The sequence below is a fragment of the Gouania willdenowi genome, chromosome 1, assembly GCF_900634775.1.
Source record: "Gouania willdenowi chromosome 1, fGouWil2.1, whole genome shotgun sequence".
NCBI classification, from domain to species: Eukaryota; Metazoa; Chordata; class Actinopteri; order Blenniiformes; family Gobiesocidae; genus Gouania; species Gouania willdenowi.
This window is the reverse complement of record NC_041044.1, coordinates 6,357,822-6,429,910: the sequence shown is the minus strand read 5'-3', so window position 1 is coordinate 6,429,910 and position 72,089 is coordinate 6,357,822. Positions and strand designations below refer to the sequence as shown.

The window sequence follows — 72,089 nt, the reverse complement described above, 5'->3', positions numbered from 1 at the left end:
TATGAAGTTATATCATACAAGTCTACTAGTCCTGCAGCCTGAGGTCCAGCGACGGTGAGAGGAAGGTCAATATTTCACGTGCCTGGCTTGCCTTGCTGTCCAGACAAAATGCCTGCAGCTATAACAAAAAGCGCTGCTTGAACGATCTCCACTCACAGTCCACATTACCAGTCGGGGTTCTTTATGTTTGGAATTTAATACACAGCCCTCAATGGCACATGTACACACACTGCATTGTCAATTTTATTTTATTTGTTAACCTTTTTCTGCAGTCACATATCACTCGATTTCAATTCCACCTGCTGGCTGCAAAATCACACAACACATCACGACAAAGCTATTTCTTTTTAAAATAACAAATTCAAAAATTATGTTGTTTGGACTAGAATTTAATTCAATTATTGATAAAAATGTCTTTTGTGTCTGCCTAATTATTCCAATATTTCCATCATATATTTCTATCAAACATCTATTTAATTTAACTTAAACATGTATTAGGAAAGTGATCAGAACATCCTGTAAAAACAGTGGCTTTGAAAAAAAAACAATAAGTCATTTGAACGTTTTTTTTGTAGTTCAACTTGTAATAGTAATTTTTTGCATATTTTTATACTTTCCTTGTTTTTTTCTGACTGTTAAATGGATGAGGTCATTTTGTAAAATAAAAAATAAAAACACAAAATGTCACTTGTCCCTCTTCCTATATATTTCTGTCCCTGACTCTGTGTGTCAGTCTCCATTAGTCCTCCGTCAAACCTTCCAATTTAATCTTTTGACCTTGCCTGTTCGTTTTACTACCTTTAGCTTCAACATGACAGCTTAGCTCTCCAGAGCCTCAACCTTTCTTCTTCTCTCTCTACAATAGCCTCACTTTTATTTTCTGTCTTCTTTTTAATGTATTTTCATTTTCTGTACTAGATTTTTCAGCAACATGATTGATGGATAAATGCATTTGTTTGACGCGTTTCAATGTAAAAAAGTAAGAATTTGAATAATAACATGGATGAAGGTAATAAAGTAAAAATGGCTTGTTGCTGTCAAAGGTCTATTTTTTCTAAAGGATTTAGGATATAAGGCACTGGATATAAAGGAAATTAATATAAAATGAAAAAATCATTTTTCTACCCTGTCCTTGTTCTTAGTGCGTTAAAGTTCTGCAGTTAGTGAATATCAATAGAATGTGATGGGACTCTTATTGCTGATAAACACAATAGGAGAGACTTAAGGATGGGTGGGGCTTCCTGTGGAGCTCACCAGGAGAGTCACACACCTGCACAATGAAAATGGACAGCTGGATTTAAAGCTGTAGTATGTATAACTCTAAGACTGCGTTTGAAATGTCACACAACGTACTATACACTACAAATTCAATGAGTGTATACTGTCTACTATATAATATTTATTTGCATTTCATTTATTTGTTTTTTTTTTTTTTTTTTTTTTTTTTTTTTTCCGAGCAGGAACAAGAAAACCAAAAAACAAAAGGAACAAAAAAAAAAAAATTGAGTACAAGGAAACACCAAGAAAGAAAAACAATCAGAGATGTTCAAAATAATAGATATTATCCATGTATACCTATAATTGTAATAATATGTCTGCTCAAAAGGGAGTGGGAAGAAGAAAAACATATTTAATCCCACCCCCATTTCTTTATAATATAAGTTTCGTCATATTGTTTCCGTCTGTTTGGACTTTAAGAAATACACAATATGTATGAAATATTATATTGAAAAAATACATTTTATTTAGTTCAATTCACATTTAAAGGTGCAGTCACAACTTATAAAAAAAAAAAATTGGGTCATAAATACTAAAGCTGTCACTATGTAAGGACAGCTTTACATCAAACTAGTAGTTTGTGTGAAATAAAGACAGACTCATTGAGCCCCGCCCCCTGCTGCTCCTACAGCCTTTGGCAGATTGCCAGAATGCACCGAGCAAAAAGAACCAATCAGAGCCAGGATTGTGTTTGATGGACTGTCTGACAGCTGTTGCTCACAGGCCCCGCCCCTTTCCCGGGGCTGTAGCGCCTTCTTTTTTTACAGTGTATGGTCTGGAGGAGTAGAAGATGGGATTGATGACTTTTCTGCTTGAAAGGTAATTACTGCTGCTTGATTTACATTGTGTTTGATTTGTAATTGTTACACTAGAACTCTGTGGTGCATGTGGTTCATGTGCACGCAGCAACCTCTGTGTGGCTGCTGTAAGTCACACTGTGTTGTTGCTGTTGCTGCTGCTGCTGCTGCACATAGAGAGAGAAGCGCTGCAGTAATATGCTTTCAACAGAGCATGTTATATTACTGTGATGTTGCTGTCGGACTAACGTTAGCTTGTTAGTTCCTCTGAGGGAGGGACTTTGGAAAGTAGCGGGGAGGGAGGGGGAGGGATCTGAGTGTCACGGACTGCACCTTTAAAGACAACACTAGCCATGGATGTAATCAGTCTATTAGTTGTGTTAAGCCCTTCCCCCATCATCACTGTACTGAAGTGATTTAAAACTCTGAATATTTTGGCTTTGCTTTTGTTGTGAATCCAGACTATTTCATAATTCCACTCCACAAACAGACAGACAAAAACTCTTCCTGGTGCTTCCAATCTTGGGTATTATAACATTTCCAAAGCCCCTGGTACCATGAGTGTCTTCTTTACAAATATAAAATCTGTAAGTCTGATTAGGACAACTCCACTACGAAGTTTCCCAAAATGCATTTGGAACCTACAACAAAAACCTGAATCACACTGAGGATAAATATTAGGGATGTAACGATTCACTCAACTCCCGATACGATTCGATTCACGATACTGGGTTCACGATACGATTCTCTCACGATTTATTTTACAAAATGGGACTGTAGACAAATTTTTTTTTTGGGAAAAAAAACTAGAAAATACTGTGTTATTTTCCTTTTATTTTTCATTGTCAAAAGAATTCCTTGATAAACTATTCAAAACAATGCAATTTAACTAAAAATAAATCTTGAATGAAATAAATAAAGGAATAATACAAATGAAAATGAAGCCTATTAATTTAAATTCTGGTTCTATAATAAACAATGCAAAACTGCATAATAGTTCTTTTTATTTTAAAAGTGCAACTGAAAATGTATTTTGTGCCTTAACCCAAACTAAAGGTGAAATAATTTACTTGGATTAATTTATATTTTACAATTAAAACCTCCCTTTAGTAAAATATAAGTTATTGTATCCATGTATTTTATTACAGGCTACCTCTTTTTTGATTTCAAAATGGGCTTATTGGTCAGAGAAAAATGTAAATTACTGTATTAGAAAATGTCCCAGCTGTGAGCCCTCAGCCTCTAGAGCTGCATCAGTTTACATTACTGTTATTATTGTCCAATGTTTCAATATAATAGATTTCAGTGTTTTTCCACTCTCGTGTTATTCCACCTTCTCAGGCAAAGTGCAGGTCTCCTTATCTCTGCAATATCACTTTGAATTAAAAAAGCAAACTCATGATGATACTACTTTGTGTCGTTCTTAAAATGTTGTATTTCTTTAAATTTGTATTTTGGATTAAACTTCCCTTTGTTCCTGAAGTGAGTTCTCAAACACGCTGGAGAGGGTGGGCATTGAGGATTGGTTTCTAGCCTCCCTGAGCTGAGAACACAGGAACAGACAGCAAAATGCACTTTTTTTTTTGGTTTGAATATTTTCCTCATATATATTTATAGTTGCTTAGTGTTTTCTTTTTATTTCCCTGAAATTATCTATAATGCCTGCTGAATCATTAAATGACTGACAGAAAATTCCTGGAACTGGAGCTTTTATTGGTCCCTCTGAATCGATAATAGAAAAAAAATAAAATAAAATAAAAAAATAATATATATATATATATATATATATATATATATATATATATATATATATACACACTGTATATATTGTAACTCAACTCAACAAAGCATTGGCTGAGTTTCTCCAATCATGGCCAGAGTTTCCACAGTTCATCTTTTTTTTTTAGATCTTCCTCAGACACATTGTCCTGAAAATAAATCAGCGTGAGCAAATTTAGGAATGAATCCTATGACATCACAAACAGCAGAGTATTTCTTTTCTATCTCCCAATAAAGCATTTGTTTGATTTCTTTTGAATTTGTGTTCACTGACTTTCCATTTCTCTGCACACTTTACAAGGTGGTTTATTCCACAATTTCCTGTAGCGTTTCCTCAGTCACAAAATCTTTGAAATACTGATGTGCTTTCCAGTCAAGCCTTTCTTCAACACATTTCCAAAAATTCAGTATCGGGAGCTTCAAACTGTTTTCTTTTCCATTGATACTCCTTCCTTTTCATTTTGCCTCGTTGTCGACTGCTTTGGTGTTGCATTCTTTGTTATTGTTCTGACCTCTTCTGCAACTTCAGGGTCTTCCTCATCATCACCATGATTCTGGTCTCTTCTTCCTCATTATCGTTACTGTTTGTGTGTTCCTCGTTCTTCCTCCTCCTTATCTTCTTCTAGCAGCTCTACGCTACTTGTGTTCCAATCTTTTATCACATTCAACATACCTAAAAACACATGCACATACATAAACAGCTTATTGTGTCTATTAAATTGGTCAATCACTGAAAATCTGTTTGCAAAAAAAGGTTACTTGTACCATGGCAACATCCAAATAGTCATCAAGCATGATAAAGCAAGTTGCATATGCATACCAATATTTTTTTTTCATTGTAAATTTAGAAAATTATGCAATTTAATAATTTAATTACTTTACTTTAAAAATAAAAGAAATACTGTTACTTTCTGTTTATGACAATTGACTGATTTAGAGTTACATGAACTCATATACTGTAATTTACGGTCTATAAGACACTACTTTTTCCCATGCTTTGAACCCTGTGGCATAAACGGCTAATTTGTGGATTTTTTTCCGGTTTTCGAGCTTCATGACGCCAAAAAATTGAACTCCGTCACAGTAGACCAGGTGGACCAATGAAACTGTTAACATTAAATCATTCACGCTCCCACTGAATCATTCTGATCAGTCACTTTGTCATGATGCACACACACTCATCATGGCAACGACACAGACAAATGTTGTCAGAGAGAGAGAGAGAACGCTGCAGAGCAGCCTGTATAAGTAATAAAGTAAAAGTCAGTCATTTTGTAAAAGAAGGAAACAAACTGCTTAAAGTTGTTAAATCACCTCGTTAGTCTTGTTCAGGAGCGATTGGTGCTCTGAGAGTGGATTTTTCTTAGAAAATTGCTAAATTATTGGAATGCGACCAATATAACGGTGCACTTTATAGTCTGGAAATTACGGTACCTGCTATAGCAAATCTGGTGCACCATTTTCAACACAGTTTTACTGAAACATAGATTATAAAATATTAACAATTATACAACAGTTAGTTCCGACCAAGTGATTTGATTGGACGACAGACATTTCAAGAGTGCTGATATAGAGCGACAACAGCACCGGGACTTCTTACGGATCATATCACTCTGCTGCACAGCTGATCTAAATACCGTTTATTATTGTTACATCTTATGCTACACACCACAGCACACTGTCACTACGTTGACATTGCAGGTCTGAATCCATAATTCTGATTTTTTTTGTCTGTGATCGTTCATATTTCATATTAAATGCGTCTTCAATCAGTTTGGAGTATGAACGGAATGCGACCGCTGCCACCAGCCTTCTGTCTGGTAAAAACACAGAAGTTTAAAAACCTGTTAATGCAGGTGAAACTATCAGTGTGTCTTTGTGACTAAATGTCACATCTAAGTCACATTATGTGCATTGCTCTCTTTCAGGGTTGGGGTCAATTATAATTGTAATTGTGTAATTGATAATTAAATGCAAATGTGGCATAATTTTAATTATTAAAATGTTATAGCAAGCTTTGCCACATTTTACAAATTGAAACATTTTTAGAACCTATACTTTCATTGGGGCGACTGTGGATCAGGTGGTAGAAGGTCATCTTCTGATCGAGAGGTTGAGGGTTCGATCCCAGTACCTGACTATGTGTCGAAGTGTCCTTGGGCAAGACACTGAACCCTAAGTTGCTCCCAGTGGTCGACTAGCGCCTTGCATGGCAGTCCTGTCCCACTGGTGTGTGAATGTGAGAGTGATTGGGTGAATGAGCTGATATGTACAGCGCTTTGAGACTGCTTCAGTGTGGTGATAAAGCGCTATATAAATCTAGTCCATTTACCATTGATTAGATAACCTAACAAGGTAACCATAGGAAATAAACTAGATGATAGATATTTGACTTTCTAAGAACAAAAAATATTTGTAATTTAATTGTAATTGGAAAAAAATGCTGGTTACTGTAATCGTAATTGTAACTAAAAAAATGTAATTTAGCCCAAACCTGCTCTCTTTACATGGTTGATAAAGATTTTTGCAGCAGAAATACTTTTTCCAGAATTTGAACATTTTGGTTGCTAATTCCATGGTAGTTGGGAGGTGTGACATCTTCAGCCACTCGTGTTCCTTCCTTCCTCCGATGATGATGATGATGAATCAGTGCAGTCGCAGCCCTGCGTACGGGCAGGTTATATATCTACCAATCATTGGAGATCTGGTGGGTTAATATTGGTCAGCAAAAGCAAGCATCTACAGAGCTTAACAATGATGGATGAACAAGTAATAAAATCTTACATCAATTATTAACATCACTTGTTGTAAATCCCAGTTGTGTGAATGTGTGTGTATGTGTGACTGTGAGCCTCTGTCAGTCATGTTGAAGGTTCTTTGAATAATTCAGCCAGGGGGATAAACGCAGGTGGAACTTTTACCTTTATTGCTGTTTACAGCGATGTTAGGATTTGCATCACAGTAATAGATTCTGCTAAGGTGAAACCTCTTCTCATTTTAACTCATTTGCATCGCCTGCAGAAAGTAATGCACACCTCTGCCCAACACGCTAAGAGCTACAAGTTATTATAAAATGAACCACTGGGGTGCAAAGCCTGTGGGAAACCTGGCAACACAATCCTTATGTAAGCAAGTTACAAGTAAGTGCAGCTGTATGCTTAAAAAAAAACATGCTGGAAGAGTCAAGAATATATATATATGATTTCAAACAAAATCCATCAGTTGGTCTGTTTATTTAATGCCAATTGTTTTGCTCTGTTCAGTTTCCACTTTTCTGGAATGTTCTGTACTAAGTTCATAATGGTTTTGCTACAGTGATATAAATCCATTTAGCCTCATTCAGAGGGCCAAAGTTGAAAAAGTTCTGTTTCTTCCCTTCCTTGTTATTCCACAGTTTTTTAAAATGTCACTTCCAAACGGGCCAGTTTGATTTTTCTCGACACATGACATCACATGGCAGAAACTCCTTCTGACAATCCTGGCTCCTCCTACCCGATAAGAATGTGAGCTCCTCTCTTTCAAACTACCTCACAGGTAAAACAAACACTGCGGTTTAATATAGAATATACATTATACTTTGTCATATATATAAAACTACATACACTAAATGTGTTTTCTGCATTTAACCCTTCCTTGTGGAGCAGTGGGCAGCTATGGAGTAGCGCTCAGGAAGCAGTTACAATCAGTTTCATTTTTAGTATCCGTTATATCGCCTCTTATCTCCTTTGACATGATCTGACGTGTTTGTGACCCAATGCAACACAGCGGTTGGACAAAACAGTGGATTATCATCTTGAATGGATTATTCCTGTAATCTGTAGAGGAGAGGATGACAATAAAGCGACGTAGCAGCTCTGGTGAGTGTTTGAAACAGCTGAAATAGCTGACTAACTCTGCTGCTGTGGAGCACCTTTTGTCAGACTCACAATCACAATAATTGCTTAAATAACCTTGTGTTTTACTGTAATGTTCATTTCTTTGAATGAAAACAAGAATAATAATAATAACAAGACTGTGTGGATAAGCAAAAATAAAACAAAAACAAAATCAGCTGTTGTGTGAAGTCAGCGTCTATCGACACGCCCACTCAATGCAATGCATGAAGGCCCCAAAAGAGCCCATTGCTGAGTCTCCTAGCTTCCAGGCTTGGCCAACGTCCTGATCAGTGCCGGCTCCCCGCACCAGGCCGCCAAAGTTGCCTCCAGTGCCCTCTTCCTCTGGCCCACCAGAGCCCTCTTCGTCTGTCTCGCCAGAGGTGTCCCCTCCTTACCAGCCCGAGCTCTCTTCATCTGCCCAGCGCTCCCCTGTCCTGTCCTGCCTGCCGCCCAGCAGACCGCCACCACTTACCAGTCCTGATCATGGAATGCTTGGTGTGTGGGACCTGCTCCTTAAAGGGGGTTATGCCAGGTTCTGTTGAGTTTTGTTGTCTGTAGCCCTTGTGGTTCTCTTTTTGTTCTGTTTAGTTTCCATTATAGTTCTCGTTTCATGTTTTAACTCTTGTCTTTGTGTTCCCAGGTATTCCTGCTCATGTCTCCACCTCCAAGGGATGTCAGTGTGTTTGGGTTGTGAGTGATTAGCTGTCTCATGTTTACCATCCAGGTGTAGCCCGTTCCTAATCAAGCCTCCCTCACTATTTAGCAGACTGCTTGGACACGGAATGATTGCTGGTTCATTGTGAATGTCAACCTCCTCGTGTCCTGCTATGTTTTGTACCCTGCGCCCTGGTTTTCCTTGTACCTCCTTTGGATTATGGACTACATTGTGAACACTATGCCTGCCTGATGCCTGTTTCTGTCTCTGCGCTTGGGTCCTCCTCATCCTCAACCCCGACTTTTGACAATATTCATTTAATATTAATGTTTATAATTTTCTTTATTTTTCTATTTTCTTATAATATATTATTATAATAGATATTACTTTCATTATCTTTATTTATTACCTACTTTAGTTGTAATCTTGCTATTGGTAACTTTTACTTTCACCAAACTTCATCCTTGTGCCTTCGACCAAATCACATCAGTGCTGATATTGAATCACACTCCCTCTCGTGTAATATTGCTTAATTGCAGCACACCTGAGCAGACTGATCAGAAGGTGTTAGAGCAGGGTGTCAAGACGTGGTGCTGTGAGGCCTTGTCTGTGCGTGGCCTTCCTATGCAGTCGTGCTGGGGGTGGTTGAGCTGGCTACGTGGGCGTTAGTGTGAGGTGCTGGCTACCAATAGAGTGAGCTTGTTGATAAGTCTGTGGCTGGCGGGGTGGACCTGCTTGGTGGTGCTCTCTCTCGTTGGGGAGGGCTGGTACTACCTCCCTGCAGACGGTGTTGTGTTATGGGGCCGTGCGGGCCTGTGTTCATCCTAGTGCGGGCATTGGTGTCTCCATGGTGGTGGGGCAGGCTGGTCTACGGCGATGATTGCCCCCTGGACTGCTGGGAGGTGTGGTTGGTGCCACAGCCATGGGGCCTTTGCTGCTGCAATCCCATCCGCACTATCTATCGTTGACCGTGGCTGGGCTAACATCGGAAGGACCTCTTACTTGGACACTAAATCTGTCTCCCAGGTGGTCTGGCCTACACTTCCATTTGCACTCCACTGTGCAGTGTTACAGGTCGGAGGTGGCACTCCCCCCTCAAAACACCCTGCCAATCCCTCCAATTTTTGCCATCTCTGCCCTCTACCCTCTGGAGCTAATGCATCACATTTACCTATCTACGAGGGTTGAGTGGGGAGCATTAGATGATACTTTAACGCTCAGATATACTGAAATACATTCACACGGCAGACACATTGGCTCGTATCCAGACAAGCGGCTGCTGACAGTGGTGATTGCTTGCATATCACATCCTTTTTTAGCCGGGATGTTTTGGTTATAAAAGTGTTGTGGCCGAAAATTCCCTATTGGGACATTGGGATTACTATTACAATATCACATTATCAGTGGGGTAAAACTAATTTGTTTTCAGTGGCCAAATTTTCAGTTCATCCATCACTTGCCTTTGAGTTCTGCCTCTCATCAGTTGTCGGAAATCTGGCTCTATATGAGAGCATGCTCTCTGTATGAGGAGTTCCATCGATCCCTGTGCATATGAAAATAGTTGTGTGGTAGAAAGCCATTAAAGTGTCGCTCCATCCATTCTATAAATCAATAAGAAACACAGCAAATGGAGAGATGTGACCATTTTATCGAAAGTCATCAGTATGTGGGTAGAGTGTGTGTGTATGTGTGTTTATCACCGTCTTAGTGCTAGAGCTTGGAGCTGCTTGGTCATCGGGAGAAAATTGATAGATTTTACAGCAAAAAAGTCAAAAAAGCAAACTTGTAAGTAACTTCCCCGTGTCTCTGGTTATCTCCACATGCATCCATCAGGTTAAACATATAACACTGTGTGTGCATAAACTCAAATGTGGGTAGGTGGATACAGGCTATAAGCGGGTAATTGCTTTTACTGTAGATTGATTCCTCCTATCCTTTCAACCGTATGAGAGCAAAGGATGAAGAGAGGCTCGTGTAAAGACTTGTTTTTTTGCCATCTTGAAATGTGCCTAATTGGATTTCCTGAGCAAGAGTGGAAGAATATGGGTTGTGGTGCTTAAGAAAGCAGGAAAACGAAGCCAGGTATTGTTGAAACACTTTAAATACAGTCCTTCTCATTATCAAGCAACACTTATCTCATACAGGAACATGTAGCCAGAGGCATTCTTGTATTTTAACACAACCCTTTTCCTACAATCTGTGCCTACACCATGTTTTTCCTTCAAATAAAACACGTAAATGAGCTGGAGATGTATAAACCCTAAGGCTGAGAAATAACATCAAATATATGCTTTGTCTCAAGCTGGGCTTCATGGGGCAAACCTGGCCCTAGTGACGGGCTCTTTTCTCCCAAAGATTTCAGAACCCCTGCTTTACATTGTAAAATTTAAAATACATAGAGCAATCTGTATGTAGTTTAGATCAGTGGTTCTCAAACTTTTTAGGCTCAAATTCCCCTTTTCTCTTATTTCTGAATCCATGTACCCCCTTTGTCCGTCTACAACGTTTTCCTTAGAAAACCATTTAAAAACAACTATAGAGCATAATGATGGAATGAATGAGTGATGCCACACAATCTCATTTTGTAAATAAGTGGAAACAGTATTTAGTGCCGTGGTTCCAAAACGCAAAACAATACGCGGGCCGGTCTGACCTCAACACTGTCGCACCACGCCATTGGCTCAACTGCCTGTAACCTATGGGACTTGTAGTTTACTCTGAAACGGTCCGCTACAACCAACACAAAACTTCAATGTTAAGCGCAACGGCTCATTATTTTATACCGTGACATAACCACGACAAAATTGAGGGACTTGTGACTACCGTCAATACCATGACATTCCCACTCATTAGGTATTGATTTTAGCTCCTTGACAATTAACTTGAAGATTGCACAATTCTTCCAATGATTAGATATAATATTACTGGGTTTCATCCAAACCCTCTTGAATGCTACTGATAATAATGGACAAAACAAACCTTTTGCTCAGGCCATTCTATCTCTGCTTTTTTTGTTGTTATTTTCCTTTTTGGTTTTTGTGTTTTTTACAACATGGATCAATGCTAAGACCACAGTCAGAAGGCAAACAGCGCAAGTCTAAAAAACAAAACCATCCAAAACAGACAGGCAGATTAACAGCACCTACCAAATGAGCTTTGCAAGCTATCTGTGCTGTTTCATAATGACTGCAAGAGGCCCGGCATACACACTGCGAAGTGCAGGACGAAAGGCATTCCTGCGCACAAGCTGTTTCATCAATCTACATTTGGCGAATGCCCTATGTTGTTAATGAAATCCTTCAACACATATGTCCAGCAAGTAATTTTTGTGCAATGCAATTGTAGCCGGCGTGTCTGCACTGGACGACTAGAAACTTTCTGCGTTGTGTTGTATGCATTAATGAGCTGAGCCACACACAGGGGTTTGCCATTCAGGAAGGTGATTTACTGTGTGAAACAAAAAATAATATCAGTACAGCCACTCCGTTTTACAATCCCACAGAAATCTCCTGTCTGCTTCCTCATAGAACTAATGTTTTTATCAATTTATCCATTTTTTAAAAACATGGTCAAATAATTTACAGATAAATTCCTCCCTTCATAGCAATTCCACATTTTTCACAAGAACAATGAATCATTCACAAAAAAATATACATGACATGAAACAAAACAAAATAACCAACAAATGTGTACAATATATTGTCTTCACACCTGTGTGAAACACAAAATAATATCAGTACAGCCACTCCGTTTTACAATCCCACAAAAATCTGCAAAAAAAAAACCAAAGGAAAAGGTGCCACAGCCATGTGAGACTACACTAGTTAGCTTACATACACATGCTAACAGGAAACTTTTCTAAGTGCTGTACTAACATAAAAAATGCTATTTCACACATCAACTACTAACAGAAATAATGATAAAAACCTTATAAAGTATAAACATTGTCTAAATATAACCTAAATAAAGTCTAACTAAATAAAGCTATAACATTTTAACCAGGAGAGCTGATGCAACTGCTTACTTCCTGTCTGCTTCCTCATAGAACTGAGGTAAAGCCCGCAAACTCACAGGAAGTAGAGGCACCTTCAAAATAAAAGTCTCCAAATAAAACATTACAAAATAAAACAATAAAACCAAATACTCCTTTTTTCCAAGGAAACATGATTTTGGTGAAATCGATTAATAATAAAACCACATAGGCTACACAATAATAAACTTTTTTTTTCTCCAATTTAATCATTTTCTGTAATTAACCTGTTTTTTTCCCCCTAAAAAAGTGGATTGCTTCTATAAAATGATGTTAAACCCATTATAGCACCAGCCAATTGTAAAGGAATCCAAACCGTGGTCCAGGGATGTGGTCATTGTGACAATTACATTCTGTGTATTTATCTGGGTATTTGTCGGTACATATTATTGTGTCATATTTAATTTTTTTATTGTTTTTGCTGTGTTTTATATTTTTTTTTCCTCTCACTGGCACCTTGGAGGTGCACTCAAATTTTGTTGAACCCTGTACAAGGACAATAAAAGGATATTCTATTCTATTTTCAATTATCCATGTTCGATTACAATTAGTGACCAGCGTTTTTTCCAATTGCAATTTAATGACAATTATTTCTTCATAAAGTCAATTACAATTACATTTTCAATTAATGTAACCTTTATTTGCCACCGTAGTGAAATTATTCACTGCATTTATACTCATTTCCCTGAGGGGTAGCAATGGGCTGCCAAATGCAGGTGCCCGGGGAGCAGTTGGATTAGGGTTAGAGGACTTGCTCAGCATCCCACAGCGTTGGCCCGGGTGAGATTCGAACCGGCAACCCTCCGATCGATTACAAGCCCGCTTCCTTAACCACAAGGCCACCACTCCTTGGTTGCAATTACTGAGCCTGAAATAAATAACCAAATAAAAGTTAACATTCATCTTGTGTTAGCTTTCTGTTAGCATCTCTTATGAAAACAGGTCCTAAATCAGCTGTAAAATACAGTAAAAACAAAAATATCATCTAATTTCTTTCCATTGGTTACCTTGTTAGGCTTCCTAATCAATTAGCATATAGGTTATTTTTGATGTGGACATTTGAGCCTTTTTTGTGTCAATTTCATATTTAAAAAAAATTTAAAAATGTGGGAAAGCTTGATATGAAACATATTTCAATAATTGTTAACTACATATGTGTAGAACTGTACATAGAACTGTAACATGGTTTCCCAGTTTAGCGTTAAATCACAATTGACAATTTTTATAGAATGTTCATGGCTATAAAGTCAATTATCTCAACTCAATTACAATTCAATTACGACAGCAACATATTTTTACAATTACAACTATAATTAAAGCCGCAAGCGGCGTCGTAGGGTCCGAAGGAGTGGCAGGGGTCGGTAACCCATGTGTATCAAATATGAGACTGTTTGAACTTTGTATATGGGAGTTATCACGGTTTTCTATTAAGGCGTGCGCCTTCTCAGAATGCAAAGCATGATGAGTAATTTTCACATTGATTCTATATTATCAATAATCACCATTAATCTTTGTTAATCTCTTATTGGTTATTGTTTATGTGTTTTCATGAAAATGTCACTTCATCTGTTTTGTTTTTCAGATTTTATTATTTTTTTAAATGAATGGTACATTTTTACAAAGGTGCAGGTGAAGAGCCTCTTCTGCATCCACCTGATGAATCGGTTCATCCGTCTCTTTTTCTTCTTTGGAGATTCCTCCACCTTCACTGCTGACTCTTGAACAGGACGATTGTCCTCTAGATCACAGCTGACCTGGGCCTCAGGCTCCTCAGGGGGAAACATGGGCCCCTCTGAGAGAGACGTGGGCTTCTCAGGGGTGGACTCATCTTTTCATCATCTTTGCTGGTCTGTGAAATGGAATCATAAAATTAGCTTCAAAATAGCAGGTGTTAAAGTCTAAATGTTTGTCAAACTCCTCCATGAACCGCCACCTTAACGTGGTGGAGGGGTTTGAGTACCCGAATGATCCTGGGAGCTATGTTGTCGGGGGCTTAATGTCCCTGGTAGGGTCTCCCAAGGCAAACAGGTCCCAGGTGACGGGTCCGACTAAGAGCGGTTCAATAGCCATATATGTATAATAAAAAACAAAGGCAGTTCACGTCGCCCAGATTGGCGCTACCGGGGCCCCACCTTGGAGCCAGGCCCGGGGTTGGGGCTCGAGTGCGAGCGCCTGGTGGCCGGGGCTTTGCCCACGGGCCCCGGCCGGGCAGAGCCCGAAAGGACGACGTGGGTCCGCCCTCCCGTAGGCCCACCACCCGCAGGAGGGATCATATGAGGCCAGTGCAGTGTGTATCGGGCAGTCGTCCAGGGCGGGGGCCATGGCGATCTGATCCCCGGCTAAAGAAGCTAGCGTTAGGGACGTGGAATGTCACCTCTCTGGCGGGGAAGGAGCCTGAGCTTGTGTGCGAGGTGGAGAAGTTCGGACTAGATATAGTCGGTCTCACCTCGACACATAACAAGGGCTCTGGAACCAGCCTTCTCGACAGGGGTTGGACTCTCTTCTACTCTGGAGTCGCCAATGGTGAGAGGCGCCGGGCCGGGGTGGCTATACTTCTTGCCCCCCGACTTAGTGCCTGTACGTTGGAGTTTACCCCGGTAGACGAGAGGGTAGCCTCCCTCCGCCTTCGGGTGGGGGGACGGATCTTGACTGTTGTTTGTGCCTATGGGCCAAACAGCAGCTCGGAGTATCCACCCTTCTTGGATTCCTTAGAGGGAGTACTGGAGAGTGCTCCTTCTGGGGATTCCCTCGTTCTGCTGGGGGACTTCAACGCTCACGTTGGCAGCGACAGTGAGACCTGGAGGGGCGTGATTGGGAGGAACGGCCCCCCTGATCGGAACCCGAGCGGTGTTTTGTTGTTGGACTTCTGTGCTCGTCACAGATTGTCCATAACAAACACCATGTTCAAGCATAAGGGTGTCCATATGTGCACTTGGCACCAGGACACCCTAGGCCGCAGTTCGATGATTGACTTCTTAGTCGTGTCATCGGACTTACGGCCGCATGTCTTGGACACTCGGGTAAAGAGAGGGGCGGAGCTGTCAACTGATCACCACCTGGTGGTGAGTTGGCTCCGATGGCGGGGGAGGATGACGGTTAGACCTGGCAGACCCAAACGTATAGTGAGGGTCTGCTGGGAATGCCTGGCAGAGTCTCCCGTCAGAAGGAGCTTCAACTCCCACCTCCGGGAAAACTTCAACCATGTCTCGGAGGAGGCGGGGGACATTGAGTCCGAGTGGGCCATGTTCCGTGCCTCTGTTGCTGAGGCGGCTGATCGGTGCTGTGGTCGCAAGGTAGTCGGTGCCTGTCGTGGCGGCAATACCCGAACCCGTTGGTGGACACCGGGGGTGAGGGATGCCGTCAAGCTGAAGAAGGAGTCCTACCGGGCCTTTTTGGCCTGTGGGACTCCGGAGGCAGCAGACAGGTACCGAAGGGCCAAGCGAAGTGCAGCCACGGCGGTCGCCGAGGCAAAAGCCCGGACATGGGAGGAGTTTGGTGAGGCCATGGAGAACGACTTCCGGACGGCTTCGAAGAGATTCTGGACCACTATCCGGCGTCTCAGGAGGGGGAAGCAGTGCACCGTCAACACTATGTATGGTGCGGATGGTGCGCTGCTGACTTCGACTCGAGATGTTGTGGATCGGTGGGGGGAATACTTCGAAGACCTCCTCAATCCCACCGACACGCCTTCCAATCAGGAAGCAGGGCCCAGGGACCCGAGAGTGAGCTCTCCTATCTCTGGGGCCGAGGTTGCCAAGGTGGTTAAAAAGCTCCTCGGTGGCAGGGCTCCGGGGGTGGATGAGATCCGCCCGGAGTTCCTCAAGGCCCTGGATGTTGTGGGGCTGTCATGGCTGACACGACTCTGCAACATCGCGTGGACAACGGGGGCAGTGCCTCTGGATTGGCAGACCGGGGTGGTGGTCCCCCTTTTTAAGAAGGGGGACCGGAGGGTGTGTTCCAATTATAGAGGGATCACACTCCTCAGCCTCCCCGGTAAGGTCTATTCAGGGGTACTGGAGAGGAGGGTCCGCCGGATAGTTGAACCTCGGATTCAGGAGGAGCAATGTGGTTTTCGTCCTGGCCGTGGAACTGTGGACCAGCTCTACACCCTCAGCAGGGTCCTTGAGGGGTCATGGGAATTCGCCCAACCAGTCCACATGTGTTTTGTGGACCTGGAAAAGGCATTTGACCGTGTCCCTCGGGGATTCCTGTGGGGGGTCCTCCGGGAGTATGGGGTATCGAACCTCCTGATAGGAGCTGTTCGTTCCCTGTATGACCGGAGTCAGAGTCTGGTCCGCATTGCCGGCAGTAAGTCGAAATCGTTTCCGGTGAGGGTTGGACTCCACCAGGGCTGCCCTTTGTCACCGATTCTGTTCATAACTTTTATGGACAGAATTTCTAGGCGCAGTCAGGGCGTTGAGGGGGTCCGGTTCGGGGGCCTCAGTATTGCATCACTGCTTTTTGCAGATGATGTGGTCCTGTTGGCTCCAACATACCGTGACCTTCAACTCTCACTGGATCGGTTCGCAGCCGAGTGTGAAGCGGCCGGAATGAAAATCAGCACCTCCAAATCCGAGTCCATGGTTCTCGACCGGAAAAAGGTGGAGTGCCTTCTTCGGGTTGGAGATGAGGTTCTGCCCCAGGTGGAGGAGTTCAAGTACCTCGGGGTCTTGTTCACGAGCGAGGGAAGGATGGAGCGAGAGATCGACAGGCGGATTGGTGCGGCGTCTGCAGTGATGCGGAGTCTGCACCAGTCCGTCATTGTAAAAAGGGAGCTCAGCCAAAAAGCGAAGCTCTCTATTTACAGGTCGGTCCAACCCTCACCTATGGTCATGAACTTTGGGTCATGACCGAAAGAACAAGATCACGGGTACAAGCGGCCGAAATGAGTTTCCTCCGTAGGGTGGCTGGGCTCTCCCTTAGAGATAGGGTGAGAAGCTCAGTCATTCGGGAGGGGCTCAAAGTAGAGTCGCTGCTCCTCCACATCGAGAAGAGCCAGATGAGGTGGCTCGGGCACCTAATTAGGATGCCCCCTGAACGCCTCCCTAGTGAGGCGTTCAGGGCACGTCCCTCCGGAAGGAGGCCCCGGGGAAGACCCAGGACACGCTGGAGAGACTATGTCTCTCGGCTGGCCTGGGAACGTCTCGGGGTCCCCCCGGAAGAGCTGGAGGAAGTGGCCGGGGAGAGGGAAGTCTGGGCCTCCCTACTGAGGATGCTGCCCCCGCGACCCGGAAACGGCTAAGCGGGAGAAGATGGATGGATGGATGGATGTTTGTCAAATATAACTTGAGGTGAAATTAATGTATTACTCATGTTACTGTAATTGATTTGATTTTATGGGTACTTGTACTTTTTTGAGTACATTTCTAAATCAGTCATTTTACTTGTACTTAAGTTCATTTTTAAAAAATAAAGTCATTCGTTGTATTTTTACACCCAATCATTTCTGAAAAAAATATTATTTTTTGTTTGAAAATAATCAACGAACATTGTGAAACTACAAAAAAAGAAATGACCAGACAACAATCAAATGCTTTTGGATTTGTACTTGAGTAGGATATACAGTATCAGTACTCTTTACACCTCTGAATGTAATACACCTAAAGTTTGGAGGCTTGAGCTGTGGAGCGCTAAGCAGCCTTTGAGCGTCCAGCTGAATGTCCCTCATTCTCATGCTGTCGTTGACCTCCCTCGCCATGCTGAGAAGCGTCCTAACTTCATTACAGGGGACATATCATGCTAAATCCACTTTTTTTAGCCCTTAAATGCATTTTGATGTATATTTAGATTGTTTAGAAGCACAGAAAAGTTCAAATTAATCTCTTCAGGTGCTCCGTTGATATCTTTATATTCTGTTTTGGTCATATTTTTCAATCTGTTTCGATTTTTCGATTCTCTATTACGTTTTTTGAACAATAACGTCAGCGGAACTGCCAAATTAGGACATCGACTCCAGTCCCAACACTTCGAGCAATCTGCCATTTTTATTTCTCGCTTTTATTTTGTAGTCCAAGCTCCAGGATGCAGAAGTTACGAGAGGAGAAATCAAAATGTTGGGTTGTTGGATGTAGTAATCCACACACTTCATTACGTCTCCCAGCATCAGAACCTTTTCAAAGTGCCTAGTTGAGTTTTATTTTTCACGGAAATGTACCCACATCTGTGGGTAAGGTAATTTTTGTGTGCGCGCAGCACTTCAAGGATGACTGCTTCAGCGACCTCCACCAGTATAAAGAAGGATTTGCCGAAAGACTTTGTCTGATTGAGGGTTCAATTCCTTCTATCTTTGGAAACGACGAACAGAGTACATCGGTAAGCTGTAAATAACGCTAAAAAGTGTGATGATAAGACGTCCCTGTCATTGTTTTGTTAGCATTAGCAGTTGCACCGTCTTCAGACTTCATATGTTAGCGCTGTGTGCTCGTTTTAGATCCTTGATGATATGGCCTACGTGATTTAATTTAAGTCTAAAGTTTTCATTAGTCATTTCATTTTGCCGTTTTTGTCTCCGAAAAGACTGTATTAAAATGCATTTTGTGACGTTAGCTTGGCGCTAGCGTTAGCTCGGTGATTGTGTTAGCTCACTTGTTAGGGTTCTGCAGGTTCATCATCTTCATTTTCATCTCGCTCCGCTGGGTCTGACTCTGGCTCAAACATGTAAGGCTGGATGGACAAGTATTCCGTTGTTGACATTGTGTAAATAACGTGTGAATAAACTTTTTCTGCGCCGCTACGTAGCCATATCTCTTCTATCAAACTACAAAAATGGCCGAGCAGGGTGGAGTTGAACCTGGAGAGGGGGCGGGGTATGAAGTGTCTCATTTGCATTTAAAGAGACCGCACCAAAACGAGTTGCTCTTAGAAGCACATCAGAAAAGGGGTAGAAAAGGGGTCTGGGGAGCAATAATAATGAGGAATTCAGACCCAAGCAGTGCAGTTCCGCTTTATATAGACCACAACTGTAATATTTATATCTAAAAAGGAAGGATTTAAAACCATGATATGTCCCCTTTAATGTAGCATTAGCCTAACATTAGCATTTTCCTAGCATTAGCAATAACCTGGCGTTAGCATTACCTAACATTAACCTAGCAATAGCATTAATCAAGCAATAGCATAAACCTAGCAACAATATTTGCCTAGCATTTGCATGAACTTAACATTAGCATTAGCCTAGCCTTAGCAATAACTTGCCTTTAGCATTAGCAATAGCATTAACGTTGCCACCCGTCCCTCAAAATACGGAATCGTTCCATATTTGGCCATTAAATGGTGCGTCCCGTACTGGTTTTTTGAAATTATGGTGTGCTTCTGGAATTAGCATTGCAATTTTACGGCGGCACCACAGCCAAACCGTTATTATTTCAATGATTTTCAATCTTCAGTGGGTCCTGAGTGTTCTGGCTGAATTTGAAGCGAATCGGATTAAGTCCCTCAGACTAGTTCGCGCAAATGCGTTTTGTCGTTTTTTTACCTTTGACTCAAGCTGACTTCCTGTTTGGTTTTGGGCGTGGGCTATCGGTAACATTTTGTTCATCTAGGCGTCAAGAATATATGTGGTGAATTTTGTATGAATCGGGCAAACCTGCCGATCGTGTGGTTCCATCGTATTATTGGCATCCATAATGTCCGCTGTGCTCATTTTTTTAGAATTCTTTTTCATTGCGCCAAAATATCTAAATGTTCAGCAGGCCTGAGATGCGTGCAAATTTTGTTGAGACTTTGGGCATCCTAAGGGGCAACCGAAAATACTTAAGAAAAGCAAGAACAATAGGTTCCTACGGCCAGTATGGCCTTAGGACCCTAATAAAAAGCTTGTGGGCATCAATGTATTTTCTTTTAAACAGCTAATAGCTGAGTGATGAGGCAATTGTATGTGAATCTTAAATGATATAACTTTTCATAGTGTTGCATTAAGAAACTACAAAAGAAAGTAATCTCATTTAAATATTTGTTGGACTTCATTTATAAAGTGAGCGCCACATTCAAACATGCAGCATACATATACATAACTGACGTGCTGACGTGGTGAGGGACGTGCTGACGTGGTGACGTATCGTGGTGACGTATCGATCATTTCCTGTTTACGCTCTACCGCTGCTTGCAGCGCTCTACTACTGTGTTCTGCTAACTCTAATCAAACTTGTTGTCATTGATATTTTAGCCTTGAAAACACTTGTTTTAATTTTTACCGTACAGTTAAACGTACGAAGGTTAAGTAAAAAGCAATCTCGCCTCTTATAGGCAGTACAATCTCCTTTAAACTTCCTTTTGTCCTTAGCTTAGCTTAGCTTAAATTTAGCACCTATGGCTTCTCTCTCCTCCCCTCCGCTCTCCTGCCCGGTGTGTCAGATGTTTAGTTACTCCTCGTCCTCCTTTAGGGACAATGGTAGTTGCATAAAGTGTAGCGTACTGTTAGATATGGAGACGAGGATCAACAATCTGGAGAAGCGGTTCCGCACCCCTGATACCAAAACCGAAGCTAGCAAGCAGGACCTAGCCGGTGCGGACCGTGCTAGCTCTAGCTTAGCCTCCCCCCCGGCCAGCAATGAGTGGGTTACTGTCCGTGGTAAGCATAGTCGAAGGTCAAAAAGCCGCTCGGGACACCACCATGTTCACGTCTCAAACAGGTTCTCCCCCCTCTGTGAGGACAACACACTCACCGGGGAACAAACTCTGATAATTGGCGACTCCATAGTGAGAAACGTGAAGCTAGCGAAGTCAGCGGGCATTGTGAGGTGCATCCCAGGGGCCAGAGCGGGCGACATAGAATCAAATCTAAAGTTGCTGGCAAAGAGTAATCGTAAGTTTGATAGGATAGTCCTCCATGTCGGCACTAATGACTCCCGACGTCGCCAGTCGGAAGCAACCAAAGTGAACATTGAATCAGTTTGTGCTTATGCTAAAACAATGTCGGACTCCGTAATTTTCTCTGGTCCTTTACCAAATCTGACCAGTGATGACATGTATAGCCGCATGTCATCATTTAACCGCTGGCTATCGAGGTGGTGTCCAGAAAACGAGGTGGGCTTCATTGATAATTGGAGATCCTTCTGGGGAAAACCGAACCTGATAGGAAGAGATGGAATCCATCCTACTTTGGAGGGAGCATCTCTACTATCAGAAAACATGGCACATTTATGACATCTCATGAATGAGACCATGTTACAGAGGGGGAGTCCTCCACGCCCCTCTGCGCTTGCCTTAGGACAGTTTCCCTCCCATTGCTATCAGGATAGCTGTGTTCATCGCCATGACAACTGTTGTGATGGTGATGAATATTATTTTATAGAGACGGTGTCAGTCCCCCGACCCATATTTCACAATGATTTTAACATAAAATCAAATAAAAGAGCTATCAATTATAAAAATCTGAAAAAAATTAAAATCTCAAATCTAGAAACACCAAAACATAAAACCATTAGATGTGCTCTATTAAATATTAGATCACTGAGATCCAAATCTCTACTAGTAAATGACCTTATCTCAGAAAATAACTTTGATTTATTCTGTTTAACTGAAACATGGCTGTATCAAGATGAATATGTTAGTTTAAATGAAGCCACTCCTCCCAGTCATTTAAATACTCATATGCCACGAGACATAGGCCGTGGAGGTGGTGTAGCAGCTATTTATCATTCCTCTCTCCTAATCTATCCTAAACCAAAGGCCAATTACACTTCCTTTGAAAGCCTGGTTCTAAATTTATCTCATATCGAATCAAAAACCTGCCAGCCAGTCTTATTTGCGATAATTTACCGTCCTCCAGGCCCTTATTCTGAATTTCTATCAGAATTCTCTGAGTTTATATCAAACTTAGTCCTCAGTTCAGATAAAATACTGATAGTAGGAGATTTTAATATCCATGTGGACAAAGATAGTGATAGCCTGAGCTCAGCCTTTATGTCCCTAATAGACTCAGTTGGCTTTTTTCAAACTATTAATGAAGCTACTCATCGTTTAAATCATACCCTTGATCTTGTTCTAACATATGGCCTTGATATTAATGAACTAAAAGTCTACCCTGAAAATCCTCTGCTATCAGATCACTTTTTAATATCTTTTAACATTATCCTAGAGGATCTCGCACTGTGCAATAAAATAGTTACAAGTAGAAATCTGTCCAATAGTTCTGTGGCTAAATTTAAAGAGGCCATTCCTGCTGCCTTAAACTCAGTGCACCATCCAATAAATAACTATGATATTAATTATAACCCCTCTCAACTGGATCTGCTTGTCGATAGCTCTGCTAGTCTACTAAAATCCACCTTGGACTCAATTGCCCCATTGAGGGAAAAAACTATTAAACGTCAGAGGAAAGCTCCGTGGTTTAGCTCTGAAACTCACACACTCAAACAAACAACCCGTAAATTAGAGAGAATGTGGCGCTCCAATAAAACAGAGGAGTCACGAATACTTTGGCAAGAAAGCCATAGTAAATACATGACAGCCTTACGACATAGTCGATCTACATACTACTCCTCACTAATTGAAGAAAATAAAAATAATCCGAGGTACCTTTTCAGCACTGTAGCCAGGCTAACACAAAGTCAGAGCTCTATTGAGCCCATGATTCCTCTAGCCCTCAGCTGTGAGGACTTTATGACATTTTTTAACGATAAAATTCACAAGATTAGAGATAAAATTAGCCACTCCCTGCCTTCACCTGGGCCTGCTGTACCATTAAATGTAAATAGGCCTAACCTAAACTGTTTCACACATATAGGACTTCAGGAACTTAACTCTATTATTTCATCCTCCAAACCATCGACCTGCCTTTCAGATCCGATCCCAACTAAGCTGTTTAAAGAAGTTGTTCCCCTGGTCTGCCCATCTTTGTTGGAGACAATAAATATATCCCTATCAATAGGCTACGTGCCACAGTCCTTTAAAGTAGCTGTAATCAAACCCCTTCTCAAAAAACCTACTCTTGATTCCAGCACTTTAGCAAACTACAGGCCTATATCTAATCTTCCTTTTATTTCAAAGATTCTTGAGAAAGTTGTGGCGGCTCAGCTCTGTGAATTTCTTCAAAACAACAGCCTGTTCGAGGACTTCCAGTCAGGCTTTAGAGCTCAACACAGCACAGAGACTGCTTTAGTTAAAGTAACTAATGATCTACTCTGGGCTTCAGATGAAGGACGACTCTCAGTGCTGGTTTTATTAGATCTTAGTGCAGCTTTTGACACTATAGATCACTATATTCTACTAGAGAGATTAGAGAAATTACTTGGAATCACAGGGACTGCCCTAAACTGGTTTAAGTCCTACCTATCTGATAGGTACCAGTTTGTACACGTGAATAATAAGTCTTCTGTGTTCACTAAAGTAAGCTACGGGGTTCCTCAGGGCTCTGTGCTAGGTCCAATCCTCTTCTGTATCTATATGACCCCCCTTGGTAATGTTATGAGAAAATACTCTGTTAACTTCCACTGCTATGCTGATGATACCCAACTGTATGTATCAATGAAGCCAGGTGAGACAAATCAGCTATCTAAACTTGAGGCCTGTCTAAAGGACATTAGGGCCTGGATGGACCAAAATTTTCTTCTTCTCAACTCAGACAAGACTGAGGTCATTGTACTGGGCCCGCGACACCTTAGAGAAACCTATGCTAGCCTAACTGCCCTAGATGGCATTACTCTGGCACAAAGCACAACTGTTAGAAACCTTGGGGTTCTATTTGATCAGGACTTATCCTTCAACTCTCACATAAAACAAACTTCAAGAACTGCCTTCTTTCATCTCCGTAACATTGCTAAAATCAGATCTATCCTGTCTCAGGGCGACGCCGAAAAACTAGTCCATGCTTTTGTTACCTCTAGACTGGATTATTGTAATTCTCTTTTAGCAGGCTGCCCGAGCAAGTCGCTTAAGACACTTCAGCTGGTTCAAAATGCTGCAGCACGTGTACTGACTAAAACTAGGAGAAGAGATCACATTACTCCTGTATTAGCCTCTCTGCATTGGCTTCCCATAAAATATAGAATAGAATTCAAGATTCTTCTTCTCACTTATAAAGCCCTAAATGGACAGGCACCAGTCTATCTCAAGGAGCTTGTAGTGCCATACAATCCCCCCAGAACACTACGCTCTCAAAATGCTGGACTACTCGTTGTTCCATTCGTCTCTAAAAGTAGTATAGGAGGAAGAGCTTTCAGTTATCAGGCCCCACTTCTCTGGAACCATCTACCAACCACGGTTCGGGGGGCAGACACCCTCTCTACCTTTAAGGTTAGGCTCAAAACATTCCTCTTTGATAAAGCTTTTAGTTAGGAACCAGCTCATAGCTCATAATTAAGATGCAATAGGCATAGACTGCCCGGGGGGGGGGGTCTGGCATGCTCGGTTGGAGAGAGGTTGGAGAGGGCGTTAGGAGAGAGGTCATTTAGGTTAGAGAGGGACCGGAGAGGGTCCCATTCCTCTTTCAAACACTCCCTCTATGTCTGCTTCTTCCCTTGTGTGTTTGCTCCTGTACTCCTTCTGGCTTTTGTCTTGCAGGTCCGTGGGATCCTCAGTGTGGAGTTACAGAGACTCAGCGGCTCTGTCTCCACCCTTTTCTCTGCACACACCCAACACAGCATAACGTGGATGGCTGTTCATCATAGGAATGGGATCCACACAAGGTTCCTGCTGCTTAACAGAAGGTTTTCCTTGCCGCCATGATGAATTCATGTTGGGTGTGGGATACATATGTATGTGTATATACGTATATATGCATATGTGTGTATCCATAAAATGAAGAGTCCGTCCTTAAGACTGCTCTACTGTAAAGTGCCTTGAGATACCATTGGTTATGATTTGGCGCTATACAAATAAAGATTGATTGATTGATTGATTGATTGAATTAAAGAACAACATTTCCAAAATCATATTAAGCAAGCAGGGTTGGGGTCAATTACATTTTTCAATTACAATTAAGTTTTTAATTATACATGTTCAATTACATTTCAATTACAATTACAATAACTTGCATTTTCTTTCCAATTACAAACAAATTACAATTACCAGTATTATTTTTTCCCCTGAAAGTCAATTCCAATTACATTCTCAATTACTAAACTACTAAACCTTGTTAAACATTTGTATGCCTTACGATAGTCTTATCTCAGATATCTGTCTTTCTTTTACCTTGGCTCGGGAAATTTGGGTGTTTTTTCTAATTTTTCAAGCCTTATTGGATTTTCACCCAAGTTTAAGTGTGCCCATCATATTTTAGTTTTTAAGTTCTTTTGATAGCCTTATCTCAGAAAAAAGATCCAAAATGTTTCCATTTTTATGCCTTATCTAGCTCAGATAAGGCTATATTAAAGCATTAAAATGGAAAGAAAAGAAAAAAAAAAAATTTTTTTTTTCAATTTTTAGGCCTAGGACAGTTTTTTTTAGAATTTCCATGACAATTCCAAATAAAAAGTAAATTATCTGAACTCAATTACAAATTGACTTCAATTACAACAGCAACAAATACAATTATAAATGTCATAATTGTAATTAATTATCAAATCCATGATTACAATTATGATTGACCCCAACCCTGATGCCAAGTGTAACATGACTTACGGTTGTTGACAGGGATCATGGCCGACTCTGTTTGAAGCTGGAGTTCCTGCTGTCGCCCAACGATTGTGATCACTATTTGAAATCTAAAAAAATAAAAAATAAATCACAATTAATGATGGTTAAACTTCATTACAAACAAGTGACCCAGTGCAGTGCAGTACTCGTGTGCCTATACCTTGTCATTAGCGTTGTGTCCATGATCACGTCCGTTTTGGTTTTGTTTTGAAACTTCATATTTCCGCCGTTTGTTCATTCTATTGGCCTTATGACACGTTTCTGATTTTCTTTTCCCAGTTTTGTGAGAAATGACAAAATAATTTCCTGAGTCTTTGCCCCTCTTCAGGTGACCCTTGGAAAAACAGCCCTTGTCCACATTTCCAGAATTCTGCTGGTTTGTTGCTCCATGTCCTCCAATGTGGCAACGTCCATTGCAGCAAGATGTGCCGTTACTATGGTAAAGTTGACTTGGTACAAAACCAGTTTCTGAGGCAACATCTGATGTTTGGCGAGTTCTCTAAAGAACTCGCCAAACACTCATTTTCATTTTAAGTGCCATTTTAATACTGGGGTGGCAGAGTTGACAGTACCTTGGTCATGTGTGGAGGCAGCTGAGCACCAATGAAGCCCATGTTGTTGATGCGTGGGGACGCCTGACCCCAGATCAAAGGGTTATGGTTCTTGTGGCTGTAATCCCCTGCTTTTTTAACATCATCGGACCTGTGAACAAACATGGTCACCTTGATTAAAACGCACTTCTTTTTCCTGGAAAGAATAGTCCCTAATTAATCGTTTTACAGGACTTTTTTTCCTCAACAAAACTACTAAATTGAGCAGGAAAAAATAGATTGATAATTTACTTACTTGATGTAGAACAGAACATAGGCCTGATGGTGGAGGACAGCACTGATGTCACTTATAGACACTGAAGAGTCATTCATCTCATACCACTGACCGTCACTGGCCTCTAAAACACACACACAATCAGCTATAGCTCTCAAATGACATTTACACAAGCCAGGGTTGAGGTCAATTATAATTGTAATCACGTAATTCATAATTAAATACAATTATGGCCTAATTATATCTTGTAATTCAGTTTAAGTAATTAACTTTGGAACTGTAATTGCCATGAAAATTCCAGAAAGATTGTCAATTGTAATTTAATGCAAAACTGTGAAACCATGTTAACAGTTCTATGTACAATTCTAGACATATGTACTTAACAATTATCAAAATATGTTTCATATCAAGTTTTTCCACATTTTACCATTTAAAAAAAAATGAAATTGAGGGCTATACTGACACAAAAAAGGCTCAGACGCCCACACCAAAAACTTAAAAACCTATAATTTGATTGATTAGGAAGTCTAACAAGGAAACCAATAGCTAAGAAATACATTAACTGATAGATATTTGTTTTTAGTGTATTTTACAGCTGATTAAGGAGCCTTTATCATGAGAGATGCTAACAGAAGGCTAACACAAGAGAGAGGTTCACTTGCATTGGGTTATCTATTTCAGGCTCAGAAATTCATTGTAATTAAACTTTAGTAACTGAATATTAAATACAGAGATGGTGTAATTGTAATTGACTTTCTGAGGATAAAAATTAATTGTAATTTCGTTGTAATTGGAAAAATCATCATTGAATTGTAATTGAACATGTGTAATTGAAAACGTATTTGTAAGCCCAAGTCTGACACACTTTTCAGCACAGAACGTAATGATCATCTGGTAAACAAGTGGAATGAAACAGTATTTAGAGCCTCAATGGATTTATTTCTACAAGTACAGTGCCCGTCAGAAGTACGCATTCATGTGGGAGGATAAGGGGTATATTTGCAGGTGCAAAATGTGGGTGCAATTTTCCTGGTTTAATGTCATTGTGTTTTTTTAATCTTTCAGTTGTCTTTTTGTGCATTTTTTTGTATAATTATTGTTTTTTGTTGCCATTGTAGTGTGATTCTGGAGTCATTTGGTGTATTTTTTGTATAAATATTGTTTATTTTTTGTTTTACTTTACTCATTTAGTTTATTTTTAATATAAATACTGTGTGTGTGTGTCTCTCCATCAATCTCCTCCGTGCGTTATCTCTCGTGCGCATCTTGCACATAATCCGTCGCAGGTTGTTAAGAGAAACACAGAAGTACCAAATATAAACGTTTTGCAACACCAACTCTCTAAACGGTTCTGTGTGAGTTCAGAATTTTCATCCCGCTGTAGTGCACGAACGTGCATCAGCCGTGTGTGTGTGTGTGTGTGTGTGTTTACATTGTAGCTGCTAGCATCTTTCTTAGCACACAGAATAATATAAGTAAAACTCACCCTTGCGCAGAAAGAAACAATCATAGTGGAGCCGGGTTGTGGACCCTTTAACTTCCGGCAGCTGAGCTGACAGCAGCAAAAGAGCAGAGCGGAGCTCACAGAGGAATTTATTTACTAAACATGAACTTTTTCTTCTGAGAAATGATACGATACCTCAACATCAAACTCTATCATTTACCATCTGACTCTGGCTCTGAGGTAATCATCTACTGCTTTTTTATTTGCTGGCTCAACTGGAAAGCTAAGTAGCAAGCTAGCTAGCTACAAGTAGCAAGCTAACTAGCAAAAAATGGCTCTTTCCACAACAGAATACAGCAGTCTTCTCCAAAAGATTACTGAACTGGAGACTACAGTGCGAGGAATACAAGTAAACATTGAGGTTAATAGGCACTGTGGATATGATAATGATACGACTGTGCCGCTGTCTCAAAACAGCGGAGTGGATAAAGCTAACTCGCTACCAGCCCGTGCTAACAAAGCTATCAGGACTAGGGAGGATCCTGTTCCCGTTGATAAGCCAACAGGTGCGAGTCCTCCCTGGAATACCCAGGGAGCTAAGCCTAAGAAAAAGTCATATCCACTTCAAAGGCTAACGGGCCGAGCAAAGCGCCCTGATATCAATAATGAGACGGACTGGCCTGCACTGGCTTCGCAGACTGCAGCCTCAACATCAACTCCCTTGTCTGCCCAGGCACAAAAGTGGACATCTGCTAAAGGCAGGAGTATCACCAAGTCACAAACCCAGTTTCATGTAGAACTGGGTAATCGATTCGCCCCACTGCTGAATGACCTAGGATCTGGCTCTAATGAAGTTCCTGTTAAAGATGCTCAGAAGATGTTTAGCAGCAACGTGAAAGTTATCTGCTTACCTAATGACACAGTATCAAACTTGGCTGACAAAATCTTGCATATCGTTGCAGATTACCCACATTTGAAAAATGTTGTGATTCATTTTGGGTTAAATGATTTAGCCAAGGAGGAGTCTGAGGTGTTAAAGCAGGATTTCACCCATCTGCTAAAAACTGTGAGCTGTTTACAGCCTAAAGTGTTCATCAGTGGCCCGATACCTCCAGTCCGCAAAGGAGATCTGAAATTCTCAAGGATTTACTCTTTGAATAAATTTCTGTCTTTGGCTTGTGCTGCCCTTTCACTAAATTTTATAGAAAATTTTCCTATTTTTTGTGTCTAAACAAGGCTGGAGTAAAACTCTTCACATCCAACTTGTTTTACTTCACCAGTCACACTGCTATCAGTTCTGATAAAGACAGAGGACAACATGTACCATCGGAGAACAAAACAACAAGGAAAGAACATGGAGTCGATGAGCTTCCAGCAAGAAATAAAAATCGCCAAAATGAAGAGGTCAACCCAACCCCCACTTCTCAGGACCCACCTGCTTCACCCCAAAATTCACCTACTTCCACCTCATCCAGCTTCTCTCCTACCCCTGCCTTCTTGGATTTAACTACCCAGATGAACGAGCTGGTTCTGGCTGGCACAAGACTGACACCCCACCCTTTACCCCACCATGGTCCCATCTTATCTCCTCTAAAGAACCAATCTGCACCACCCATCCCTCCTCGACGATACCAGGCCCAGGATCACTCTTCTCCTCAGGCCAGCTGTGTTCATCTTAGAGCGACACAGGTCTGATGTGTGCTGGGTCCGGACTGCAATAGCTCTATTTTTAGGAACAACCAGAAAAAGTCAGGGCCTTATGGAGGTAATACAGCTTCTTTAATTCCTGTGGTGACAGGTAACACAGGTAAAATTGTGAAATTAAAGAAAAGCAAAAAGCTTTATAGAGATAAAAAATTTGACTCCTATAACATGTCATCCAAAAAGTCCACCAGTGTCTCCAGTAAAGTTTTTAAAATTAGCTCTTCTTAATGTTAGATCTCTTGTTAACAAGTCACTAATAATTAATGATTTTATTTTGACACATCACTTGGACTTTTTATTTCTTAATGAAACATGGTTGAATGATGGTATCAGTAATACTATTCTCAATGAAAGTGCAGAAGACTTTATTTATTTCAATAAGTGTCGTACTTGCAGGAAAGGTGGTGGAGTTGCTGCCATTTTTAAATCAATATTTCAGTGCAAAGAAATAATATTTGGGGATTTTATCTCCTTTGAATATATGTCACTCTTACTGAAGGGTGATTCAAGAGTTCTGTTTTTAGTCGTTTATAGACCCCCAAAATATTCTGGAGAATTCATGGATGAGTTTGCTGAACTGCTGTCAGTTGTATGCACTGAATACAACTTTTTAATAATAACAGGTGACTTAAATATTCATGTAGACAATAACATGGACAATACTGCCAAAGAACTGTATGCTTTAATGGACACTTTTGGTCTTACACAACATGTGACTGGTCCGACACACACTCAAGGTCACACTTTGGATCTGGTTATCTCTAAAGGTGTTGACATCTCTGCTGTTGATGTAAGAGACTTAGCTCTATCTGATCATTTCTGTGTCTTTTTTGACTTAGAGACTGTAACATCTGTTCCCCCTAGTTATGTGTGTTTAAAGAAAAGGTACATAAATGAGAACACAAGTGCACCATTTATGGAAGCCATAGCAATGACACCAACATTGAGTGCTGAGACAGTTGATGATCTTCTGGATGAGTATCATAGAAAAGTCTGTAATGTCATAGATGTGGTGGCTCCAATCAAAACTAAGAGAAAACCAAACACACAGAAAACACCTTGGAGGAGGACTGAGATAATGCAGAATTTGAAATCTGACTGTAGAAGAGCTGAGCGTAAATGGAGATCAACAAAACTCCAAATTCATCTAGAACTATACAAAATAAGTCTGCGAAAATTCAATGATGGCTTGTTCAAAGCAAGGCAGCAATACTTTTCTGAAATGATTGCCAAAAATGTCAACAACTCTCGCACGTTGTTTTCTGTAATTGAAAAGCTCACAACCCCACCAGATCAGATAGCCCCTGAATTACTGTCAGCTGGAAAATGCAATGAATTTGCTGTATATTTCAATGAAAAAATACAATCAATAAGGTCAAACATCAGAACAAACCAGCAAAATCACAAAAAGCTTGAACAGCTTCAACCACTGAGGGATGAGTCAACTACAATGTTTTATTACAGTGAACCCAAAAACAATAGAGGAAACTGTTCAGCAGCTGAATCCATCAACGTGTGGCCTTGACACAATACCCTCAAACTTCTTTAAAACTGTTGTAAAGTGAATTGTCACTGATTTGTGTCAGATAATTAACTGCTCATTCCAATCAGGCACCGTACCAAAATCCCTGAAAGTAGCTGCTGTGAAACCTCTGTTAAAAAAGAGAACACTGGATGCCTCTATACTGGCTAACTATAGACCAATCAGCAACCTTCCATTCATGGCCAAGATCATTGAGAAGGTGGTCTTCAACCAACTGAGTCAATTCTTAACATTCAACAAAATATTTGATAAATTTCAGTCAGGTTTTCGTTCTCATCACAGCACTGAAACTGCTCTTATCAAAGTGATCAATGACATAAGGTTAAACACTGATTCAGGAAAAGTGTCTGTTCTCATTCTGTTGGATCTAAGTGCTGCATTTGCTACTGTAGATCATACAATTTTGTTGCACAGATTGCAAACATGGGTTGGACTAAATGGAAAAGTAATGCAATGGTTTAAGTCATACTTGGAGGAGCGAAACTATTTTGTAAGCATTGGAAACTTTGAATCTGACAGATTACCAATGTCCTGAGGGGTTCCTCAGGGATCTGTTCTTGGACCTCTTCTGTTTAGCCTTTACGTGCTTCCTTTAGGACAAATTTTACAGAACTGTAAGGTTGATTATCAGAGCTACGCAGATGACACACAACTATATCTATCACTGAATCCAGATGACCATGGTCCCATTGAGGTGTTGTGTGACTGTTTAGAAAAAATAAACTGCTGGATGAGTGAAAACTTCCTTCAACTAAACTATGACAAGATGGAGGTGATTGTCTTTGGTAACAAGGAAAAGAGGACTGCTATCAGCAATTATCTTGAGTCTCGATCTTTAAAAGCTAAAGACCAAGTCAAAAACCTTGGTGTTCTGATTGACTCAGATCTTACATTCAGCAGTCAGATCAAATCTATCACAAAAACAACCTTCTACCACCTAAAGAACATCTCCAGAGTGAAAGGTTTAATGGCTCAGAAAGATCAGGAGAAACTGGTCCATGCTTTTATATCCAGCAGACTGGACTATTGTAATGATCTTCTGACAGGAATCCCCCAAAAGAGCATCAAACAGCTACAGCTGGTTCAGAACGCTGCAGCTCGGGTCTTAACCAGAACAATGAGGTCAGAACACATTACTCCAGTTTTAAAGTCTTTACACTGGCTCCCAGTCAGCCTCAGAATAGACTTTAAAGTTCTGCTGCTGGTGTATCAATCTGTGAATGGTTTGGTCCAGAATACATCAGTGACATGTTAGTCAGGTATGAACCCAGCAGGTCTCTCAGATCTATGGACACAGATCAGATAGTGGAGCCCAGAGCTCACAGTAAACATGGTGATGCTGCTTTTAGTTGTTATGCTGCAAAGAAGTGGAACAAACTGCAAGCAGAGCTGAAGTCAGCATCCAATGTGAACATTTTTAAATCAAAGTTAAAGGCACTTTTTTTCTCTACTGCATATGATTGAGAGAGAGATTTTTTGTCATGTTGTTGATGTAATGATGATTTTACTGATGATTTTAATTGATTTTACTGATGATTTTAAATGTTCTTATTGATTTTAAACAATTGAATGTTTTATCATGTAAAGCGCATTGAGTTGCCTTGAGTATGAAATGCGCTATACAAATAAATTTGCCTTGCCTTGCCATTATTATTATTACTAGTACAGTGCCCGTCGGAAGTATGCATTCATGTGGGAGCATAAGGGGTATAATTGCGTATTTTTGTATCTTTCTGTTGTGTTTTTGTGCATTTTTTGTATAAAAGTTTTATGTTGCCTTTGCAGTGTGATTCTGGAATCTTTTTGTGTATTTTTGTATCTTTTTTAGTGTAGTTTTGTGCATTTCTGTTGTTATTTTGTGTATTTTTGTATAAATATTTAGTTTTGTGTATTTTGAGTCATTTTCATGTTTGTTGTTGTTTGATGTATTTTTCTGTAATGTATATATTTTGGAGTAATTTTGTGTGTTTTTGGAGCCTTTTTGTATATTTTTATGCATTTCTGTTGTCATTTTGTGTACTTTTTGTATAAATATTGTTTAGTTTTTAGTTTTATTTTACTCATTTAGTATATTTTTATTATAAATACTGTATGTGTGTGTGCGCGCGCGCCAGCCATCTCCGTGCATTATCTATCACACATGCGCGTGCGCTTCTTGCACATAAACCATTGCAGGTTGTTAAGAGAGACACGGTAACTACGATAGCCAGTTAAGTCAACTATTCATCAGCATGTATGCCTATGCTGTACAACCCTTCGACTAACAGAGAAAGTTTGTCACACCAGTGCCACCATAAGTTTGTGTAGAGCCCTGATAATAATAAATATGTTGATAGGGATATAATATTAATAGTGAAAGTAGTAATAGTAATAAAAGTAATGTTGTATGATATTAATGGTAATAATTGCAATAACAAAATAATAGTGTACTAAAAACAACATTAATAATAAACAATATTAAATAATTATAAGGTAATATAATGATAATATAGCAATGCTAATAATACAATGAGAACACCAGTAACTATAATAAAAAATATATATTAATAATGAAAAAGAATATGGTTGTAATTATAAGAATAGCAATAACTTCAATACAATAGTAAAATTATACAATAACAATAACAAAATAATATACAATGAGAATACCAGTAACTATAAGAAAAGAAAAATACAAAAAAAGAATAATATAAGAATAGCATTAACAATAATATAATAGTGTGTGTGTGTGTGTGTGTGTGTGTGTGTGTGTGTGTGTGTGTGTGTGTGTGTGTGTGTGTGTGTGTGTGTGTGTGAGACCCAAAAGTACCACAAAAAATAAACGTTTTGCAACACCAAAGTAGCAAATCTCTCTCAACGGCTCTGTGTGAGTTCACCATGTACATACCGATGTAATGCACGCACGCACGTGCATCAGCCGTGTGTGTGTTTGTTTACATTGCAGCTGCTAGCATCTTTCTTAGCACATAGTAGAATATGAGAAGAAACACTCACCGTTGCGCAGAACAAACAATAATCATAGTGGACCCATCTGCTCACAAAAACGTTACATTCCTCTGTCTGAAGAAGCAGAATGTTTGCGATAAGGTAACGACCATCAGCACAGGCACCGCCCACACTCATGGAGACAAAGGAGGAAGTGAAGTCTGTGACCTGTGATTCAAAGTAAGTTTGGAATCATGGAAATAATATTAAATAACTATGAAATGTGAACTTAAATGACTTTTAGCGGTACAAAAACCTTTTTAATATCTACCTTTTTTTTTTTATAACCCAAACAACTGCGACACGGTGACATCATGAACCCGGAACCGGAAGTGGCGCGCTCTTACCGAGGGAGCCGTAATTATAAAATTAATGTTTTGACCGTTTTGGGTCACAAAATTACTCCAAAATAACAGATGCACACACTCGGGGTATTTGGAACGTGGATGAATAGCAGTTGATTCACAGTTCATCTGTTTCACCTACAAAATGGATGCCGGAAGTTGTCTCTCAACAGATGGTGCGCTAGCGCCCCCTCACACCTTAAGGTCAAAAGTTGAATAGGTTTCATTTTGGGGCCGTCCAGAAGTGAAATAAAATTAAAATAAACATTTTGAAAAGACCAACTTACTTCAAAATAACAGATACACACACTCGGGGTATTTGGAACCCGTCGACCGAGTGTCAGGTCGAACTGGCACCGCGTCGGGGAGATAATTGCTCCACACACACACACATGCCCACAGACTTCCCCTGAATTATAGTATAGACTAGTACAGTGCCCGTCGGAAGTATGCATTCATATAGTGGGCGCTTAAGGAGAGTTGTCAATTACGGGCATAATAATATACTGTGTAGCATTATTAAGGGGTATATTTGCAAAGTAAAATAATGTGTGCAATTTCCCTGGTTTAATTCTATGAGACATGCGCATGATGAATGTGTTGGTTTTTTTACTCATTTTTACATTTTTTGTTTTAATTATTGTTTGTTGTTGCCGTTGTAGTGTTATTCTGGAGTCATTTTGTGTATTTTTTTTATGTAGTTTTGTGCATTTCTGTTGTCATTTTAGTATAAATATTTATTTTTGTGTATATTGAGTCATTTTCATATTTTTGTTGTTGTTTGGTGTATTTTTCTGTAATATATGTTTTTTGGAGTCATTTTGTGTGTTTTTGGAGCCTTTTGTTTATTTTTGTGCATTTCTGTTGTTGTTTTCTGTACTCCCTGTATAAATATTGTTTCGTTTTTTGTTTTACATCATTTGTGCATTTTTTTGTATAATTATTGTTTTTTGTTGCATTTGTAGTGTGATTCTGGAGTCATTTTGTATCTTTTTTTAGTGTAGTTTTTTGCATTTCTGTTGTATTTTGTGTATTTTTTGTTTAAATATTTAGTTTTGTGTATTTTGATTCATTTTCATATTTTTGTTGTTTGGTGTGTGTTTGGGGGGGGTGAATCCATTCTAAATTCATGCGCACCAGTCCATCCACGTGTACCTGCCTAACTTTTACTAAACTTCTCTATTGTCAGTAGTTAGATGTAGTGGCAGGTGTGTCGTGAGAGACGCTGCAGTAATCAGGTGACCTTCACTATGTAACATGTAAACACTTAGATCTGACTCAGAGCGTAACACTACAGTCAATACCACCCTATGGACGGGTGTCGTGACACAGACTGTAACTAGACTAAATGGTGGTCCGTTATTCACTCAACACTCACATACCTGCACGCATGTCACGTAGACGGTGATTGATAGTGAAGCCCACCTGATCGGTGTGTGTGTGTGTGTGTGTGTGTGTGCATGCGTGCGTGTGTGAGAGAGACAGACTCTCTTACCTGAGACTCTCATCTCCTCCGTTGGTTCTCACACACACGCACCGCGAAAAAATGTGCAGCTTTCAACACAGCAGCTATTGCCGTCAATAACTTCTGGGTGTATTATTGAATGCATTTGACTCTTACTATGTGTGTTTTTGTTGTTGTTTTTGTGTGTTGTTGGTATTATTTAGATCGTTTTTGTCACTTCTTATGTCATTTTGTATGTTTATCTCTTTTTTCTGTGTGTATTTTCTAGTGATTTTGTGTGTTTCTCGCATTTAGCGTGTCTTTGTTGTCGTTTTGTGTGTTGCTGGTAATATTAAGTATTTTTCTCTATTAGTGCATGTGTTTTTGGTGCCATTTTGTGTATTTTGTTATAATTCACTATATTTTTTTCTCTTAATTTGTGTGTTTTTGGTTGTCGTTTTATGAGTTGCTGGTAATATTTAGTAGAAAGTGTCTATTTGTACGGTTGCCATACGGACAACCCCCGGTGCTATTGGTGCGGTTACCAAAGTACAACTCGGTAGCATCTTAGGGTTAGGGTTAGGTTTAGGTTTAGGGTCAGGTTATAACCCATTATCGCAACTGTTTTTAGGGTTAGGTTTAGGGTAAGGTTTAGTCTTAGTCACGCAACCAAAACTGACCAAAAAAGGGTGCTGCGTACGGATAGAATGTCGGTATATTGATACGGCAACCGTACGGATAGCCACTGCCTATTTAGTGTGATTATCATTTTTAACTAAAAATAATGATTTCATTTGTTAATTTTCAACTCTCTCTTTCTCAAGTACCCCCTGTAGTGCCATTGCATACCCCCATTTGAGAAACATTGGGTTAGCAGGTAAAAAGCACTGCCAGTACCTTAACATAGCACAAGTAGTGTCCCGAACGACCGTTCCTTCCAGAGTGAACCAGTACGGCGTACAGGCTATAGATCTTAGGCTCTCCTTTAGTCTGTGACATGAAGGGACGTAGGTCCAAGTACTCCGAGTATCGCACATACTGATTAACAAATAAAACAGGAATTAAAAGCAGTCAAAAACCAACAGAATACATTAGATAATCTTCTATTTGCACATAGTGAGGATACCTTTGTGATCTTTCCTCCAGCAAAATCATCATATCTCTTGAGAGAAAGCGCGAGCACGTTGACGTTCCAGTGAATTGTGAATTTCTTTGTGGCAGTGACCATCTGTTCACATCTAATGGAAGGAAATAATTGTTTCATTAGTTTGCTGGAAAACTACTGTGAATATAAGAAAAAAAAGCAGACTTTTGGTAAAGAATCATTCACTGACTTTGAGCACTTGTTAGCATTTTTACCACCCAGCTGTTCTGGCTTAACAAACTGCTCCAAAGCCTCGGACACACGGGAAGCTTTCTGCATGGGAAGAAAAAACAACACTTTTTAACTATTCATGTTCTGATGAACAAATCTTTAAATGTTAATCAGATAAAATCAAACAAATTACCTGAACTTCCAGAATTATATCCAGAAATGGATCAAATGTTTCTGAAACTGCATTGGAGTTTAAACATTTCACTGAAAAAGGAAAAAAAAAATCAATTAATGCCATGTATGTAGTTGAGTCAAGCTATGAGAACACAAACAATATGTTGGAGTATAAAAAAGTAACAAATATTGTACCTCTGAGCGCAATTTGCCGCCAAATACTTGGTGGATGAAAGTGGTTGCCTGCGTTTTCCTGTCCAGTCTATCAGAAGCACAAAACATGGTGTCAAATAACAATTAACTACATGTGACTTGACACAAACGTTGAGGTCAATTATAATTGTTATGGCGTAATTGATAATTAATTACAAATATGGCATAATTATTGCAATTCTAGTTTTTAAAGAACTGTTGCTGTCATAATTAAATTGTAATTGAGTTTAGATAATTGACTTTGTAATTGTAATTGTCATGAAAATTCAATAAAAAATGATCAATATAATTTAGCGCAAAACTGGCAAACCATGTTACAGTTCTATGTAGTTTTACACAAATGCAGTTAACAATTATTAAAAGTTGTTTAATTTCAAGCTTTCCCACATTTTACCAATTAAAAAAAGTATTAAAACCTATATTTTTATTGATTAGGAAGCCTAACAAGGTCATTAATAGATAGGACAGAAATTAGCTGATAGATGTTTGTTTTTAGTGTATTTTACATCTGATTTACAACCTGTTATCATAAAAGATGCTAACACAATGCTAACACAAGCGGAGGTTCACTTTTTTAGGTTTTTTATTTCAGGTTTTGTGAGTAATTGTAAGTGAACATTAGTAATTGAGAACGTAATTGTAATTGACTTTCTGAGGATGAAAAATTAATGTAATTCTATTGGAATTGAAAAAAATGATAGTATCAGTCATCTTTATTGAATTGTATTTGAACATGGATAATTGAAAACAGTCTCCTAAAATGTTAACCGTTATAGTGCAAGTGAGAAAAGGAGGACGTACAGACAAACTGAAAACCATGGTAGATAAAATAAACGTATACATACACAAACACACCCTTAAAGTAGAATCTATGTTCTTTTGTTGCCACGATGGCAGACTTTTATTTTTATTGACTTTCCAAAGTAATGACTTTATGTGACTCAACTGTAATCTTAAACCTTGTTATGTCCCAGCTCTATGTGGACAGGTGAATGAAATTTACGTGGTTCCAGGTATGCAGGACTGTTGCATAGCTTCAGCTGTGTATCGCAGAAATTCATGGGCATCCTCCTGTTTTCCATACTGGAAGTTTTTTGCAATCACTGTAATTGAAAAATAAAAAAAAATAAAAAATCTTAGTAAAGCTAAACAAAAGAAAAGTTGAGTTTGATGTCGTCTTAGTAAAAACTATACCTGCAAAAGCTTCAGTATTCCAGCTTTGCTGGAGTCACTTACCTTTGAGCTCCTTGAACACACCAATAGGCTTGATGAGTTTCCTAGAATTGTCAAAAACCTGTAGGATGTGGTTTTGCATGGTGCACATCATACAGAACGATGGCTTTTGACGACCTACAAAAATAAAAGATGAGCATTAGAGGAATGACACTGATAAGGAGTGCACAGATACACCAAAACTGATCAACAATGGTGTAGAAGTTAATAAAAAGAGTCAAAACAGATGAGTAAATCATAAAATTACATGTCATGGAGTGCTCCTCAGTCAGCATATACAGTAGTTTGCCAATGGAGGCGTGTAGGTGAGGCATTGCAGAAGTGAGTTGAGATAGCAGGTGTTCCCCATGTTCTGCAGACCTGCACCAATGTCATGGACCTGGGTCCACTTTAGGATAAGCTGATCAGGAGAGAACAGGACCGTCTGGAGCAATTCAGTGTCAGGTCCACTGTTCATAGCTGAACACACAAAGCACATGTAATTATAATGCAATTACATTCCACTTTTTCAAGCAATATTTTATGATTTCAAACTGAGTTAAGTGCATACCACCATATATATTTAGCTATAATTGAAAACAGTTACATGCAATTATAAATGTAATTTAAAAAAAATCTGTTGCTGTCATAATCGTAATTAAATTGTAATTGATTTTAGATAATTGACTTTGTAATTGTAATTGCCATGAAAATTCTATAAAAAATGTCAATCATAATTGAATGCCAAACTGGGGAACCATGTTACAGTTCTACACATGTGTAGTTAACAAATAATAAAATATGTTTCATGTCAAGCTTTACCACAGTTTACCATTTAAAAAAAAAACAATATAAATGTAGGGGTATACTGACAAAAAAAGGCTCAGATGCCCACAAAACCTATATTTTCACTGATTAAGAAGACTAACAATGTAACCAAAAGATATGAAATAAATTAGATGATATATATTTGTTATTAGTGTATTTTACAACTGGTTTATGAGCCATTATCATAAGAGATGCTAACAGAACTCAAGCAGAAGGTTAACGTTAATTAGGTTATTTATTTCAGACTAAGTAATTGTGATCAATTGTAATTGAACTTTAGTAATTGAGAACGTAATTGTAAATGACTTTATATGGATTAAAAAAAAAGAATTGTAATTTCAGATGTAATTGTAAAAAATGCTGGTCACTGCAATCGAACATGAAATGTGATTGAATATGGGTAATTGAAAATGTAATTGTAACTAAAAAATTTAATTGACCCCAACCCTAGTTCCATGACACAACAGTGGATTATTTTCACTACCATGACTGTGTCTCAAAGTTCTCAAATATCATCTCTATTGTTTTTGTTTTGTTCACTGCATAGCTACTTCATAGTCTGTAGAGCTACAGTACTACCTAAATACTAAACGTTCACGGTTTCACTTTAATCAGAGGGTGAGATCATAAGGAAGGCTTGCAGCAACTTGAAAAGGTAGGAAATGTTGAGGTTTCAACATGAAACACTTTATTTCTCCTAATTTATGCAATTGTTTCATTTTCATTATGTTCCTATTTCACTAGCCACCGACAAAACAACTTTTAACTAATCGTAAAACATGTAAAATTGAACATTTATGTCATTTTTGATGAAAATTCAGCTTGCATTTTTGAAAATATATCATATATAACATATACTGACCATACACCAAATTTCTGCAACACTTTTTTCCCCAAAAAACAAAAACCCAATAAAAACAACAGCAAAAATAAATTAAAAAAAATGAAAAATAAATACGAAATATAATTCTCTGCAACACTTAAAAAACATTTCTCCCAATATTTCAGTGAAAATAAACATTTTAAAATGGTTAATTTAAAACAAAAACCTTATCAGCTGTATTTCATTCAAACAAGTACTAATAACATCTGTATTTATCTTTGTGAGTTTGAATCCTAAAAAGTAAATCAGATTTTGGATGGAGCTCATTGGTGACGAGAGCTCCTGAAGGCCCCTCACATGGTCCATGTGGGCTACCTGGGGCCCGCAGGCACCGTGTTGGTGACCCCTGCTTCTCAAAATTTTTTGCTCAAGTAGCACCTTTCTTTAACTTTTAAATGTGAGTACCCCTTTTGTCCTGCCGAATTAGATAATTGTTCAACACTGCAATGGGGACGACAATACACAAGAAGTAAAGTCATTTTTTGCATTTTTACACCCAATCATTCCTGAGAAAATTATTATTTTTTTGTTTTAAAAGATCAATGGACATTGTGAAACTACAAAAAATGAAATGACCAGACAACTTTCAAATGCATATGTACTTGTACTTGAGTAGGATATATCACCTCTGAATGTAATTCACCTAAAGTTTGGAGGCATGAGATATGTAGCGCTAAGCAGCCTTTGAGCATCCAGCTGAATATCCCTCATTCTCATGCTGTTGTTGACCTCCCTCACCATGTTGAGAAGAGTCCAAACTTCATTAATGTAGCATTAGCATTAACCTAACATTAACCTAGCATAGCATTGGGCTAACATGAGCATAATCCTAGCATTAGCAATAACCTGGCATTAGCATTGACCTAATATTACCCTTGCGATAACATTAACCTAACAACAATATTAGCATTAATTTAACATTAGCATTAACCTAACAGTAACAACAACTTAGCATTAGCCTAGCATTAACATTAACCAAGCATTAGCATTGCGCTAACATTAGTATTAATCTAGCACTAGCAATAACCTTGCATTAGCATGAACCAAGCATTAACATTAATGTAGCATTAGCATTAATGTAGAAATAGCAATGATATTGCAGTATAACTAGTACAACCAGTAAAACCAATTAGGTCTATTTACACAGTAGTATTAGTTTAAAACCCAGTATAAAGAGAAAACCAGTTAATAATCACTCTCAATGAATTTGATGCTAATCCATTGAAAAATAGCCAAGATACAGCATTTAGAATGCGGTGGCGAAGGACTTTCCTGTGACATTATAGGCCCCTCCCACTGATCACAACCTGTTTTTTCTTCATCAGCGACCTGCTCCCATCTTAAAAGATTCATTCAACATAGCGTGCTCACTGGCGCCAGACGCACACGACCAAACCGTTAGAGATACACAAATTCCTTCGATGAATTTTAATTTTCAGTGTAATTTTAAGTGTTCTGGCCGAGTTTGAAGCAAATCACATGGAACCCCTTAGACTAGTTTGCGCAAATTTCCAGGGCATAATGCCATTTTTTGACCAAAGATGGCTGACTTCTTGTTTGGTTTTGTGCATGGTCACAATGTAAATTTTTGCTCATCTTAGGGTCAAGATTACATGTGGCAAATTTCATATCAATCGGCCAAACCTGCCGGTCGTGCGGTTCTATCACATTTTTGGCATTTATAGTGCTCGCATTTTTTTGGCTATTTTTTTTTCAATGTGCCAAATTATCTAGTTATTCAGCAGGCCTGAGGTGCGTGCAAATTTTGGTGAGACTTTGGGAATCCTAATAATAATACCCAAGAAGAGCAAAAACGATACGGCCAATAATACCCAAGAAGAGCAAAACCGATACGCCCAGTATGGCCTTCGGACCCTAATTACGCCATAATTGTAAATAATTACCAATTATAATAATTGACCCCAACACTGGTGCAATCACACCAAACAGGACTGAAGTGACAACAATTTCTGAATCGCCCGTGATGAGTCGCTTGAACATTGTTGCACTTTTTGGTCACTCCATCGCTTCATTGCTCCAGTGACTTGATGACCACGGAATAGTAGGAATAGTTTGAGGCTGCAGAGCCGGCAGCAGCACTGAGAGGGCTGCTGCATCAAGAGGGCTGATCACTTCTTCTCTGACCGTACATTTACAGCACTTATCATAGACAGCGTCGTTTGTACTTACGGTTTAACTGATCTACTTACGGAGTTAATAAAGGATGAGTTCACTCAAAATATACTTGGGATTTAAAAGGCTTATTCAAGGAGTATGCTGCTTTCATTTTGGCCCCATTAAGTTAAAGAAGTGTACAGCCCTCTCAGTGCCGCCTCGGCTCTACACACACTGACGGCCAGGAGAGATGTTGCATGAAGTCGCTTGAAAAGTTAAATTTTTTCAACTTTGAGCGACTCATCGTGCAATCTCGTCGGTGGAATCGCGCAAGTCGCATCGCTTGAAGGGAGGTCGCTTGATGTTGCGTCATTTACATTTACATTTTGAATGTAATCTTGTCGTCTGATTCACTTCAGACGCATTCAGTGTGAACGTAATTTAACTTTGCACTGGAAGAAGAGGACGGAGGAAGCCAGTGAGAGGAAGATGGACAAATGCAGATCTTGTGGAGTAGACAGGGGGTTTGCATTGATATTGCTTGCACATTATAGGGGAAAGGGGCTTTGCAGGAAAGTCACCCTGCAGGGCCTACAGCCCGAGGGCATCACAGGGGTGGAAATGAGCTATCAATAGTGCCTCCATGATGGCTATGGATCAGCAGGGACAGGGAGTGGGCGAATGCTAATTGGACACAGGCCGGGAATCGATCGCTCGCCCTGAGGTCGCCTTGGTGTGGGGTCTGAATTTAAAGGATTTGAAACCCGCAATGACCCCTGGTGCTATCACTGAGGGTGTGTCGAGCAACCCTATGAGATGTGTCTAGCAACCCTGAAGTCCTGTAGTAACAATATGTAGAAATATAATAACTGAAAGTAAAATTTAATTAATCTCACGATTAACATAGAATCGTTTTGCCCTCATTTAGTTGTTCACTTTGACAAATTCATCAGTTAATAATGCATTGACAGGCAGATTTCTTTCTTTTTTTTTTTTTTTTATAAAAGATTATAACATCTCAACAGAACAAGAATATTAATATAATTTATGTTTCTACAACCGGTACATGTTTGGAAACCTCTCATCTGCGACTCATTTAAAGGGGACATATCATGCTAAATCCACTTTTTTAGCACTCAAATGCATTTTGTTGTATATTTAGAGTGTTTAGAAGTACAGAAAAGTTCAAATTAGTCTCTTCAGGTGCTCCGTTGATATCTTTATATTCTGTTTTGGTCACATTTTTCAATCTGTTTTGATTTTTCGATTCTCTATTACGTTTTTTGAACAATAACGTCACAGTATTTGCAGTGGAACTGCCAAATTAGGACATCGACTCCAGGCCCAACACTTATTATTTCTCGCTTTTATTTTGTAGTCCAAGCTCAAGGATGCCGAAGTTACGAGAGACGTAGTAACCCACACGCTTCATTACACCATCTCCCAGCATCAGAACCTTTTCAAAGTGCCTGGTTGAGTTTTATTTTTTCAGGGAAATGTACTCACATCTGTGGGTAAGGTCATTTTTGTGTGCGCGAAGCACTTCAAGAATGACTGCTTCTGCAACCTCCGCCAGTATAAAGAAGGATTTACAGAAAGACTTTGTCTGATTGAGGGGTCAATTCCTTCTATCTTTGGAGACGACGAAGCTGTAAATAACGCTAAGTGTGATAAGACGTCCCTGTCATTGTTTTGTTAGAATTAGCAGTTGCTTAGCAGTTGCACCATCTTCAGACTTCATATGTTAGCGCTGTGTGCTCGTTTTAGATCCTTGATGATATGGCCTACGTGATTTAATTTAAGTCTAAAGTTTTTATTAGTCATTTCATTTTGCCGTTTTTGTGAAAAGACTGTATTAAAATGCATTTTGTGACGTCAGCTTGGCGCTAGCGTTAGCTCACTTGTTAGGGTACTGCAGGTACATCATCTTCATTTTCATCTCACTCCGCTGGGTCCGACTCTGGCTTGAACATGTAAGACTGGATGGACAAGTCTTCCGTTGTTGACATTTTGTAAATAACGTGTGAATAAACATTTTCTGCTCCGCTACATAGACGTATCTCTTCTATCAAACTACAAAAATGGCCGAGCAGGGTGGAGTTGAACCGAGAGTCACCTCTGCAACCTGGAGAGGGGGCGGGGTATGGAGTGTCTCATTTGCATTTAAAGAGACCGCACCAAAACGAGTTGCTCTCAGAAGCACATCAGAAAAGGGGTAGAAAAGGGGTGGAGCTATAATAATGAGGAATTCAGACCCAAGCATTGCAGTTCCGCTTTATATAGACCAAAACTGTATGATTTATATCTAAAAAGGAAGGATTTAAAACCATGATATGTCCCCTTTAAAATAATGTTTACTAGTACTCTATCTGCATTTCCATTTCCCTCTGAAATACACAAAATCTAAAGAGTGTAATGAAAACTGTCTACAGGACTACATACCAGGATTGGGGTCAAATACTTTTTTCAGTTACAATTACATTTTCAATTATCCATGTTTAATTACAATTCAGTTACGATCACTGAGCCTGAAATAAATAATAAAAGTTTCCTTTTGTGTTAGCTTTCTGTTAGCATGTCTTATAATAATGGCTCCTAAATCAGCTGTAAAATGCACTAAAAATAAACATCTATCATCGAATCTATTGGTTAGCTTATTAGGCTTCCTAATCAAGTTTTAATATTTTTGATGTGGGCGCCTGAGCCTTCTTTGTTTCAGTATAGCCCTCGATTTCAATCTTTTTTAAAGGTAAAAGGTGGAAAAGATTGATATGAAATATATTTTTGTAATTGTTAACTCCATATGTGTAGCTGTACAAAGAACTGTAACATGGTTCCCCAGTTTTGTGTTAAATTCTAATTCACAATTTTTCTAGAATTTTCAAGACAATTACAATTACAAAGTCAATTATCTGAAATCAGCAACAAAGTTTTCAAATTACAATTATAATGATGCCGTAATTGTAATTAATTATCAATTACGTAATTACAATTACTAGTACAGTGCCCGTCGGAAGTATGCATTCACGTGGGAGCTTCAGTAGAGTTAATTATGTCCAAATGAGTATGTGTTTGAAGGTCAGATGTACAAAGAGGTGTACATACGCTGTACTCTGTAGTGTTATAAAGGGTTTATTTGCGGGTGCAAAATGAAACAGTGTGTGCGATTTCCCTGGTTTAATTCTATGGGACATGAACATGATAAATGTGTTGTTTTTTTATTCTATTATATTATTTTGTTTGGTTTATTTTTCTGTAATGTATGTTTTTTGGAGTCATTATGTGTATCTTTCTGTTGTGTTTTTGTGTAATTATAGTTTTTTGTTGCCATTGTAGTGTGATTCTGTTGTCATTTTTTGTATAAATATTTAATTTTGTATATTTTTATGTATTTCTGTTGTAATTGTGTGTACTTTTTGTATAAATGTAGTTTAGTTTTTCGTTTTATTTTACACATTCAGCATATTTTTATTATAAATACTGTGTGTGTCTACGTCCATCTCCTCCTTTTTCTGTAATGTTTATTTTTTGGAGTCATGCGTATTTTTAATTCTTTCAGTTGTCTTTTTGTGTATTTTTCTCATTTAGTAAATTTTTATTATAAATAAATACATACCGTGTATGTGGTTAGGGTTATGTATATGTGTGAAATGTTTGAGACGCTAATAACCAAACTCCATAGACATTGTAGCGCCAATCAGAAAAACAACAAAACTGCGCAAAACAAAACGCAAAGCTCCAAACTACATGAGTGAGTAAGTAAATGAAAGTATTATGTACAATTTGGCTGTCTTTTTAAAAAAAAACAAAAATATTTTTTTACCTTCGAACCGAGTGGTCAGAGCTTAGCTTCCATGCACGGCATGACACAGAATCCGCAGTTTTCCAGAAGGAGAATTGAACAGGTTGAGGTCAATATCGACTCTAGTGAAACAGCGCGTTATTGAACAACAGTTATATGGTTTAAACAATGGGAAACGTGTCTGCAGAACACTCACCAGAGGCTGGCGGTTTCAAACCATCTATTCAGAGAGCTCCCGTGTTTGAGAAGCTAACAATAGCATGGCACAGGAGGAAGTGACGTCTGCCGTGGCTCACACACACGAACATCAGTGACTAACATCAGGCCCAATAAGTGAGACTTAAGAGCTTTGCTAGTTTATCAGTGCAAACACTGCTGCTCAGACGTTCCTCTCCGGTATAAAACGATCTTCTTCTCTCTCACTCGTGTTTACAGTCCGTGTCCGCTTGGCTGTGTGCACACGTGACTCTTGCTCGTGTAAGGAAATAGATATAGATGGTGCGCGAGCGCCCCCTCACACCCTGAGGGCAAAAGTTGAATAGGTTTCATTTCGGGGCCATCCAGAAGTGAAATAAAATTAAAATAAACATTTTGAAATGACCAAATTACTCCAAAATAACAGATAAACGCACTCGGGGTATTTGGAACCCGTCAAGCGAGTTTCAGGTCAAACTGGCACCGTGTCAGGGAGATATTTGCTCCACACACACACTCAAATCCACACACACACACTCACACACACACACACACACACACACACACACACACACACACACACACACAGACCTCCCTTGAATTATAGTATAGATAATTGACCCCAACCCTGCTACATACCCCACAATGCAATGCATGAAACTTCCAACAATGACAATTTACAGAGGGTTTGACTAGGTTTGAGTGCTCACCTCTTCCTGTATCTGATCCCAGTCTTTGCTTTAGAAAATATAAAAATTTTCTTAGAAAATATAAACATTTTCTAAAGCAAAATCAGAAGTTCAGGCTCCTCAAAACAATCCTTTGGGAAGTGTTCAGAACAAAGAGCTCTAATCAGATTTAATGCACATACAGTATACTTATTTGAGCATTGAGCTGTTGCTACACCCGCCAGGATTATATTGCATCTTTTCTTCTTTGTGTGTAAAGCTGATGAAATGTCAAACTTTTTCGTACCTAGTATGCATGAGAACAAACAAAGCCATACCACTTTAAGTCACTTCCGCTTTTTAAGCCTTGTCTTTCGGCCTCGAATCTTGTGACACAAATCTCTACATAGAATAAATGAATTAATTAATAATGTAAAAAAAAAAAAAAACCAACAACAACAACAACAATGCTTTCACATTTATCAATAGAATGTGAAAAGTCCAAAATCTCAATTATTTGTTAACGTTGACAAATATATTAGTTAATAACACATTGACATGCAGCTTTTTTTTATTTATTAAAGAGATAATAACGTCTCTACAGAACAATGTTAATATGATGTTATCACAACCGGTATATGTTTGGAAACCTATCATCTGCGCCTCAATTAGAATAATGTTTACCAGTACTCTATATCTGCATTTCCATTTCCCTCTGAAATCCACAAAATCTAAAGAGCGTAGTGAAAACTGGTGATGGAAACGTCTCATTTTTGGATAAACACCTAAATATCGCTAACAAAAATGTTACACTTGCATGAGGTTTTACCGACCTTTCAATATTAAAATAAATCACAAAAGCACAATGAAACAATACTTTCACTTCAATCAATAGAATGAGCAAAGTCCTAAATCCCAATTAAGGTATTGTTCTAGCTTGTTGTCCAGCAATGACTCCACAGCAAGAGCGAACTGCAAAGAAGGCAACACAATGTTTATTGATAAACCATAATTCTAACTCATGTCATGGACTTCTAATATAATGGTTATTGGTTCTCCAGGAATCCTTGAAGCCTTAGTTTGAGAAACATCATGATTAAGAATGTTAACACGTTTGATTTGTGAGCTGGAATATGGGTATGTTGTGGAAGCCGTGACAGAGAAGAGGGATGGGTATGTCGAGTTGACTTTCATTATTGCTTCACACACTGAATGAAAGTTCACCTGTCAAAACATTTCTGCTGTATCCCCGCACTTCCTCCTTTAACACATCACCTGTAACCAACACACACATCATCAACACACCCGCTCCACTCTGAAGGGCAGGTGCAGGGGACATCGTGGCTTGGGGGGTCACCCACTTCTCAGGGGCTGTGCCACCTCGACTTGCTCCTCTGGTATGACATGGGCAGGCTCCAGACGGTCCACTGAAACCCGGACTTGTTTACCACCATGTCCACCACAAAGTTATTCGGCCTCATCTCTAGGACGTGAAACAGGCCGTCGTATGGCGGTTGAAGTGGGGAACAGTGGGCATCATGTCGGATGAACACACATTCAGCTGCCATCAGGTTCTTTGGGACATAGGACCAGTGTAGGCAATGATGAGCCGAAACCAGGTTGAACATGCGGGCTGCATCTTTGAAAACCGATCACCTGGCTGCAATGAACCAAGATTCCGATGGAGTGGACCCACCGAGTCCAGATGAACAAATATCAAACATTTGGTGTGGCGATGTATTTTGGCCCGGCAGCTGCCAAGCTCCTGAGGTCCTTTCTCAGGCCTGGCCAGAGAAACTTTTCCCCCACTAGTTTGGTTGATTCTCTCACACCCAGATGCGATAGAGTGTGTATTGCATCAAAAATCTGCCGTCGCCAGCCTGCAGGTACCATGGGGTGGGCTGCCCAGTAAAGATGTCACAGAGTAGTGTGGTCCTACTGTCCTTGAAAACCAGCTGCAGTTTACTCGTGCTTGGGGGAGGCAGTCAGCCTCTGCGTTGTTTTTCTCAACTACATGCTGAATGTCTGTGGTAAATTGAGAGGAGCCCGCTGCTGCCTTGCAGACCACAGCTCTGAAGTCTTGGACATTGCAAAGGTCAGGGTAGGGTTTGTCGTCCACGAAAAGGGTGAACCCTCGGCCCTCCAGCAAAAACCTAAAGTGACGTATGGCGATGAAAAGAGCCAAGAGTTCTTTGTCAAAGCTGCTGTATTTCCTCTCATTGTCACGCAGCTGTTTGCTGAAGAATGCCAGAGACTGTCAGGCCTGCAACCCACTGTTTACATACTGCCCCTACTGCGTAGTCTGCAGCATCGGGGCTGAGTGCCACCGGTGCCGTTGGAAATGGGTGCACAAGCATGACGGTGTGAGAGAAGGAGGTTTTGCAAGTTCACACTTGATGGTTTGTAGGCGAAAAAAGGTGGCGAACGCTTGCACCTTAACCTGTGGGGGGACCACTTCACCTGAAAGACATGGTGGCCCAGAAAGTCCATCTCTGACAGCCCAAACGGACATTTACCCGGGTTCACGAACAATCCATGCTCATTAAGCCTCGTGAAGAGCTGTCGCAGATGTCGCAGGTGCTCCTCAGCTGAGGCAATGACCACCAGAATATCATCCAGATAAACAAAGAGGAAAGGCAGTCCCCTAACACAGAGTCCATCAACGGCTGGAAAGTCTGTGCTTTACCTTTAAGCCTGAACAACATTCTGAGGAACTAAAAAAGTCCAAATGGTGTGATCACAGCAGTTTTGGGCACGTTACATGGATGGACAGTAACCTCTCACCAAATACACCTTTGAAAAATGACTTTGCCTGCTTGGTGGACAGAACAGTCTTGGATGTGTGGAATTGGATACCAATTATGAGTTGTGGTATTGTTGAGGCGGTGAAAATCCATGGACCATGTGCAAGGGTGAAGCCCACTGGCTGTCAAAGCGCTGCGTATGTTCCGTGTCGGGCAGCTGGAACAGACACAGGAGCTGATGTTTAAGAGCGGTGTATTTGCTGTGCACCGGTGGCTCGCATCAATCCCATCATTCGGCGGGTGGTGGATGAATCCAATGCCGCCACGACGGGGTAATATTTTGTGTTGTCCGCTGTGATCCCTCGGAGCTGAAATTGGGCTTTGACGTGCTGAGGCAACGGTTCCACACTGGACAAGACGACAGGTTTCAGAGCCAAAATGAAAGTCCATTGGTGAAAAATGAACAAAGTCACTGGATAAAAGATTGTAGTAGAGAGTCGACCACTCTCGGTGGTAGAGGATGTGGGCGTGGCTAGAAGCGCTGCTCCAAATAGCATCGTCTGACCCAACTTATCAACTGCTATGTAGAAAGACTATTTCAAACTAAATTAATCAACTTCATCAGTTGCTCTGTTTATTGCATGCCACAGATACAGTATAACTATAACTACTGTTTTGCACTGTTGAGTTTCTTCTTCTCTGGAATGTTCTGTATTAACTGCTGTTTTTTTTTTTTTTTTTTAATGCAGAAAAGCATATTTGTTTTAGGAAGTTTAGAAAATATCCAGAAAATCACGAATATATATTACTTAAGTTTAAGTTTGTGCTTTGTGAACAATGCAATCATAATATTCATTCATACATTGTGTTCACACTCAGTGATGGAAATAATAACTATTTCATTGTTTAAGCTAATTTATTGTTTTCATTGATTCAGTCATATACCGAAATACATTTAAATTGAAGAAACTTTGCTTCCTGTGTCAAATATTGTTATGCTATAAACCAAGAATAATAATTACAAAGTCTCAAATTAATTGTTTTAATCGAGTCCCACGTCTAGTCTAATTGCATCATTATTTGGTTTGGTCATTTGTCAGTGAATAGAGACAATGGAATCAATAGAAACCAATCACTGACTATCTCATAGATTTGATCACGGCATCCCTTGTTGTTTGGTTTGTTAACACTGGGCCTTAGTGATGTTGTATTTGCTGTAATGTTGTGGGTAGTGGTGTGTCCATTAATCAATACCTCCATGTGAGCCATTTCTCATGTTTTGTGCATAAATCCTGCTTGAAACAGCCTGGCTCCACACTTATTTTATTTTCCATGTACTCATGCGTCAACCTTATTGTTACAGTGTCTAGCAATTCAACAGTTAATGTGTGTTAGGTGAATAAAGGTTGATTTAGTAAGGCAGTCTCTACCCAGGTTTTTACAGGCCCTTTGTGAACAGCATCACTGGGTCACATTTGTTATGAGTTTTTTTTTCGAGTTAATGATTCAGACAAACTGAAGTCCTGCTGGACAAAGGCTGAGCATTTTACAATGAAGCACTTAAGGCTGCCTCTAAAGTTGCAATGTGCGTAATAACATAAATCTCTGGAGGTGTGTGTTTGTGTGTGTGTGTATCTTCTTCGACTCAAATATTGCGTTCAATTAGCTGATACACATTCAACAAGAGATTTACCTTCATAACTGCTGCGTTTACCTAAGACAATATCACTTTCCTCCAACCAAGTTATAAATGGCTTCATAATCAGCTTAAGACTTCACCAGCGTCTTCTCTTCCAGCTGTGTTATTTATCACTAATGCCTTTGGTCATATATAATTGTGAGGTTATTCCCAAGTGTTGGTGTTCTGTGTCAACTTTATTGTGTTTTTATTAGATACCTATCATTATGTTTAATGAATAACTAACGTCCTGCAGGTAAGTGTGCCTGATGGCAGGGGCGGAGATATGGGGGGGCTGGGAGGGCGGCACGTCCCCGGCCGGGGCCCGGATAGGAGGTAGGACTTAAGGGAGCCAGGCCTCTACCAAGGCTCAGGGGAGCTGGAGAAGGCGGGTCCTCCCATGACTTGTGCCCAGAGGCGTATAGGCAGTCACCCATCATGCAGATTTTTACAGGGGTTATATAGACCCATTACGTGTGAGGTATGCATACTAAATTAGGCTTGGTGTAAAACAACCGGTTGGCTGCTGAGGCGATAATGCACAGGAGAGGACGGAGCGCATTCTCAGTCTGGATCTAGTAAAAAGTGACCATAAAAAGCTGTAAATGGACTGATATGCAGACGTGGGACAGTGAGGAGGAGACTTAATGTAGAGATGGAAACTCATCCAATGAAACTGATCAGAATACGCGGAAATACACGGAAACCTTCGGTAACAGATGTACAGCAGCCCGTTCATAACACGTAGTTATAAGCATCTAGAAACTTAATGGTTTTAGGTTTCTTTTCATATAAACACTGGGTTTTTCTATCATATGTTTAAAAGTCTGGTCATTGAACATCGGGCCAGGAGCGCACATCAGATGACCATTTGTTTTCAGGAATGCTGCATGGGTCCCACAATCGTTCACCTGTACTTAAAGTGAGCTTCATTATATAAGCGGCCGCATCCTCAGGTGACAAGCTTTCTACATACTACGAATTATTTACGAGCCTTAACAGCAGTTCATTCATTGTCATTTTTAAATTTTTCAAGCGTCACATATGTAAACAACATGGTTTCTGCATGCGCACATCAGTCATGTGTCCCGCTCATTCTCCAAGTTAAAACTTGGAACAAAAGTGGGACAAGAGAGATTGAGTGGACTTGCCATGTTGTCCATAGAGAATGAGAGAGCAAAGAAAATGGACATACAGAGCATTGTAGACGAGTTCGCGGAGCGCAAGGCTCATCGTATGCCCTTCAAATAGTGGTGAGTAGGTCTATAGTACTTCACATTGAAACTGTTTGCGAACATGTGGGCCGCTGTGCCAGTTTTACTAAACTTTATAGCTACTGATACAGGCTCTTAGATGAAATAGATAGATAGATAGATACTTTATTCATCTCCAAGAGAAATTCACAGTTCCAGCAGCTTACAGGTATGGGAACACAGGGGCATGCAGGGAAAGTACAATGTAGAAATTTAAAAATTTAAAAATTAAGAAAAAAATTTAAAACAGTGCAAAGAGAGTACTAAGGTAAAATATAATGGTATAATATCGAAATACAGTATAGTGTGTGCCAGTCCAGTTGAAGTGCAGTTGTGCAGATGACAGTGTGCTAGATACAGTAGATGTGTGTGTGTGATAAAGTGCGTGTGTGACAGAGTGTGCATGGTGTGATTAGCATTAAGTCCAGTGTTCTATGGTTGATTTTATCGCCCCCCCCCAGAGTTGTTAAAGAGCCGCATGGCGTGGGGGAGGAACGATTTCCTCAGTCTGTCAGTGGAGCAGGACAATGACAGCAGTCTGTCACTGAAGCTGCTCCTCTGCCTGGAGATGGCGCTGTGCAGTGGATGGTGTGGATTGTCTATGATGGACAGTAGCCTGTTCAGAGTCCGTTTCTCTGCCACAGATGTAAGGCTGTCCAGCTCTGTGCCAACAACAGAACTTGCCTTCCTCACCAGTTTGTCCAGGCGTCCAGCGTCCTTCTTCTTGAGGCTGCCCCCCCAACACACCACTGCATACATGAGGGCGCTCGCTACTACAGACTGGTAGAAGATCTGTAGCAGCTTCTTGCAGATGTTGAAGGACGCCAGCCTTCTGAGGAAGTACAGACGGCTCTGTCCTTTCCTGCACAGGGCCTCTGTGTTGGCAGTCCAGTCCAGTTTGTCATCCAGCTGCACTCCCAGGTATTTGTAAGTGTGAACCACCTCCACACAGTCACCTTTGATGTTGACAGGCTCAAGGTGCGGCCTGGTTCTCCTAAAGTCCACCACCATCTCCTTGGTCTTGGTGGCGTTGAGGAGCAGGTGGTTAGAGTCGCACCACGTGACGAAATCCTGGATCAGTTCCCTGTATTCCTCCTCCTGTCCACTCTTGATACAGCCAACGATGGCTGTGTCGTCCGCGAACTTCTGCACGTGGCAGAGCTCCGAGTTGTACTGGAAATGGTTAAAGTGGGTGTCAAAATAAAGCGGTCGCTATCCGTGGTGCTAAGATGCTTTGAATTTGTGTTAGTGACCATCCTTATGTTTTTGTTGTTCTCTTGTTTTGTTATCCTTCATGTCCGTTTGATGGACTTCAAAATGACATAGTCGCTCTCCGTGGTGTTGAAGCTTGTAAGCCCCGTTGTTGTGGGCATGTGTATGTTGTAAAATGATGTCATCATGAGCTTTATTATTTGGGTTTAAAGGGCCCTTCTCATTTGCCCCACCCCTGGCCCGGCTCTGATTTGTTTCCGCTACTGCCTGATGGAATGTGTGAATTAACACTTGTAAATACGCTACTATAAGTAACACATACATCTGTTGCACACAGACCTCAATTTGTTTTTCATTTTCCAGGGATTACAAATAATATTCAGTCGAATTCAGTTTAAACTGAATTCAAGTTAGTCATGTTGGTTCATTCTCTTCATAGGTGGATCTTAACTCATTCAGTGCCAGCCATTTTCAGATTTTCTACCTCCTTCAGTGCCAGCCATTTTTGAGCATTTTGACTGATTTTAAGCCCCACAAAATTTTTTCTATTATGACTATCTGAAATCTGACACCAGATTCTCAAAGATTGCAGCCTTTTTCTAAAAAACCCTGTCAGTGACTTTAAAGCTATTTTTTATTTTTTTGCTTTAGGGACATCTCTAACATCTGAACATTGTTTCCTTATATAAAACAAAAACAAAACAAAAAAACAAAACACTGAGACCGGGCTTTTGATGGCAAAATTATTATTATTTATCTATCTGGTTCAGAGTTTAATGGATTTCTTACTGTATTTTGGCGTTCCTCCAAGTTTCTCAGTCTGTACACACGCAACTTCCTCTTCCACCCGGACATGCAGCGTGTCACTGAGTTCCCCATTTTTTTATCATTGTATCTCACCATCGCCACACTATCCATGAGTTCCACACATGCTCTGGTCGAGTGTGCGCTGCTGGGAACGTCAACTCTCGTACATAGTGCCATTTTCTGTCTCGTAAACGCCTTTTCTCCTGTTCCTCCTCCTACATGTCACCTATTATTTTGCTATCTGGCTCACAGTCTGGGGGTATTTTGTACCTGTTACGGCAGAATTTGCGGTTGACCTCATTTGGAGACATGATTTATTGCTCTGGTTGAATGATGGAGTCCAGTCGGAGCATTGATGATTTTATAAAAAACTTTATTCTAAAACTAAGTAAAAAAAAGGACAAAGATGGAACAAAAATTAGTGACCGTCCTGGCGGACGTCCGAAGGCAGAGCCGCTCCTCCTGACCGTTTCACAGCTTAAGCTTTTATATAGATAACATAAGAAGTTCCACCCTGAGGCAGAGGAGAAGGGGGGAGTCAGATGCAACAGTGGAAACATTTGAGGATGATGAAGACGTTTATATTATGAGGAAGATTTGGCGCCACTCTTATCTGTCCTTGATAGTGTGTGCGTTCGTGTATATCTCCATGTGAGCAGAGACTCTGGCCTTGGCAGAGACTCTGTGCTGCACTGAGTACAATACGATCTGTACTGTTTAATCATGATTCAGCTGTTCAAAAGAGTAATGGAGTCATCATGTATTAAAACATGACAAATTGTACACATGAACATACATTTGACGATATGATGATGAATATAAAAATGGCCATAACATACCCCACCCTTCCTCCCGACACGCAGCGATGACCCGTTTGGCCCAGTTAGTTGCTGGTTTAATTTCACCATCGCAACATTATCAATAATGTACACGACCACACACATTCTGTGTTAGTATGTGGAGCTGTGAGCTGCTGAATACGTCACAATATCACTCTGTAGCGCCATTATCTCCCTTTTTCCTGCTTCTTCCTGCTTTGCTGGGTAGCATCAGTGGTTAATCTCTCATCTAAAGGTACACTGCTGCCATCTTCAGGGCACAGTTGGTCATAACAAGACCCCACAGTTTAGATATTGATGAGGGACCTCTGTCAGGGTGTTTTCTAGTAATCCCCGTGAAAAAACGCAAATGACGAGTTATCTCGTCAATGGCACTGAGTGAGTTAAAGGGTCCATGTTAAGCTAATCGACTTGTCTGTGCTTTAAACATCATAAAGTGCTATTAGGGCTTCATACACATGCCCAAAGTGTTTTTTCATTGATTCCCTCAATCGTTAGTTAGAGGGTGATTTGCTCCATTCTTACTGCAGGGTGAGCCCAAACACCTCACTCCAATTTGATGACACGTTCCCACTTTGATGACAAATTTGATGAGTCACTGAGCTGGAGAAGCCGCGCCTCCAGGAAGCCCTCTGCCACGATTGACATGTAAACAGACACGCCCACGAAGGTGAGCATTTCAGCATCCTTTGCGCAGTGCTATGCATGTATTTTCTACAGTCTATGTATGTACCAGTGAACGCCCCGCCCCCATGCTCTGTCTCGTGTTTATAAAACAGCATGAGCTCGGCTACGAAGTGGGTGGGAGGAGGGCGGGCTGTCCTCTGGCCCTACGTCACCGTGCGGCAAGGAGGAAGTCAGTGTCCCATCTATAGACACGCCCACTTTTGAATATGCGTAAGTCGGCCGCAAATCAGCCTGTTTGTGTAGAGTTGCTCAGAAAGTGACTTTTCAGAGGCCAAAACTCTAGAAAACAGGCGAGTTTGGGAAAAATAAACCTGAAATACTATGTTTTTGGGGTTTTTAGAACAAATGGAGATCGGTGAAAAATAGCATGCCATGAGACCTTTAAGAAATTAAAATTAAATGACAACAAGACTTAAATTCGTTTAATTGAACCAGACAAAAACAAGAGCAAATAGAAAACAAAACCTTTCACAGTTATACTCAAACAAGCATCACAAACTGTGGTTTTTGATTAAAACTTAAATTTGACCCATCTTAATTTTTTTTTTTCCATTTAAAAACACTGCCAAAGTGAGACCTTTTTTTTTAAACTAAAAATGACACTTTTATTTTATTTATTTAATTTTTATTTTAATCCATGCTTTTACCACCAGCCGTTTAGATTACTGTTTTTTACTGCATTATCACAAAAAAAAATACAGCTTATTCAGAATTTAAGCATTTTAGCCAGAAAGAAGAGAGCTGAGAAAATCATCCCACTCTCCTTCTTTTAAAACACTACATTGGCTCCCAGTGTCGATTTTAAAGTTATTTTCATTGTTTTTAAAGCTGTTAATGTCTTATTCCTCCATACATTACAAATCTCCTTTTGTTTTATATCCCTAATACATCTCGACCGCTTTACTCTTAAATGTCCCACTCTGCAACTCAATCCCCTTTGACATTAGATTATCTAGTTCCACTGATGTTTTTAAAGAAAACTAAAGACACTTTTTTTTTAATCTGTCTTTTAACAGGCTTATTTTGTATTGTCTTTCTTTTTAACTATCTTTATAACACAGCATTATACTTTTTTAATCCATGGTTTTATACTTTAATGACTCTCCACTGAATTGATTTTATTTCCACATTCTGTAATTTTATTGATCTTTGCTTTCTGTCTGTTCTTGTAAAGCACTATGGGCTACATGTCCTATGTATTAAAAGGTGCTTTATCTTCCTGAGACCTGGAAGAAAAAAGGTTTTGCTATTATTTTTTTTACATACTGATGGTTGAGGTTAAAAAAAAAAAAAAATTGCAACAAAAATATTCTCAGAAATATTTTTATTTTTGTATTTATCATCTGTACTTTGTAGTGGACATCGGGCGATATTAATACAAAACGTAACTTTAAAATGCAATGACAATGTATTATCTTTTGGTGATTATTGTCTAAATTAATTTGCCTTTTTTCAACATGACAGTTAGATGAGAGAGACACATTGAAACACCAAACATTATTTTATTGTAAAATATCTCACAAAGGTCATGGGGTCACGCCCTGTGGTGGTCAAATAAAGGTTAATGAAGTGGGCTGTATTCAGGTGGTCATAGGTTCTAATCCAACCTCGTCCATCAATGTGGGATGTTGAGCAAGTCCCAAACCCCTAACTGCTCATGTTGGACGTTGCTTTGGATAGAATAAAATTCACACTCTCGTTATGGTTCAGTTCTTCAAAGGTCAAGAGCTATAAACTCGCCATGGCTGACGGTGCAGGAAGTGAGTCTGACAGATATTTTTATTATTTTTGCGGTTGGAGCGTTTATTCCTTAAAAGATTTTTTGCGTAAACATGGCATCAGTCTCCAAGGCAGAAAGACAGAGTTAGCTGCTAAAGCTAATGTTGCACACGAGCTGAATAAAGTATAATATCAGTACAGTATAAACGGCAATGAGTGGTGTATTTAAAAAAACACTCATGATGATAATTATACACACGCAGAAAAAATGAGCAAGACTACATGAAGACAATGTGCAAATGAAATTACCTTTCCTTCAATTTTGTAAATTGAAATAATATAATAGCTTAATAGAGAATATTATATGGACCTGGTTAATGGATGGTATACCTCATAAACGTATTTTTCAAAGTAAGAACTCATACTGTAATACCTGCCTGGTCCACATCCCTGGTGTAATATAATGGCTAGTTTATATACATGTACAGTACGTGTCTATCATATGGAATTGTTAATCATGAACACAATAAGATTAGACCAAGTCACTTTCCTTGTAATATTTTAAACTCTACTTTGTAGTAAAACTATTCTGATTCTGATGTGTGAAACAAACATACTGTTTTATTATTACAACAGAGCAAAGCAAAAGATAGAGTTGCCGATTTTTGTTTATTTATTTATCTTTTTACAAATAAAACCGCAAATACTCATTGAAACTTGTTCGCTGAAAGCCGGTTTCAGTGAGTGACTGCAGTCTGAGTGTTGCACTTGCTATATATTGAATGTCAGATTAGCTCAACTTTTATTGTACAAAGTCTGCTGAAAATCTCAGCGTATAACACAAACAGCGTTGTGTTTACATTTATATCCCTCTTGACCTATGACCCCCCGCGGATCGTGCATGCACACTTCTAGAGTGTGAAAAGGCTTATAAGTGTCCTTCCTGTGTGGAGTTTGCATGTTCTTCCAGTCCTTGCGTGCCTTTTAGGTTGATTGGAGTCTCTACAATGCCCACATGAGTTAATGGGAGTGTGAGTGGTTGTCTGTGTGTGAGTGTGTGTTGGCGTGCGATGGACTTGAGCCCCCTTGTACCCCCTTGTGCCCGAAAAAAGCTTAACATAAGCACAAGCAGATTCTCGCAACACTGAAAAAGGAGCAAGTGGGTCAGAAATACTATAGTACACATAACCTGGCAGCTATAAATCTAAATATCCCTCCACAATATTTAGCAAAATTTTTTCTGCCCCCACTCAGGCCTCTGAGTATGGAACATGGTGGAAAACGGGTGTAAGCAAGTCCCGCTGTCAATTACAAAGGACACAGAAAAAAAGTTGTTTTGAAAGTGTTAAAATCACTCTAAGTTATAGTTCAGAGTCTTTTATTATGAAAAAGTAATTTGATTTTTAACATTAGCATTATGTCATAAAAATATATATATATATATATATAATTTACACCCCTTTGTCTTAAAAAAATAGCAGCCATTTTGGAAAGAAAGTCCATGTGTTAATTTAGCCACACCCCCACAAGTGAGGCCTCATTGGACAGGCCAGGATGTCTTCTTGATAGTACAGTGTGATTGAAGTTAAAAATAAATAGTGCTTGACTTAGAGAGTGCAGACTGATGTCCCCAACAGAGGACATGAATGCATTGCTGGGTCTCAGGAGGACATAAATGAACAAAGTTGAGTTGGTTTGGTGGGGTTGTCAAAAATCCCATAAAAGGTGGAATTGTCCCTTAGTGGAACCCAAAACTACTCCTCTTTTATTGAAATGATTAGAGATTGACAATTTCATGAAAAACTAAAAAGACTGATAACAGTCAACAGGATTAAGACAGTGTTGTATTAAACCATTGAAATATTATACAGGTAAAATAATCCTCAGAAATGTGCTCTCCTTGATGAAGGGTAAATTTAAGTAAATGTTAAGTATTTTTTTCAGTATGTCAAGGTCGGCACATCAATTGTTTTTATTTTCTTCTTTATTACACACTTTTGACCATAGAATTTCACTTTTAAAAAATGACAATAAGAGTCTAACATCTGATTTTACATACTTATATTGTTTTTAGTTAATTGTGTATTTTTGGTAATAAATTCAGTAAAGTCAGTGTTGACTCATAAAAGTGTGACTATTCCAGTTTTCTCTGTTGCCTGTGATATTCTGTCTGTTTGAAATGGCCCACTCCGTACCAGTATGCAGTACACACTCAAATGAGTATACAGTAAACTGTCTACTGTATACTATGTGTATGGTTAGGAGGATTAGGTTGATGAGTGTTCCCACTCAAGTATAGTTCCAAGTTTCCCAAGATACATTTGGAACCTACAAAGACAAAACCCTGAAGCACACTGAGGATAAATATCTCTGTTGATTCTCCACCTTTGAAAGTTCTGAAAACATTTTGTTTGTTCAAATTTTTAGTTTATTGTGTACTTTTGGTAATAAATACAGTAAAGTCAGTGTTGACTATCATAGAAGTGTGACTATTCCAGTATTCTCTGTTGCCCGTGCTATTCTGTCTTAGATTTTAACTGTTTCCTATTTCTTGTTTCCTTTAGAATTGATTTAAAAACACTATTGATTACTTTTAAAGCTCTCCGTGGCATGGCGACTTCATATTTCTGTACTTTTAACTCCCTACGAACCTGTGCGCACTTTAACATCCTGAGGCTGTGGTCTTGTATTGATCACAGAATCCAGGTTGAGGGCCAGAGGGGACAGAGCCTTTTCTACCAGGGCCCCCAGACTTTGGAATATCCTGCCTGAGGAAATTAGACTTTCTGAGACTTTCAATTCTACCACAGAGCATATCCTGATTTATATAGATCTTATTTTGTGATCATTTTCTTGGTTTTAATTATTGTCTTTTTTTTGTTCGAACTGCTGATTCTTTTATTGTTTTACTTCAAACCTTGCATTTTTCTCATTATGTTCATTTTATTGTTTTATGTACAGTACTTAATTCTTTGATAAGTGCTCCATAAATGTAGTTTATTGTTATTATAAAGAAACATTCATTGATTAAAAACACAACTCAAGCCAGCTCTTTAGAAGAGACAATGTATCTTTGCTCTGTGATCAAGTTCATTAACTAATTACTCATAAATGCTACATCTTAGCCCCCGCTTTGTTTTTATAAACTACACAAGTTTGAAACCACTAAACAACAACTAGCAAATATTAGTGGCATCACAAGGCTGTTTTTTAAGGGCCAAAGCCCTGGATATTATTTAATTAGCCCCGAATATAATTTTTTGGGAAGAAAAAATAACTTTCCGTCAATCCTTGAATGCCTCTTGTCTAGTGCACGACAACAGAGCAACACAAATTCTGTATTCTCCATCATCTGTGATGCCAACCACATTTTGGGGGATATTATAAATTAATCAATTTTTCCAGGTTTCTCAGGGAACTTGAACGCATCTCGAAGAGCGCGTTCATTTTAAACATCGTAAGTCTGGTAATATTTGCTTGTTCTGAGAAATTCCACCAGTTTCTGAAAGCTAAGGAGTGTATACCTCTTGGTTTCTATTTTGATTACTGACACCAAAAACTAATTCATTACTAAAAAATGTAACTTTTAAGTTACTTAGAATTTGAGAATATATAATTTTTTGTAGTCATTTGTGTCCGTACAGCTTCATATCAGTGCTGTATCAAAAAAAAGTTGGCTTGTAATCAGAGGGTCAGTGGTTTGAATCCCTCCTACCCCTACTGCTCCTGTATTACCATTGCTTTGGATAAAAGCCTCTGCTAAATGAAAATCTTAATGTATTCAGCCGTACAGTTTCTAATCATTTGCATTTACAGTACTAAACTCTGCTCAGTATTAGTCTTTACAAACAACAATCTGACTGAAACGCTACATTTTTTTTCAATACCAGTTTATTTAAAAATAAATATGAAAAAAAAAAAAAGTGCAATAGATTTACTGATCTGTCCCTGCTTAACAGTCCGTTTCAAATTTAAAATCTAGCCACTGTTGTTTTGGTGGAAGGGCTTGCCTCATGTTGAGTACGTCCACCAACGCAGGGTTAGCTTAGAGCTTTGCTGATGCATGTATCTTTTGGAGGAAGATTGGAGTTACTGTTTGTCACAGTAGATGGAACCTTTGAGCCCGAAAGGCACAGCGGTAACACTTTATATTAATCATCATCTACGGTATAAAGGTTAAAAAATGGTAAATAGATAGTTAATCAACCTTAAGTTAATAGTTATTTACTGTTAACAAACAATGAAATTATAGTTAATAATGGTTTTTAATGATTTGTAATGCTATAATTGATGTTATATTGATGTTATATATATTTATTGATGCACACGTTAACATATTATACACTCAATGAAGTGTTTGTTAAAGATTAACAAAGGATTATTAAACCTTGATTATGGTTTATAAAACATCTATAAGCATTACAAAGACATGGACCAGATATTTGCTAATAGTTTATAAATGTTTTATGAAGCATTTATTATCATTGTTAGGATGGTTATTATAAAGTTGGAACTGGAGATTATAATCCCTTACTAATGCATTATAAAGCATCTATAAACATTAAATACCATTTCATTGTTTAACAGTAAATAACTATTAACTAAAGGTTAATTAACTATCTATTTACCATTATTTACCCTTTATAGATGATGGTTATTGTAAAGTGTAACCGGCACAGTTTACACTTCACTGAAATGTTGTGGTCTTAATGTTCAACTAAAGTAAAATAATGCACGTATTTCCACTCAAACATGAAGTGCCACTGTAAACAGGAAGTACGCTACAGCTAGCCAAGTAAAGGACAAACGCACCATATTGTAACAATAACTGAGTTATTTCTTTAAAAAATATTGCGGTACATTACTAGTAACTGTCAAAAGTATTTGTAACGCGTTACCACCCAACACTGGTTAGAGAGAAATAAATCTCAAATACATACATGTTTTTTCAACAACAACAAAGAAGTAGTTAGAATATTCTTGTTTTTACTCCTCTCATAACAGTCATTGAGGGCACTTGATAATTTAAGTTACTGCAGCTTTTCATACATAAGTAATTTCATGGAATTCCTCTGATTTTTTTTAGCAAAACTAAACAGTTAAGTACTGGTTTTACAAGTTCCAGTGACATGATCCCTTTTTTAATACTGGTACAACATTTTACAAACAAAACACTTATTTCAAATGACCATACATTCTAAGGAGTTTGTCACAAGGAGAGAATCAGCAGTAAATACATAGGAATTTAATTTAACCAACTAAAAGTAGGTACAATAAAATTGAAATGTCCAAAGGGGTCAAATAAGTGAAACCCTGTGTTTTATCAGAAGTGCATCCTTTCAGGCAGTTTGACCTGAAAGTTTGCCCTCCACTGCTGGAACACTTGCCCCAGCAGACAGACATTGTCATATCTGCAAGGAACAATCTCCCTCATAAAAGACTCATGCCGACACTTCCTGGAGCATAAAAGGTGGGGAACATGGGAAAGTGTCCGGCATACTGCAATGATCCCTGAGGCTCGGTGACGGTGAAATTGCTTCATCTTGAGGTAGTGGAAAAGCTGCAAAACACAAAAATCCCATTATTGAGACAAAAGTCTGAGGTAAGTGCCTGGGAGGAGAAGTAGGAGGAAAGGCAACAGCAAAGATGCTGGTAAAGCCAATCCACCAGCAGGGAAGGATGCAGAGGACAAGAGCATTAGCATTAGCAAAAAGACACATTATAGCCTCAAGAGACAAGGGCAAAAGTTTTACTTTTTCAGTTGAGTATGAAATATACTTTGTCTGCACATGTTGTCGTTCAACACTAAATTAAGTTCAATCTTTTTAAGACAGCAATGCACGTTGCACGAAGGAACTGAAAAAGAAGCAACACCGACAGCAGCCCGCCCAAGGACGACGGCCGCCCAAGGCACCAAGGGAATGCACCAGATAGACCGTCATACCAATATGTGGCGTGCACAGCCCCAAGGCGGCGGAACTACAGACCTTAGCCCCATAGGGCACCGCCAAAGCATGGGCCGCCCCACGCCGCACCCGCAGGCATGCAGGGGCACGACCGGCTCCGGCCGTCAAGGAAGACCCCTGCCAGGACCGGCCCAGCCAGCAAGTCGAGCCCGCCGGACCCCAAGGGCACCCCACTGGCACCGGGAACCCCCATCCCAAAAACCAGCCACCATCCAGCAAAACTGCACAGCCTCAGAAGGCGCAAGAACAGCAGCCCAGGCCCCGCCGTCATTGGACAGCATAGCCACAGGGCGACGCCCCCCACCGGCGAGCGACAAACCGATGCCCGCCACCAATGGCAAAGACTTGGTGTGGTGCAGCAGCCTCCAGCCAAGGGTGCCCGGACCCCCCATCGGCCCACAATCAGCCAGGCGATTGAAAACAATTGACCCCCCAAACCATACCGGCCCCACGGAGCACTGCCGCAACAGGGAGCGACTGCGCAACACCAGGACCAGCACAGGCCCGCACGGCACCACGATCCAACACCGTCCACAAGGGGGTCTTCTGAATCAGTTCTACCAAGGTTGTCACACATCATCTGACTATGTCAGAGGGAAAGCAAAGGGTTTATTTGGCCCTCGGTCTAATTTTGCGCGGCGCCCAAAATTATTGTAATTCATGAAGTTGGAAGTTATATGAAGCCCAACATAGCACCCAAAACTCCAGAAACACAGAAAACAACAGTAAAATGCACAAAATGTCAACAAAAGTACACAAAATTATCAACCATGACACATTAAACAACCACTTAAACCCAAAGTGACTACAAAAACAACAACATATACAAAAGGGCTTAAAAGACACACAAAATGCCAATGAAATTGCACATTGAGATGACAGAAACAGACTCGATAAACACACAAAAAGGTAACAAAAATGTGCCTTATTGACAAGCAAATAGACAAAAGTGATTAAAGGGGGTATATGTTTTTTCAGGCTAATAGTACCATTGTATAGCATACTCAAATAACTATGCTACCCACATTTTTTGGGAAAATGCAGCAAATATTTAAAAAAAACTTAAAATAAATTTCCCTCTGTAGCACACGGTTCATGTTGCTTTGATTTTGCCTCTGTCTCTTTAAGAAACTCCAAGCTTGTCTGACACGCTCATGAACACTCCCCTTCAGTACTCATACAAACATGCATGGATTTTGTTTAAATCTGCTTTTCTGTGCCCTTTATTTGCCTACTTTCTACATTTTTACATTGCTATAATACATGCTAACGTATGGACGGAAATCTCTTCCCTGTTGCCGACACGCACACACACACCCGCTTACCCATGCTGCTGCTAGCTCTGTAGTCCAGAATAGGGATTGCGTTGTCTGTGTACTTATTAATCCACTTTCAAATAAGCTCTTGTTTTAAAGCAGTCATCTGAAAAGTGCCTGGAACAATCATAGCATAGCTTCATAAGATAAACTCCAACCATTGTTGACAAATTGTTTAATCCAAAAGAGGCCTGTTTTCTTCCCATCCAAAAGTAAATTTTCTCATTGAAGGCATTTTAAAAACTAAAGGCAGGTAGCTACTTATTTCTCAGCTGTTCCTAGGAGGACTCAGGCGTAGCGACACCTAAAATGGCTGCAGTCAGAGTTTTTACAGATTACTCAAACATATATGAATGAGCCAAGGCAACACTCCAGGCATGTTTTTAATGATGGAATGACAAAGTAACATGATATAAATCTTGAAAAAGTCGATTTTACATAATATCTTCCTTTAAAAAACACACAGAATGTCTAAAAACTCAAAAACAGTAAGAAAACCCACACAAAAGGACTACAAGGACTAAACCCTTTGTTCTTTCCTGTGTTATTGCTCAAATTGGTCATTATTCTGAATGCTAACATGAATGTTGATATTGTGGCCTTCGGATCAAACAATCACACAAACACGCTCTGATAGAAGTTGCCAATCTCTGGTTTCGAGGATATCCATATAGTCATCTTCTCTCGCTTGTTCGTAATCAGCGCCGCGGAGGCAGCATTTTTCTCAGGGAACCCTAGACTTCCCTCTCTCCGACCGCTTTATCCAGCTCTTCCCGGGGGATCTGAGGAGTTCCCAGGTCCTGGGTCCTCCTCGGGGTCTGCTTCCAGAAGGACGTGTCCTGAACACCTCACCATGGAGGCATCCAGGGGGCATCCTTATTAGCCACCTCATCTGGCTCTTCTCATTGCAGAGGAGCAGCGGCTCTCCTCCGAGCCCCTCCCGGGTGACTGAGCTTCTCACCCTATCTCTAAGGGAGAGGTCAGCCACCCTACGGAGGAAAATAATTTCTGCTGCTTGTTCCCGCAATCTTGTTCTTTTGGTCATGAGCTTTGGGTCAGGTGAGAGTAGGAATGTAGATCGACCGGCAAATCCAGAGCTTCACTTTTAGGAGGAACTCCCTCTTCACCACGACAGATCGGTGAAGACTCTGCATCACTGCAGACGCCGCACCAATCAAGCTGTCAATCTCTCGCTCAATTCTTCCCTCACTCACGAACAAGACCCAGACGTACTTGAACTCCTTGACTTGGGGCAGGATCTCATATATCTCAATATAATTTGAGTTTTCATTTTTAATAGTACTGTACTTCAGGTCTGGTGTTTTTCAGAAGAATTCCAATGCGTAAAACCGACAGACCCTAGACCATATGGAAGTTCCTAACTAGTGTGAACTGCCGTCTATAGTTCTCTAATAGTTCTAAACAGTTCTCTAATATTGGATTTGTCTACCAAAATGTATCGTTGCTGCTTAGAAAACTTGGTTTCACAAAAAAAGTATGTTGCTTTATAAAAAGTAAAACAAATGTTGTATCTGAACCCTGAATCTGACACAGCAGGAAGAGTGTGAAAGTTACAAAGCTAAATCCTATTCAACATATTAGACATACAAACACAAGACAATCATTATTTTAGCTCAACTTTATATCCATAACCCTCTAGGTTGTGACAAAATAGCTCAAACTACCATCAACAAGTCCAGTTTATGTTATCATTTTGTATGATGTATTTTTTTCAACCAAAATTAAACTGACAAACTTTAACCTGCTTATTTTTCTGTTTTTCTCCGTTGAGCAAAAAACTAATGGTCGCCAAGAAGGAGTATACATGGTTAAAGTCCTGGTTCAAACTGGGCAAGTGCAAATGAAGCAATTAATTATTCATACATGAAGCATAGTGGCCTAGTGAAATAATTACCCATTGGAGAACAGTCACCAGTTTTGCCGCAGGGCTAAAATCAAAGATGGTGCCATGAAAAACAGAGGAAATAATAAGGCAACAAAGAAGAAAACAGCATGTGAGAGGAAGATGAGAGCAAAAGAGGCTCTCACAAAGAAAAGCATGTTTGCTTCTTGTAATTAACTTAAGACAAAAATGAGACACAGGGCACCAATTAACACTAGCTGAGATATAAGAAGGAGGATATATTCAGAACTAAAGATAAATGAATTTGTTCACAGCAAAATAAGTCAAGATGTGGATGAAGGGAGTGGAAAAGCAAGTTTTGAAGATTAACCCATTAGCGCAGTAGGTTTTTCATGCTCTAAGCCTCTTAATAAGGAATTCCCAAGATGAGAAGCGGTGAGAATGTCAATTTAGGCCATTTCTCCCTTTGTAATTACTCTATCTCAGAGTTCATGGCTTACTATGCATGTGAACTTATACATTTTAAAAGAGACGATTATTAGACGAAGGGCAATAGGGACACAGGAGTCTTGTGGCTAATGAAGACAGTCAAGCTGATATCATTACAACTGTTGTAAATCACAAATGTCTCTAACATTCCAGCTTTTATAGCCTTTGTTGAATTTTGTTAGACTTTTTTTTTTCTTTTTCTGTAACACATTTTGAAAGTTGTGAAAATGAGAAAGTGACCAAGTAGAATCTGAACATGTGCTCATTTAATCCATAAAACGCACGTTAACACATTTAATTTCGACATTGCGGAGATTTTCGGAAACCTGTCATTGTGCTATTTCAGGTTGACTGCAAAACAAGAGCCCTATTTCAAAATGCGTTAAAAAACGAATGGATGACAAGAAGAGATTGAAAAGGGGTGATTTGACTTTTAGTTTGAAGCCGGTCCCAGGGCCATTTTGCATTCTGCTTGCAATGCATCATGGGGTGGTTACGTACGACTAGTGTCCTGCACCATGCATACCTAAAAAATGTTCAGATATAGTATACATCTGGATATTTCTTGCATACTTAATTTTTCCATACTAGCTAATGTGAACACACTACATACTAATTTTGACGTCAAACTTAGTATGAGTAGTATGTTAGTATGACATTGACAACACAGCCCTGGAGATGCTGCTGGTGACAAGACAGATGTCAACAGCAGGTGAAAATGATTCACAATCAGTTTTGCTTCCAAATCGGAGGCTGATTTACCAGAAGTGGGATTGACTTTCAGTTACATCGGCCCTCATTAATCAACCTTGCGTAAAACGGGTGCAAATCTGAATGCTCACTGTGTCATACGACAGGACCAGCGTCGAACTTATGAAACATTCATGTCTGACCAATCCCAGCGCAACAATGATCAAGTGTTGATAAATGCGGCGGCTGAATTTGATCGTCATTAACATGTTACGCCCTCAAATATTCCAGGTTTGGAGGCCCCGCCCACTGAGGTCATTTGCAAGGACATAAGAATTTCCAATATAAAAATCAGCATTCTCACAGCTGATGTGAAGAAAAACAAAGATGTTCTTTTCGGTAGTGTGAAAACTGAAATTTAAGGAACTCATTTAAACAATCTGTGGAAGAGAATAACGGAGGAAGTGAACAGCGTTTCCATATTGGAGCAAACTCTGGCTGAGGTTTGGATTAAATCATCAGTAACTGAAAATGATGGTTTAAAGAAGCATAGGGCAGGATCTAGAAATCCGACTCCATAGTGACACCACGGTACGGTATATATATATATATATATATATATACACTGTATATATATTGATATATGCAATATTGTAGTTCTATATCGCCAACTCGATACATCTTGAATCTTGATAAATCACCCAGCCTTAATTCCTAAATTATAAAGCAGCCTAAGTTAAAACATAAATGTAGTTATGAAGCACATTTGTTTAATATTATATTATGTATTTAAAATACTTACAGTTCAAGTCAACGCATTGCATATTCACTGTTAATTTCACATTCCTTGTCTTTAAGTTAGACATTAACATTTTATTTTATTACATATTATCTTATAATTTCTCATGCTCACTCATGTGGTTCTCTGGTATTCACTAATGACTTATTAGACACATTTATTACAGACTTTAAATCCTTTAATACTTTTTGAAAGCAGTGTATATTTGTGGAGCTTGTGATTGGCTGATTTTTCATGGTGATTTACGTGGTTCCTTCCGCTGTGGTAGACGTTAAAATATCAGTTATTAATCTAACAGAACGTGTAACTGTGTCCCATCCTGCTGCTCTTTAGGAAGCTCACATTTTACAACGTATTTACACCATTTCTTTGTTTTTCACCGGAACGTCTTCATTCATCATCTGTCTTTTGAGTTGTTTCCGGGTTTGTTGCCGCTGTCGGCACTAATCTTGCGAGAGCTGCCACCAAGCAAGGCCATTCCAAATGGCAGTTCTCGCGAGGCTAGTGACGGTGTTCAGTTTAGTAAGGCATCTTTTAATTATTATTTATTACATTAAAATACGGAATATTTACGGGAAAATACTAATACGGGACGATGGCGTGAAATCGGGGTAAAATACAGGAGTTTCCCAGCAAAAACGGGATACTTGACAGGTATGATTTAGCACTGGATCACAGCTGATAGGACTGTGACAAGAGGATGGATACCCTACCAAACCCTGATGGGACCCGACAGCATCGGACAGATATTTATAACTGGTGTTTGGGTTTGGTCACGTGGTGTCATTTGCGCAGCGTTCATCCTTTCATGCTGCTGTAGCCCTGAAGAATGCAACTTCAATTTTAACAGTTAGAGCAGGATCCCTGTGAAGGGAGAATGGAGCAAAAGAGGACTATTTTAAAGAAATACTTCCGTTGAAACATTTCTTTGCCTGCCCAATAACATAGACTATCCTAATCTTTGATAGATAGATCTCTTGCGTGCACTGCATCCCTGTTTGTGTTTCACTTTTGCTTGTTACTCGTGCGCTGATCTGATGTTGACATTAACAATTGTATGTTCATAAAATCGGTGCTTACCACTAAAACAAACGTAAATATGTCATTCCTTTGAGAAGAAAAGGAGGTTGACTCTGTTGGGTCGTACTCTGACGAGAAAATGTGGCGCGATTTGCCTCTGCAAGCCGTGAAGAAAGAACGCTCACCAGGGTCATTTGACATCACCGTCAGCGTCATTTGACTTCACGTCTGCAGAACTGCAGAGAAATTTTTACCAGAACGGCAGTACAAAATGCATCACACAATCTGTTCAAAGCAATTGGGAGAAATGTGTGTGGGCTCATTCTCTTTGGTTTAGAGTGCTTCATCAACCATTAATCAAACGACTCAAAATGAATCATGTGCCTACATAATTACAGTTGTCATAAATCGCTCAATTCTCAAACAATTTTCACGGGGTTTGTTTGTAACAAATGTCAGACATGATAGATAGATAGATAGATAGATAGATAGATAGATAGATAGATAGATAGATAGATAGATGATAGATAGATAGATAGATAGATAGATAGATAGATAGATAGATAGATAGATAGATAGATAGATAGATAGATAGATAGATAGCATTTTAAATATATCCAAGCACCTTGTATTGTAGCTACATGTGTGACATTTTAAAAAAATTAAACAGTTTGGAAATTGGTTCAAAATTCAACGAATAATTCCACTCAGAGATTGAGAAATACCTCTCTCTGTCATAATATCCATGCACCGCTGACTCCACCACCTTCACCACCGGTCCAAGATGGCGGCGCTGTTGACGTGTCCCTCCACAGTCGATGCGGCGTCTACGTATATATTGTCTGTGGTGTACATCATGGCTAACGCTAGCGAGAAACCAGAGGTGGAGGACCCTCCCCTGTCGCTAAAGTCTCCTGCTTGGGAACACTTCGGCTTCCGGGTGGAATACTGCAACAGAGGAAGACAAGTGGATAAAACGAGTGCAGTGTGCCGATATTGTTCAGCTGAGATCGGGTATGTTTCCGGGAACACGACGAACATGCTAACTCACTTGAAACGGCACCACCCGAGTGCGAATATCACTGCGACAAGAAAGAAAACGTCCTCAGTACAAACGCAGCTGACTGGCCAAAGCTATAACAACTGCCATCGGAGTCTTTATAGCAGTGGATAAAAGCTGTTAAAAAGCTGTGAGGAGCTTATTTATTTATAATACTTTACAACAGTAAAGTATTTTTTAACTTTATTTTCATATTCTGTATAATGTTAAATACATTGTTGGTTTATTAAAGTTTTGAATAAACAACTAGCAAATTTATGTTT

At 39.6% G+C, this 72,089-nt stretch overlaps 1 pseudogene; it reads right to left on the bottom strand.

The window, feature by feature from the left end:
* Positions 1-14,075: 14,075 nt before the first annotated feature.
* Positions 14,076-46,898, bottom strand: LOC114468525 (ubiquitin carboxyl-terminal hydrolase 42-like; annotated as a pseudogene).
* Between the last annotated feature and the right edge of the window lie 25,191 nt (positions 46,899-72,089).